The 72,089-nt window shown below is 36.9% G+C and overlaps 1 protein-coding gene across 1 annotated transcript; it reads left to right on the forward strand.

Moving 5' to 3' along the window:
- The first annotated feature begins 22,728 nt into the window (after positions 1-22,728).
- On the forward strand, positions 22,729-27,589 carry LOC145982707 (uncharacterized). Its single transcript, XM_083116074.1, has 2 exons — positions 22,729-24,130; positions 27,570-27,589. Exons 1-2 carry the CDS (start codon positions 22,729-22,731, stop codon positions 27,587-27,589), a joined length of 1,422 nt encoding a protein of 473 aa, XP_082972200.1.
- Positions 27,590-72,089: the final 44,500 nt, after the last annotated feature.

Genomic DNA, 72,089 nt, shown 5'->3' on the forward strand with positions numbered 1-72,089 from the left:
AAAACACATTGCATTGTGCCGATTCTATACAAAAGAAATCTCAAGACTTTATCAGCTTAACTTTAACATCAATGGGAAGGTAGCATTCTTAGAGAGTTCTTGAACAATAGCTTCATACAGAAAAAGATAACATAACAACAACAGCGTCTTTCTTACAAAACTGGAAATGTTACCAACATGTGAACCATCGAGTGCATGCGGACAGAATGTTTTTAAATATATAATAACTATATCATACCAAACCACCATATAACAGGCACGTTACAAGAGAAGTACACAGTGAGCAGTAGAAAACTTGTACAGGCAGATACAACGAAAGGAAGTGGGGAGGGGGATTAAATGAGAGAGAAATAGGGATATTATATCAAGACTGACAAAGGAGAGATACAAGAAATGATAGACGTGTTGAAACTCCTGAGTAGCAATAGATATTTGAGGGTCAGAACCTCCCAAGTGTTTCTGCCTAGTTGACGGCATAGAGTCCCTTCGCCACCTTTTTCTATAGCTATAATGGAAAGAGAATGCAGTTGAGAAATTTGATTAGAACATTTGTCAAAATAGGATTAGGCATGTGCGTGTGTCAGAGAGATGGAGAGAAAGAGGGAACACAAACAGAGGAAAAATACATGTAAAAGATAATTAAGAAAACATATATCAGCAAAAAGAAAAGGAAACGAAATCGAGAGAGAGAATGCATGTTTGTGAAACTCATATTTTCATACTTTACATCTGCCCACACTAATATATCAATATATGGATCCTGCACACCCGATCAAAATTTTCTGACGCCTCCCCTGCACGTTTGCTTGAGTATGTAACTCACTATTTGTATTAGAAGTGTAATGCGAGCGGCTCTTGCGTTGAATCTTGGACTGACAGAGCCGGGGATGGCTTGGGGCTGAAGGCGGATACGCCTCGAAGTTCAAAAGATAAAAGGAGTGTTTACTATTCTTTAAAAATTTCTCCAAACATTATCTTCAAATATGTATGATATATGTAACCTACTTTTAAAAAAAATGTCTCGAACAAGAAATACAAAAGATCACGAACAAAATATTTACCTGCCTGAATTTCTTATGTAATGTCGCTTTTCTTCCACGTTTGACTAATCGTGACGATGAGGTTGAGTGATGAAATTACTGAAGGGAGCCCATACCCAGGCCGGTTGGTTGCTTGCGAAAAGTAGCAAATGGTAGCCAGTCCAGCGCAAACTAGGGCATACCTACTGGAAATCCAGTTCCGTGTGATGTGGGCTTAAGTGAAGTCTCTGACTGAATTCAATGGATTCACGCATGTGCAGTTTTTTTCCCAAGCTGCTCCTTGCCATACCAAGTTCATAATTTTGTCGCAAATTGCCGCAACGTGACTCGAGGTGACTAGAGTCAAATGGTTCGTCTGGTTTGCGGCGGCTCTTAAGAGCCCCATATTAAACGTTCCCCGAGTCGTTTTGCAACAAAATTGACTCACATATCGCGTCGTGTTTGATCCGGTGTGCGGCTTACCTAACTCGTCGTGTTGCTTTGCTTCGTGTCACTTTGTGACTCCTCGCATCGTGTCGCGTCTTACGTAACCGGTGTGCGGCTGGCCTTAAGAAATAACGTTTCAGAAATTTTAAAAAAAATAATCTTAGAAGATTTCTAATAGGAGGAACGGAAGAGGTAATACATAGAATACGCAATATGTGCGATGGAATAAAACTGGAGCAAACAAAAAGATAACAGTATCTGAGAACAATCATAAACTAAACATGAATAATAATACAAGAGGAATTGATGAATACAGTAAGGAAATGAAGCAATGCATACTAATAATTAAACCAGACTCTTTTCGGAAAAAGGAAAATAAACAACAAAACTAAACTACAAATGTATAAGTCAGTACTGGAACCAATTTTACGGGTTATTCTAACCATTTCGACCAACCAGTGTCGCATCACCATACTTTAAAAAATATATAATTTGATCACTTATTTCGACATCTTCCAAGTATTCAAAACCGACATTGATTTTTTTCAGCCTTGCGTTTGGATCTGGCAGCCATTTATAATCAACGAAGTGCAGTGATTTCTGCGTTTTCAGACCTTCGCTCAAAATTGAAAATTTTGAACAAAATCATGACATGAGAAATATGGTTAAGGTGGTTCTCCACTTTCATGGTTTTTTTCTGTTCACTAAAAGTTTAAAATTATGAAAAATTATCTATCGGATCTATTGTAGTATAACATGGAAACTATTAATCTAGAAGCAACAATGATAGTAAACCAAAAGAAAGGGCATTTATCTTTTAAGAAAATTATTTTTGAAACATTACATTTGGAATTGTAGAAAAGAAGTTACAAACGGTAAAATCACTGATTAAAAATGGCTGCTTGGAAACTTGGAAAGGATAGAGGTACTTACCTAAACTTAACCAGAAACTTTCGTTTGGTCATCATCAGCGTCGTCAACAGTTAAGGTGACCCAGGGTATACACTCGGTTACCTAATTCTCACAGTTAACGAAACTGATTTATTCGGCAGCATAGTTAAGTTAATAAAGCTATACGTTAATTAGGTGCATTCATGGAATAGCGGTGCAATGTGAGCTGGTGAAGTCAAGAGACCAAAATATAACCCAATACAAACTTATTGTGGATAATAATCTGATAATAATAATAAAAAAATCTTTTCGAGGAGAGAACAGAAAAAAATTCCGACCTGTAATTCATTGATTGATTTGATTGATTTGGTGTTTAAGTACACTTTATTCACAGAAAGGCTAATCGGGAATGGACATTCAGTTTAAAGTGGGATCCGAACCACTATGTGCCTCCACCGAGTATCGAACTTGATTCCGACCTGTAACTTCTGGCAACTGACAAGTTACATTTTTTTCCTTCAGTCTTGGAAAATTAGTTCGTAATTCCCGGTGGAGGCACATAGTGGTTCGGATTCCACTTTAAACTGTAGGTCCAGTCCTGATTAGCCTTACTGTGCATAAAGTAGACTTAAAACAACAAATCAATCAGTCAATCAACAGGAAAGGTATTGTAGAAATAATGTAAATATAAATAATCAGAATTGTTTTGTCATTTTCAAAAATGGTGTGTTTCGGAAATTTCTGTTTGTCGAGTGGATTGGACTGTTATTGCTTAGTCCTAGTTTCATTTTCAAATAAATTTGTTACTCTGATCCATTTCAGAATGACCTTCACTTCACATCACAAGGACGACAGAGCGATCTCCTGTGAAACATCCTTCAGCCAGAAAGAGACAATGTGACCAAGATAACTGGGAGAGAGTGAAACCTAAGAGAACAATAAATAAAGGGGAGCAGTACACATCCGGGCATACACAGGATGTTTTTCCAGCCAGGAAGATAGGTGAGCCATGTACTTGTCCAAAGAAATGCTGGAACAAAATTAAGGGGGATGCAGAGTTCATTTCTCACACATTCTAGGACTCGGCTGATTATGCAACACAGAACACATCAAAATATTAGAATTCAGAATACGAAACGTTCCTACACAAAGGGAAAATCTTTCAGGAGGTCATTCACATTTTCCTATAATATACAATATACAACAGATGAATGGGCAGATATGATCAGCAGTGCAAACAGAAACAAGAAATTTCATTTAACACGCATGCAGCAAACCGACTTCAAGGATCTTATACTACTTGTGGCATCAATTACCAAGAAAACCACCATAGATGGTAAGGAGCCCCTCAAGTTTAAAGAGGCTGCGGTGTTCATGATGGAATCCGCTACTCGCCATATTCTGCATGAAAGTTATTTATACCAGACTGAAGCGCAAGTATGGGCTAGGTGCACTTTAAAGAAAAGAGACCGTCTACTGCCAGATCTACCCCTGAGTGATTTGCCATGCAAGTACAAGGAACAGATTCCCATAGATGTCCGGAAATATTCAGACCTAATGTCCCTGTTGGAATGGATCCCTCCAATATACCATAATTTTTACCCCAGCCTTGTTCCGACGGAAGTAGCTGCCGACGATAGTGCAGAAATTCTGGATGGACTTGATGACTGATACATGAGGAGGGTCTGGATCAGTTGAATTCAGAATAGTTTGTGCTACCTGCATTCATATGCCACTATTTGGTGTCAGTGCTGAGAATATTTCGGCTGACACTGAATATGAATTAAACTTGTATGTCACTTTCTTCTCCCTACAAAATTAACTTTGATTTTTCATTCTTTTGTATATTTTTTGTTCAAAATATAATGGTCATGCATTCCTGTTTGTTGTTATTCCATAGAACTGGCACCGAAGATTGTGATGCAATAAGGATCTAACCAACAATGGGAAACAATGAACTTAAAAAAAAAATAATCATCTTTGCAATAATTGTACCACATTTGAATGTGTCCATGTAACCTCGGAATTTCAGACATGCTTTTGAAATCAACTATACGACAATACAAACAAAACTCAGAGATTTATGAATTTTTTCAAACTTTCAAATGCTAATATCTCGAAAACAACTTTTTGAGGGTTAGCTCCTTCTTGCACCGAGCCCTTCAATTAACTGAAACGAAGACATTCTTTTAGGCACGTCTAACAAGGATAAAATTGTATGGAACCAGCAGAGTAAATGTAAGGTAAATCATTTTGTCATATAATAAGTTTGTTCTCGGGTCAATGCTCTACCCGGGGATCGAACTAATTATCACTTTGCACTAAATTTCTATAAATTCCTTGTATTCACTGTTTGGGTAATATATAGTTTTCAATTTAAAAAGGATATTAATGTATTACATTTCGAGCTTCACTGTTATTCACGTTACACACAGCAAGCCCTGAGATATCTAGAGTCTGTGATTTCCTATTGGTTTAATGTATGGGTAAGACTTTTGCTTCGCTTCCGCCTGCTTGTAGAGCTTTGTGTAGGGCTCTGCGAAACCCTGTGTAGTTGTAGTTGTGTGTGAGGGTGGGTGGAGCGTTCCACGCGTTATATACTTCATAAATATATTGTCTTATTTCTTTAAAGTTAAGAAGGGATTTTCCACATACTAAATTTATTATATGAACCTAGCAAATAGCAGTAGGCCTGTCCTGTTTAATTCATGTGAAACTTATGAAACGTATGGAATAAATTCTTAACCAATGCAAGAGGCAACAAATGTTATTAGGATTTCTGTACATAAAGTGGGCTTATCAACAGTAATGTAATATTAAATACTAAATTAATATTTGGAAGCAAGTTATGACAAAATTCGACATTTACTGTTGAGCAACTTTCAACTGCCCTCCTATATTTGCCACTAACATACGTTACAAAATGAAAACTTTGTTCTTTTCTTTCGATACAAGACACACACTTTGTATATGTACATTTTATATTCAAGGATGTCGGCAGAAAGTACGTAAACACCCACAGCAGTAGCCTAATGATTTTGTTCTCCGTAATTCATGTGGATGATCTTGAATATGAATTTTTATTATTATGAACTTTAACTGGAGAAAGTGGTGCTTCTTGGATGAGGGTTAATGAATGATCCTTTTACTTGACTCTTTGCGGATTTTCAAATTGATAAGTGCATATCAATCTTTGTATTTAATTAATGGGGAAAGGAAAGCCCAATTTTTGTTCATTCTGCATTAAACTTTCTCAGCATAATAACTGGAATTTTCACACAAGATATCGCTGAGAAAGGGTAAAAATAAAGGAACTTGTGCAAAATGAATATTGACGCACTACAGAAGCAATCACTTCAGTGAAGTAAATCTTCATCTGGCCAATGCGGGCCTCCCCGATGGCGCAGTGGTAGCATCGTTTGTTAGTAATCAAAGAATCTCGGATTCGATACCCGAAGGAGGCACATAGTGGTTCAGATCGAACTTTAAATTGTAGGTCCAGTCCCGAACGGAATGATTTTCACTATGCATTAATTGTTTCGCGATCCAGCTGTATTCTAGAAGATTTATTTTGTTTCGTGCCGATATATGACAATACTGCGGAAGCTGTAACATACAATGTTGAACACTTGCGAGTGCTTAGGCATGGATTTGAACAATATGGTGGGTTTCGGCTTTTATAAGAGCTGCAAACATGAGAGGACAAGACACATGTGTGGTGTTCAGGCTTTGAATTAGAGATAAACATTGGAGAACTTTCTGCGTCCAGTTCGCACCCCACAGTTTGAATCTCGTGCTGTAGAGTGGATTGTCCATCCCGTGCTTACGTAACAGCTTCGTAAAAACACTCAAAGACACCATACATGTTTTGATGCCTGACGAGAAGAAATGTAAGTAAGTAAGTATTTATTCCTCATCTCATGTGCGAGCCATCGGCTGTGCGAACTACATCTACTCGTATTACACAACTATGATTGTCCTTACAGACTACACTTTCCATTACATTCCGTATAGGTGTTAAATAGCAGTTCTATTAGTTTTAACTGTTCTCACTTAAACTAACACTTATTCCTCTTCCTTATCCCGTCTCTGTGCAACACTTCTTTCCCCCTAACCGTTTGTAAATATACCCCGACTTTTTACAATAGTTCTGTGTTCCTTTGCTCTACGATTGATTCGAGCACTCTTTCCCAGCCCATGTTGCGCAGCTTCTCCTCCTGCAGAACGCGCTTGTCCTGACATGAGAATAAATGTTCTGTCTCATCATCACCATTGCATAATACGCATTTATATCTCCCTTCCTAATTTTTTACTGTGTTGTGTCTCCATCCCCCTAGCCTCACCCATGCCAACCCATTTCTTGCCACCAAGCTCACCTTCTTGATGTACGCTACTTGTCCCCATTCCCGCAGTCCCCTTCTTTGGAGTTCGAGCGATCTCTTAGTTTCACATTCCGCTATTATTCATCTACCTACATCCTCTAATCTTTGTTTCACTAATTGCAATGTTCCCTGTTCGACATGTTCCCTCTCCCAGATCAATCCCAGTCCCATTTCGTATAGTTTACCTCTGATCTCTTTCTCCCATGTTCCCATTTCCTCCCCTCCCATACGAAGTCAGAATCATGTTTCTGAAAGGTTACGAAGTCTCATTTACATAACATACTTCAAATTTTCCCTGTCGTGGTTGCTTTAACGTTGCGTGGTGCTTTCATTTCTGCCGCTCGGTACATCTTACACAGGGATGTTTCGGCGTAGTTACGTGTGATATCTGCCTCGTTGGTTCCCATCATCCACTGCGCCAAAAAAGTTGAACGACGCTGCGCACCGACGAAGCCAAACACAGATGAGTAGTGTGGTTTGAGCTTCGTTTCATTGGACGATCGTCTTTGTAAAGGCAGAAGTAAGTGTATTAATATTTACTTTTTTAAAAGTAGTCTTTTTTACGACGAAAATACTGAATTCCCAACATGAAATACATTAAATATAGCCTACTATAATTAATTCTGCTTCCTCCATGATTGAAAACAAACAAAGTCAGTTTCAGCTTAGTGCGAAAAGTATGTTACTTTTATTGTGAAATTAAAGTTGTGTGTGTGAACATACATATAATAAAATATATATATATATATACACACACAACAGAATTACTCACGTACCTTGTAATTTATTTCCGATTTCTACATGCAACGTAATCAAGCATGTTGTGTTTGTTATCGTTCTGCCAAGTATGGCTGACTATCACGGGACCGTTTACCCACTGTATCCCTCGAGAATTACGTCGAATTTTTTTTAATCGACACATTTCAATGCTTTATAGTAGAGGTAGTTGGTCGGTTCTAAGTCATACTTGGTACGAGGCCTATTATTTTTATTAATTTAAGCTCAATGGAAAACCTATTTTGATGATGTTTTTGTCGATTTTATACTATTGCAAATCTGTGATTTTTCATCTCGTACTTAGTACGAATGTCATAATTTCTTACGAGTTAAAGTACACCTTCACCCACATACACCTACCTACACTCACCCACACCCACACCCAGACTCACCTACACTTATTTACTTCCGGCCTACTTCCGGTCTACTTCCGGTCTATTTCCTGTCCACTTCCGGTCCACTTCCGGTCTACTTCCGGTCCACTTGACAGATACTTGTGAGTTTTTCCAGTTTCTTTTTAAGTATACACCCACGCACACCTACGCCCATTCACGCAAATTTACTTCTGGTCTACTTCCGGTCTACATGGTTGGTTATGACGTAATGCGATGATGTGTTGTTTTCTGATTGGTTGGATTATGACTTAATGCGATGACGTGTTGTTTCTGATTGGCTCACTCTTTCTGAAGTTTTCAACGCGGTCCGTGCTTAGGTTACTTAAAGTGTTTTCGCATTACAGATCAGTCAGTATCGTGAGAGTGTTTGAAGAGTGCGGACGTGTTGTTGCAGTACTGCTCATAATTTTCTTGTTAAAAGTTAAGCATTTAATTTATTTTAAAGCTACATAGTAATTTCGATCAGCTTGAGTTTTGATGTGATCAGATGTTACTTGTTGTCACCGGAAATTCTGTATAAATAACAGCTTAAAATTTTATCGTAATAGCTACAATTATTTTATTTTGAAGTTGGTTCAAGTTATTTTTCACACAGATTGAATTTGTGTGAATTTGTATTTGTATTGAATTTTGTATTTTTTTCCGAGAAAATTTATATATAAATACCAGAGCTGAAAAAAATATTATAATTATAACAATTGTCTTTTTTAAGTTACATTCTATCAATTATCGTAAGTTTAAAAAATCTTATTGAATTTTGAGTTGATTGTGAGTCTTATTGTTATTTACTTAAAGCATATTAAAAAAATGTCATCTACCAAGTTCATCGAATGTGCTATTTGTGGGAAATCAATCTCCAAAACTAATATTAGGAAGCATAGGGCAAGATGTAGCGAAACAGGTTCGAAAATAAATCGTTCGTTACCTACTACTCCTTGTACTCAATGCTGAAAAATAATTAGCATTGCTAATTTAAGTAAACACATGAAAATTTGCAAGGCATGAACCGGACATAGAACATTGAAAAGAAAAATCCTGAAACTGAAGCTTCTACTTCCAAACAAATTAAGATGTCTAATGACCAAAAGCCGATTAGATCTGCATTCAATGACCAACTCCAGGATTTCTCTTTTACTTCGAACCCACGCTGTGATATTTCTTGAGTGAAATTAAAACATCTATCATAAATATTCAGAAAAATATACTAGAAAACAACTCCATAAAAGTATATGTTGATCTAATTTGTAAATATGAGAAACCCAATGATACAAGAAATATTTCTTTTCACAAAACGAAAAACCAACTTCTTTATTTGGCAGACATTGATAATTTGAACGTTTTTTATTCTAATCTTAATAGTGAATTGATTAGGAAACATGATGAATTCGAGGCTAAGAGATCAGGTTGGTCTCTATGCGGAAGTCCTCACAGGTTAATCGCTTATGTAAACAAATTTACACCTTTTTCTGCTTCTAGCTACGTTCCACTTCCGGTAGAAATTCAGCATAAGAAAGCCGTGATGAACATTTATAACACCGACAATAAGTGTTTTATGTGGTGCATTTTTGCAGTGCTTCACCCGGTTAATTGTTCAAATAATCCGCAACAGGTTAGTCACTATAAGAAATATATCGATGAGATTGAATATGCTATGGCAGGCATCGAATACCCTGTTGCTATTTCCGACTCAACAAAGTTTGAAAACAGGGTACGAAATAGAGAAGGAAAACGATTAGCTATAGATGTATATTCGTATACTTCAGTTAAGAATTTTCTGCATCCTGCTAGTATTGTTGATGACGAAGCAGTGGAAATCAGTCTGCATCTTATTGTTGACGATGATGTTCATCATTACACGCTAATTCGTTAACTCTCTCGGTTGGTCAGAAGCCAAACAACCAAGCTTCCTGCACACATCGAAGTTTGTCCAAGGTTTTTAACCGTATTCGACGATCGTGAACGACGTAATTACTAACATTTCCAAAATCAAGAAATTGCCAAACTTAAACTTGCTGAACATAAAGTATACTGTGGAGTCAAGAGACCGGCTCGAATGTTAATACCCAAAGCAAATGAATTCGAAGAATTTAAAATGCACAAGGCTTTGTTGGAACATCCGGCTATTATCATTGCGGCTTTTCTCAAACCATTGTCTTATTGCGATCCGGATCTCGATTTTTCTTCCACAGCACCGTACCAGGTTCATGATCCAAATAGTTTTGGATATGTTGTTGTTTGGCAAGATAGGATAGATAAACCATATATATATATATATATATATATATATCACGGACCAAATGTTATTGAACTCTTTTTTAAAACGATGGTGGAGGAGGTTGAGAAAATTGGCAGCTTCTTATGCCAATCGAAATCAATGCTTCCACTATCAAGCGATGAACTTCAATCTTACAATAACATTGAAACGTGTCTTGTGTGTGATCAACATTTCAAGGATGAGAATCGGAAAGTATTTCACCACAATCACTTCACCGGAAACTACATTAGTGGAATTTGTAACACCTGCAACCTCAAGATCCAGAAGCCTAAATTCGTACCAATATTTTTTCACAAAGGATCTAATTACGATTTCCATTTCTTAATTAGAAATCTTGGAAACGATACGCAAAGAATAGATATTGTTTCTCAAAACGAAGAGCGTTATATTTCTATAAGTAAAAAAGTTAAAGTTCCAGCAACGAATGAAATCATAGAGATGAGGTTTATAGATTCTTTTAGATTCCTATCGGCAAGTCTCGATGCTTTAACGAGTAAACTTACTAACGAACAATTTAAAATTACAAAAGCTAGTTTTCCCAACATACACCTAGAACTGATTAAAAGTAAAGGCATTTATCCTTACGAATATGTAACCGATGAATCTAAATTTGACGATGACACTCTTCACCTCAAAAAGATTTCTTCAGTCAACTGAAAAAAACCGGAATCACAGACGAAGAATACGAACATGCGAAATTAATATGGAAGGAATTGAGATGTAATACTCTCGGCGATTATCACGATGCATATCTCAAATTAGACGTAACAATATTTGCTGATGTATTCCAAGTATTCAGAAAAACAGCAATAAATATTTATAAATTAGATCCAGCATACTTCTGCAGTCTTCCTGGTTTGGCGTGGTCTGCTATGTTGCTCGAGACCAGGATCAAGTTGGAATTGATATCGGAAGTGGACATGTTACTTTTATAGGTAGTAAATGTGAGGAGAATTCTCAAGTTCAAACACTCTCCATGGTTAAAATATTATATTGAGACCAACACGAGACACAGAACAGCTGCCATTTCATAATTAGATAAAGATATTTATAAACTAATGAATAATGCCGTTTATGAAAAAACGATGGAGAACGTGAGAAAGCATGTAGACATAAAATTGGTTTCAGATAACAATAAATGTAGAAAATTAGTATCTGATCCTAGATTCAAATCGCGAAAAATTGACAACGAGAATTTAACACTTTTTAATCTAGATATAAAATTGATAAAATTCAGAAAACCTATTTACGTTGGTGCAACAGTTCTCGACTTGGCAAAAAGTAGTTGTATTGGCTATATAACCAGCACAACAAATGATGAGGCCCCTCAGATTGATTTGCATACACTTAAAACAATGGCAAATCGGGCATATGCCCCAATCGGCCAAGTGTGGAACCCTGTCTAATCCAAGATTTTTGTAAAAATGCCCTGAAACTACAGTGTACAAATGATGAGGGGCCTCAGATTGATTTGCCCATACTTACAAAAGTTGCATCAGCCAGATTTTTGTCCATAAACTTGTCAAAAATTGTTAATTTTTTGGCCACACCTGAAATTAAGCCACCCTCACACACATACACACATATTTACTTCTGGTTTAAGTTCAATTGGATACCAGCTTCAATTTGTTTATCTAATATTAAAACAATGCAATATGCAGAGACCCTCTAGAATTGCTCCGTGACTCTCTCATTTCTTACATCATAAACATATGATTTTTCACCTATGAGAATAACACTACATATGGTGTCATCAGGTAATGCCTCATGAAATTCACAGATAATTTTAATATTTGTTCTGTCATTCACCACAACCTGTTTTCTTCTTGAAGTGTTAATTACAAACATAGGTCTCTGTGTTTTGAATTCATCTGGTGTGTAATACATGTCAGTATTGCCAGTAGTGACACGTTTGAAGGAAGAAAATGCCTCATATAATTTGAGGAAATCATCCTTGGACATGTCTAAATTGTAATTTTCTCTAGGAAATACCTCATTTCTGCCATTTTTAAGATATATGTTCTTAATGTTGCAGCTATCAAATTTACTTGAATTTTTTTCCTGATTGTTGTGTCTCCCAGTCTGAAACAGTACTACTACAAAATCAGGCATGTCAAATTGTATGCTGGAGAATGAATTTGTAGCATCAAACTCATAATATGTACCAGATGCGGGCTTCTGTACACATTGATATGTATAAAATTGCAGAGGAATTTGTGGATTTTTTATTATATCAGCTTTGTATTTAAGAGCATAACTGGCCTCATATTCAACAACAGGGATTCTTAACTCCATAGTCTGAATAATGCATTTGCCTGCATCAGGTAGGGTATCAGGCAGAGCTTCTCCTGTGGGGTTTATTGCACTGTACCTCATCAAAGCATTGTTATCATTTGCAGCTCTTCTAAATGTGATTCTTAACCCACCCTTCCACATAATTTCTTTGAAATCTGAGAAGAATCCTGGCAATAGGCGCATGGGGAACAGTACTGTGTGGTTCTTAGATAATATCTTATCACCAGCCTCAAATCCACCGATTTTGTAGTATGAAGCCTCGGTTTTGGATAATTTTAATGTGGCCAAAGCTGTGGAGGTAATGCCGGGATAATCCACTCTGTTTATAACAACGCCATGCTTTCTGATCTCAATTTCAGAGAATAGATGTGGCACAAAATTGTCCACCAATCTTATATTTGAATTTGCCGGATAATCTGTACCATCGAGCTTTACAACATCAAATTTGATGTATAGATCTGCTCTGTGAGGGTGTATAAATCCATCCCCTACATCAAGATCAACCTCAATCTCTGTGTTGGGTTGATTTAAATTTGCAAATATCCTCCTGTTTGGGGGGAATGATTGTAGCTCATAACTCTCAATATTTTCCATTTTTTTCTTGTATGTATTTTTATTTAAATATTAATCTCTATGATAGCAGTTGTTGTGGCTCCAGCAAAATCAACTAATTCTTCTTTTTCATTAGTGACCATCAATTCAATATAATCTATTCTATTATGACACACAGGAAAATATAATGTTGGGGATGGATTGTAGATAATAGGCTCCATGAATTCAGAATTAGGTTTGAATGTTGCAATGATGCCTGTTTGTTTGTGAGTGCCTATGCCATTTGATTTGGTGATCATACCCTCAGCCACATTACAGTGAATATTCAGAGTCTCTATGGCTAAGAATTTAGGTATATTCATAGCAGTGTGTTTGATGCCTGGTTCAAGTTTTGTGTTGTTCTCAAAGCCCAACAGCTCTCCTATAGTAGCCAGATCCACTGTTTCTGTGGCAGATACAATTTCTACTCTGTGAGTGACAGAATTTTGACTTAATACTATACCTCTGGGTAATTGAGCATTTAGAGTGGATAGATCATATTGCCCTGGAATGATGACAATTTTTTCATCCCCTACTGTAATTTTGTTGTTGTGGTGTGTAATATTAGGGATTAGGTACATGCCATAAAATGCTCTGAGAGCTATTGTTTTGGGATATACAATGTCATCATGTAATTTGAGTTTCAATATTGAATTTTGGCTGGTGAGATGGAATACCCCCATGATGTTTCAGATACCACAAGGCCTTTTGAAAATCTTCAATTGATGGTTTATTTATTTGAGACATATATCTAAGAACAGATAAACACAAATGTCCGCAATTAACATCTTTGAAGTTTTGAACACGGGCATTATTGTAATAAAGATTAGATGAATTTAGATATTTTATTAAATTTTCAGGTGGAACACCTCCAAATGAATCAAATACAAATGCCTTATTTTTTAAATATTTAAGATAACAGATCCAGTGAGTGCCCTGATTTTTGTACTTATCCAAATTAACAATGCCACACTCTTTGTTGAGTGGTTGTTCTGGCAAAGAATCAGACATGTACACACCTCTAAAATGTTTGATGCCCAGTGGCTTGATTAAAGCTTCAATATCTTGGTTTGTAAGCGGCTCTTGTTTTTTTTAAACTTATTCATGGCTCTCTTAACACCTTTGCCCTGTTTCTCCATTGCCAGGTTATGGCGCCTCTGCTCATCTAATTCTGCCCTATTTTTCTTGGCATCTATTACTGTTTTTGCTATGGCAGCTGATCCCCCCGCCAAGCTCCCAACAGCCCCGAGAGCAGCTAAGATAGCAGGGATAGTAAATATGAATCCCCCCACATGTGATTTTTTTCTTGATTGCTGTAATTTTTTTAATTGGGGGGTACTAAGTAACAATTTCATACCATGACCCTTTGCAATACAAGAATTTTTTTTCTTGCGCTGCTTTTTGGTCAAAAGACTGTCAATAGTTTTAAGAGATTTGAGACCTGCATAAGGTATTTGATACATAACACCCTTGGCCTTCATCCTAGGTTTATTATATACATATTCACAACCCCCACCCCAGTTTTTGTTTGGTGCTCATAGCTATGGTGGTTCCCAATGCTGCTATTTTTTCACTCAAAGATGCATCTTTGCTTACAAATCTGCCAAATGCAGCCTCTTCTAATTTCTTGTCTGCAACATGTCTCTTGTCAATATCAGAATGTGTGTTGTATGCAATATCATGGTCTCTACAAGCAGCATCTAAGGGATTAACACCAGGATCACCTCTGTTTAATTTATGATCCAATTTTGTGCCTGGACCACAATACTGATAGCCTGGAATGTGTAGTTCAAATGGCAGCTTGTTTATAATATCATTAACAAGGCCCCGACCCTCAGAAATATTCCAAAATTTAGGTGGTAGAGTATTAATAATTTTTATGAGATATCCAATCCCCTTAGTGTCATTCACTATAAAATTAGACAATTTTGTGCTTATCATGTCCATAATTCCAACCTTTTCATTGTAAAAATTGTGGTTCCCAGCATTTTCCTCCCCAGCTATCACCAATAACCTATCTACAAGTTTCCTGACATCATCAACCCACACAAATTCTTTGGGCAGGGTGTTGTAATGTTTGATTCCACTGCCAGTCTTGATTTGTGACCATATGGGCTTGATTAAATTGTTTTATTTTGCTCCACTGCTAGACTTGACTCTTTTTTGTGTGGGATCATTGTTCTGGTATAGAGCATCTGATTTTATTAATATTTCTTTGTAATCCTCATAATCCTGATCTGTATAGCTGCCAGGCCTTTTCCTAGTCATCAGTTCCCACAATCGAGGTGTTCCGAGATACTTAACAAAAGCACCTTTTTCTCCAAGTCGAGATTCTGAATATACAATTATATCATCTCCCATAAATGTTACTCTGAAATTGCCAATTCTATGTATGATGCTGCCATCAAGCTCTGTGTCAGCATATAAGCCAAACACCTCATCTTTATTGTCTTTAGGTGTGGTTAAATATTTTTGAGCAAGAAGCCCCAATTCAATAGGATCCTGAGTAGCTTCAATTCTTCTAGGAGCAATAGGACTAGGTGTATGAATACTGGAAAGTGGGGTGAATGGATAATCTAAAATGTTCCTAGCAGCTACAGGTACAAGCTCTGTGAGGAAATTTTGATTTTGCTCTGTAACAGTTTTGATATTTTTACCTAAATTATTAATAGCATCAATTACAGGCTGTTCTGTTTGTTTGTGTTTTTCATAAATTCCACGGTTCTCTGATTTCCATCCCTTAAATCTTTTTACAAGATAATCTCTTAACTTAAGATCATCAATTATTGGCCTTTTCATGGTTATTTATATATGTTTCAATATCTAGAAAATTGTTGATTTTATTTCTGTATTTGCCACTATTGGGTGTTCTTGTCATATCAATTGTGACAAACCCATAACTGTCCTGGTTCCAGCACCTGCTGCAAAACTTGGGAAAATCATTGTAGCTCAAGTCCCCACCTACATATTCATCATGTATGTGTTTGAGGTTGGTATGGTCTTGATGAAACACACATATAAAATTGCTGTTGTCCCGGATCAGTTGCTTGGGTATTTTTGAAAAAGTCTGTGCCAGGTAGAAGCAATCAATGTTTTTGTGCCGGCCCTGTGTAAAGAAATTTATAACCTTGTTTTGATTATCCAATATAATATCATCAAACACAACAACAGAATTATCGAGACATTCATGGAGTGGCTTAACATCTGGTTCAAAAGTGGCAATATCCAATCCATCATATAGCTTCATCAGCTGCTGATATTTTAATTGTTCCAAGCTCTTAGAGAAGATATACAAGTGCCTGTTTTTCCAGTCTAACCAGTTGGGTGCCAATAAAAAATTATCAACCATTAGTGTAGTTTTACCACAAGCAGATGGCCCAACAATAAGACACCTAATATTATCAGGTAGCAAGTTGCCATTTGTCTTATTTTGTTGTTCAGGTTCTGGCAGCCTTTTTATAACATCCCAGGTGCTCATATTATTATTTTGTTTGCATCGATCCAGCTGTGTTCTGGGAGTCCTAGCCATTTGACAAGTAACTTGTTGCCTTTTCTGCGGATAATTTTTTCTATGAGATATGTGTCAGGCTGTTTAGTTTTGCTGAGCTCTTGTTCATAGAACCTGCCTTTGAGAATTTCTCCTCGGTGATCCTTTATTATATATGTGTTAAGGGTCCCAGGTTTAACCTGAACCACTGTAAATAATTCAGTGCTCCAGTTTCTTGTAAAGCCTCTCTTGAATAAGTGCTTATATTTGCTGATTCTTACTTGATCACCCACCCTCTATTTGGCCTTTCTTGTTGTTGGCTGATATTTAGGATAATAAACAGTGCTGATCAATTTTTGCTCATCAGATGAAGTTACTTCAGAGGGTTTCATGTTGATTGTGGAATGGACAGAATTGTTATATTTATGTAGAAGTTCTGGAAGAATATTAATCCATTTATAATTACCCTGCAGTGTAAATTGTTTATACATAAGATTTTTTAAGGTTCTGTTGAATCTCTCTACAATTGAGGCTTTGAGGTCACTGTAACTCGAATAATGTTTTATTGCCTGGCTTTTAATAAATTGTTGAAACACTGAATTATAAAATTCTTTGCCATTATCTGTTTGAAATAGCGCGGGGATCTTCCACTCTGATTGATGATTGTCCTGATGGCCTCTGTAACACATTTTCCAGTCTTGGATTTGAGTGGCACAGCCCAGGCAAATTTTGAAAATGTGTCTATAACAGTGAGTAGATACTTGTAGCCCTTGTTGATTTTGTCTAAGTTTTTCAACTGCCCACTTGCCATTTCAATCAAGTCGCTCTGCCATAAATCATCTATGCCCTTTGTGACTACTGGGAGTCTCTTAAAATTATGTCGGGCCTGTCTGTGTAATTCATCAACAATAATTTTTCTAGACATAATATGTAAACAAGAATATTGCAACTATAGGGTGTTCAGCAGCTGATACTGCAGGATTTTCTAAATATAATTTGTCTCCAATATGTATTTTAAATTCCAAAGAGCCATCATCTTCAGTATAGGCTGTTTCTAATGTATTGGGGTCTGTAAAATCCTCCAATTCTACACGGGTGATTTTTACTTTGTTATCAGCATTTGTTATTGATAAGGTGGGGTAGTTGTGTGCCTGTGGCTGTAGCCAATATTTGATCTTGATTGGTCTCAATGTGCCCCCAACAAAAAATTGGTAATAAAATTGTGCAGGGGACAGCATATATATTTTGCCACCTGGTGTAAATGGAGAATCATATTCTTTGTTGGGGATGCTGTACAATTCAAGAATTACTGTATGTTTTGGATTCTCGATTATGCCTGTTATTTCCTTTTCTGCTGTGAGCAATCTGCTTGTTACAGATTCAAGATGCTCATTGATGGTCCTAACAACATCATCATGGCCTGGCTTTATTTTTATGTCCACAACAAATTTTTTGTATTGCTGCACAATTTCTTGTAGCTGGGTGGCAAAAACAGACAGAGCATTTGCTTGATTGGATTCCATGGTTCCTAGCTGTTGCTTGATATTAGCTACAATTTGTTGCAAATTTTCAACAATTGCCAATTTTGAATTTTGAGCTGTAAGATCATGGACCTGCCTTCTGATATCCTCAAACAGGCCATGCAGTTCATTAATATGTTGATTGGTTGGAAGAGTGGCCACTGTCTGAGTGAGATGTTTGATCTCTGCTTGAATATTCTTGATATCTTCTGATTTCAATATCCTATTCACTGCCCTCTTAATATTTTTAAGTTCCTGTGATGTAGGCAAATTTGATACTGTATTTTGTAAAAATTCAAGTGCCAATTTTACATTGTTTAATTCAGAAGCATCAGCCACATTTTGCATAGCATTTTGGAGCAGGGCTATATCTGCCTGAGTGGGTGTTGATTGTTGTAAAATTTCAAGTTTTGTTTGGATATCATCTATCAAGTGATGAAAATGAGATAGTTCAGATTCAGTGTTGAGGTTTTCAAGCTTTGTGATTTGTTGCTGGACACTGATGAGGGTATCTACAATACCGGGCAATCTGGATTCTAGTACATTTGACAAATCACTTTGCACTGCTGCTATTGTACCTTCAAGATGGGTTATGGAACTTTGAATTTTTCCAAAATCTTCATATGTTTCAAGTTGCAGCTTAATATTTGCTACACTCCGAGTTATTGCATTCAAAGCATCAGAAGATGGCAAATTGTTCATAAAATTTTCAAGTGTCTCAATTTTTTCTTTAACCTCGGCTATGGCATTGTTCAGAGGGTCCAGATTAGGTATTTGGAGTGACTGAATCTGTTCTTTTAGAGTGGAAATCACTAGATCAAAATCTTCTTGTGATTTTATGCTTTTGACAATTGTTTGGAGCTGTGCCTGGACATTATTTATCTGCTCTTCCAATTGCTGTTTCAATTGCTCAGAGTTGTTAGCCTGGGTCTTAAATTTGGCTTGAAGAGCTGCTACAGCCTCTTCTAAACTTTGAAAATTATCCAATGTGGCCAAATCAGTATATTTCTGAAGCAACAATTTGAGTTCAGAATCAATTTTAAGAAGAGGGTCCATGCATTGTGATTGCAAATTTGTAATTTCTAATTGAAGACTGGCATTGAGTGTAGTTTGTAAAGCTTGTAAATCACTTCTTAATTTCTTGACTCTGACATCAAGCATCAGAATCTCATCACTGTGATCTTCATGTCTTGTATGGTCAAAAATATCATTAGGCATTTTTGTTTTAGTGGTTATTTATTATTGAATATCTGATTCTTAATTCTATAAAGAAGGGTATAAGCTTGTCATAAGATCCAGGGACCTCAATATATAAGCAGTCACCAGCAGAAACAGTATAAACAGTGCCAGAAACCATGTTTGAGTGCTTAATTCTATAAATATTTCTCCCTACTGAAATTTTAACATTGCCCTCAGGGGTTGTAATAAATTGCAATTGCCCACCTACAGGTAATTGGTAATGATTTAAATTATTGTTGAATATGTACAATGTTTTGCCTGTCTCATCATCAACATCTGTAAATATGCTGTTCAGATGAATAATTAACAAGCCACTCAGTTTAGACAACATATCAGAAGAGGGTTGTGGTGTTGGCAGCTCCATAATAGCCCGTTTTTTGAACCCAAATAAGTTCATAGGCATGTTTATTTATTTCAAATCATGCTCTGTGCTTGTGCATTGATTCCCATTTTTCAAATCACAATGCCCCCATGGTAAAGTATGTATTCCACATGATAAAATGCATCTCTTATCATCATGTGGGTCCAGAGCCACTTTTCTTACAATATTGCTAGTCAATAAGTTTCCACACTCTGAATTCTGGATTCTGATGTTTTGATTAAACTCTGGGATTTGAGGCAATTTTCATAATCTTCAAATTTAAGCTCTTTTTCAACAGTTACTTTGCCAATGCCCTTGGCTTTTTTGACAACAGCACTACATGTTTTAAAACTGTACATCTTGGCACTTAACCCAGCAAATTTCACAATAGCATCACCAAGTGTCTCATCTTTTAACTTGCCAGGCACCTTTTTGTTGTGGTGGTGTTGAATCCTTGTATGTTCACTGGTATCAAAATATTCAAGCAATTCAGGCTGGGTCATATCTTTATAAACATCTTCTGTTTGAATATCAAGAACAAAACTATCCGTATCCATGTACATCAATTTTACACCATCCTTATAAAAAGGCTTCAACACATCATAATACAATATTAACATATGTAATTTGGCCAATTCCAATATCCCAGCCCCTACATAAATAGGTTTATCAAACTTAATCTTTGTTTTTTTCATGTTGAAAAGTGCCATATTTTCATCATAAATTCTTCTGTAATTGAAATTAGGCTTTGCAACCAATTTTTTGCTCAGGCTGGGGTCAGTAATTATTTTAACATCGGTATGTTTTCTGACATTTTCAATAGTTTTGCCATACACAGAATTAACCATCAATTTAAACAAAGATTTATCAAATTGGCTCTTTGCAGATGTTCGAAGCTCTGTATTTGTATTAATATATGATTTCAACCATTCTGAGTGCCTGAACCTCAAAACTTTGCCAAGTTTGGTCACTTGAACACCATGTTTCATAAGAAACTGGAGGTTTTTGTAATATGTGACATAACCCTGTTTTGGCTCCAGTGTCATCATGAGCTTCTTCTGTTTAGAGCCAGGTGAGCACTGAACCTCGGGAATTGGGGGCAGATCAGAAAATTTGTTATGTAAATTATATGGAATTGTCAGATCAACCTCTAAGAAGAGGCCATAGTCACTATCATCAAAATCCTTAAGATCTTCAATAATGAAATCTTCGACCCATTCAAGCCCTGCATATGGCAGTTTATCCATCATAGCGTGACCATAGAGGCTATTTGCATCTACATACAGTATATAATTTGATGGCAATTCTGGATTATAATCAGGAATATATTTGTTATTTGCTCTGGCATATCTCTGAGAACATTGCACCATCCCCCCTCTTATACCTTGCTCCATAAACAGATACATATCTTGATCTTGGATAAGATCCAATGGCTTTTTGGTGTTTAAAAACATTGCAGCCCATGCTAGGCCCGGGGCACTGTAAAAATACACTGGGTCCAGTTTATAATTTTGCATAGAAGATTTTCTGAGTGCCTGCAATATATCAGCTAAGAGGGTCACATCAAGTTTCAAATATGCCATGTGATAATCACCAAATGTCTGGCATTTTAAATTGTTCCACATCAATTGGGCATGGTGATAATCTTCATCAGTGATTCCAGATCCTCTGATTTTGCTGTAAAACTCTTCTTGTGGTGGCAGGGAACACTCATCAAATTTAGAAAAATCTGTAACATAATCATAAGGATATACACCCTTCCGCCTAATTAATTTCAAATCCTGATTTGGAAACAAGGCACATGTGATTTTGAATTGATCATCAGATAATTGAGTGGCCAGTGTGGCCAGGCTAGCAGATAAAATTCTGTAAGAATCAAGAAATCTTATGTGAATAGGAACACCATTAACTTTAATTATTTTGCTAATAGATATATATTTCTCATCATTTTCAGCTAAAATATTTAAATTCTGCTTGTCAAACCCCTCATATCTGATCAAATGATGGAAATCATAATTGGATGCTCCATGGCAAAATATGGGGACAAATTTTGGTCTCTTGATCTTAATATTACAGCTATTACACAGGGCCTGTTTATATCGACCATCTGTATGAGAATGGTGATGCACCTTGATATTTGTATCTGAAAATTCACAATCACATACCGGGCATTTTTCTGCATTGTTGAAATCCTCAATCTGTTTCTCTGTTAAAGGCAACATGGGTTTTGATTTTAATAAGATGTTAGATGCTATGTCACGGCACTCATTTTCTATTCTATGTGCAAATATTTTGATGGCATCTGGCCCCAAGTATGAATCTTTTTTAGTAACAACACCATCCTGTACAACCACATAATAAAAGCTGGAAGGTTCATGTAGCTGGTATGGTGTAATTGAAGATTCTTCAGGATCTGGATTGCAGAATGCAAGAGATTTGAGGTTCGATTCAAAATCACAGACAATATATGCTGGGTGTTCCAACAAGGCTTCAAACTTTTTGAATTTGCAATTTTCACTTGGATTGCGCATCACCATATGAACAGGTTTATGATTTTTACAGTATTTCCCCTCCAGGGAACGCCGCCTTAAAGTAGCACTGACCGTGCGGGCGGAGGGGTTTGCGTGCTTTGTTGAGGCTGAGAGCTATGCCAGCGGTAGATTTTCTACCAGCAGGGTCACCCATGCTGGACGGGTCTCAGAAGAGAAGCCAGACTAAGGCGTTCTGCAACGCCCCATCTTACCTAGTATATCCTATCCCAATATTCCTACCCAGTCCCAAACAAACAAATGCGACCATCTGCATCTGTGTCCCACATTGTGGAGTGGCAAGTGCCAAGGCCTAAAGATGGCAGCCCCATCATGGCACTCGGGGTCAGAGGGCCAATAACCCACTACCCTTAAAATAGATTATTAAAGAAACCAAACGAGGAAATAGCCGGACGGACAAACTGTTGACGACCTTTGGACTTAAAAAGAAAACTGTAGTAGGGTTTTGGAATGTTAGAACATTATATGAGGCAGGAAAATTGCAACAAGTAGAAGCAGAAATGGAGAAATATAAGTTGGACATCTTGGGAATGAGCGAAGTGCGTTGGAATGAATTTGGAGAGATGAAAACATCTAGTGGTATGACATTCCTCTATTCAGGTAGACCAAATGAAGATGATGAACATCGTAATGGAGTAGGCATACTCATAAACAAGAAGACTGCTCGAAGTATATTGGACTGGAAGCCTGTATCTGAACGAATAATTATGGTCAGATTACAGGCAAAGGTTAGAAATGTGAGCATCATACAATGCTATGCACCTACAAACCAAGCAGAAATAGAAGAAAAGCAAGAGTTCTACAAAGAATTACAAGACACTATAAATAAGGTTAAGAAGAAAGATGTTATTATTGTAATGGGCGATTTAAATGCTAAAATTGGCTCAGAAAATGTTGGACTGGAGCAAGTGATTGACAAGCATGGTCTAGGTGATAGAAATGAAAATGGGGAAATGTTTGTAGATTGGTGTGCCTCAAATGAAATGACTATTGGAGGTACACTATTTGCACACAAAAATATACATAAGATCTCTTGGGTATCCCCAGATCATAGAACTCAAAATCAGATTGATCATATAGCTATAAGTAGGAAATGGAGAACATCTTTATTAGATGTGAGAAGTAAACGTGGAGCAGACATTAGCAGTGATCATCATCTTATGGTAGCTAGTTTTAGGGTAAAAATTATGGCTGCAAAGGAGAAATTTAATAAACAAAGCACAAAGTTTGACATTGGAAAACTACGGAATAATAGTGTAAAACAGGACTTCAAGTTGCAACTTCAAAACAAATATCAAGAACTAGGGGAGCTGGATGGTGATGAGGTGGAACAACACTGGGGAAAGGTGAAAAATACATTTACAACAGTATCAAAAGAAGTTTTGGGATATAGAAACCCTAAGAAAAAGAACTGGATGTTAGAGGAAACTTGGAGGAAAATAGAAGAAAGGAAACACATTAAGCAGAAGATTAATATGTGTAAAACTAGGAAAAAGAAAGCAGAATTACAAGAAGAATATAGGAAAAAAGATCATGAAGTGAAATATAGTGCGCGAGCTGACCGTAGAAAATGGACCAGTGAGTTAGCAGGGAAGGCAGAAAAAGCAGTAAATGAGGGAAATATGAAGGAAGTGTACCAAATTACAAAGATCTTGTCTCAAAAGAAAACCATACGGAATAGCCCAGTGAGAAATAGAGATGGAGTACTCCTTACGAATAAGGAAAATCAGCTCAATAGATGGAAAGAACATTTTTCAGAAGTATTAAACCAAACCATAGAAGGGACAGAAGATTTGCTTGAAATACCGGAAGAAATGCCAGAATATGAAATAGAAGATGAAATAACTACTAAAGAACCAACAAAAGAAGAAATTAAAAAAGCATTGAGAGAACAAAAGAGTGGTAAAGCACCTGGAATTGATAACATTCCACCAGAAATTCTTAAGGAAGACATGGATATGACAATAGAAATATTACAACCACTTTTTGCAAAAATATGGAAAACAAAATCAATACCAGAAGATTGGAAAAGAGGTTTACTAGTAAAAATACCTAAGAAGGGAGATATTACTAACTGCAATAACTGGAGAGGCATAACACTACTTTCAGTTCCTAGTAAAGTTCTAAGTAGAATTCTTTTAAACCGAATTAAAGGATGTGTTGAGAAAAAGATCCGGAGAGAACAAGCAGGCTTTCGAAGCAACCGTTCCTGTATAGATCAGATAAATACACTGCGTATTATTATAGAACAGAGTATGGAATACTTCTCTAATATGTACCTTATATTTGTGGACTTCCAGAAAGCATTTGACTCTGTAAATAGAATGAAAATGTGGACAATTGTAAAAGAATATGGCATTCCAGCACATATGATTGATCTTATCAAAAACTCCTATGATGGTTCCACATGCCAAGTTGTGCATGAGGGGAAACTTACGGATCCAATACCAGTTATTTCAGGAGTAAGGCAAGGATGTATTTTGTCACCAACAATATTTCTGATGGTAATTGATAAAGTAATGAAGAGGGTAACGGAAGGAAAAAGGAGAGGTATAAATTGGAGTCTCACCCAACAGCTAGAAGACTTGTGTTTTGCAGATGATGTTTGTCTGCTGTCTCACACATACCGTAATATGGAAAAGAAATTAGGAGATTTGGATAAGGAAGGGAAAAGAGTTGGTTTAAAGATAAATAGTACAAAGACGAAATCATTAAGAACAAATGTAAAAAAGATGGAAAATTTCCACTTGAATGAGGAAAATATTGAAGAGGTTAAGGAGTTTACATATCTGGGGAGTTTGGTGACAAATACAGGGGGAACAGAAGATGATGTTAGATCAAGAATTAGGAAAGCAAATGTGGCATTTATTCAGCTATATAAAGTTTGGAAAGCCAGAGAAATTTCAATAAGAACTAAGCTGCGAATTTTTAGAACTAATGTGAAGTCAGTTCTCCTTTATGGATGTGAAACTTGGAAAGTAACAAAGAAAATTACTAAAGACCTACAGACATTCATAAACAGATGCCTAAGGAAACTTCTGGGAATATATTGGCCAGATATTATCTCAAATGAAGATCTATGGAAACGTACGCAAGAGGAACCGGTGGCAATACAGATCAAAAGAAGAAAGTGGAAGTGGATTGGCCACACATTGAGGAAAGATCCATCGGCAATAGAGAGACAAGCATTGAGCTGGAATCCACAAGGACAACGTAGGAGAGGAAGGCCAAGAATGAGTTGGAGAAGGACAATAGAGCAAGAAATATGGGAAGCAGGAAAGACCTGGAACGAGATAAGGAAGATGGCTGGAAACAGAGTCCGTTGGCGATGCTTCGTTGAGGCCCTATGCTCCGTAGCGGAGTAACAGGAAATAAGTCAAGTAAGTCAAGTCAAGTCACTTGGATTGGGCATCACCATATGAACAGGTTTATGATTTTTACAGTATTTTAAATGTTCAATTAACTTATTTTTTGCAATTTCTGCATTCACTTCCCGAACCCCATTTACCATTTTCCTGCCATCAAATACACATTAACATCTTCTGCACAACTTGAATATTGTATTGGATTTGTCTAGTTGTGTTCTCACTAAAGCTTCAAGATTATGTATCAGAGTGTAATGATATGTATCATCCCCTTCAATTAAGAGCAGATCAATCGGGACAGCAGAATCATCATCAATTGTACTGATTCTGAGAGGTTCTATCAAGCAATTGCCACGGCCAGTGGAGCAAATAAATACATTAATAGATAATTGTCTCCCATTCATATCCCTGGCTCTTTTTTCAAATTTATCAATATTCTGAACAGATATTGGATATTCCAAACCCTCCATTGCATCATCAAAATTGTGTTCATATTGTTTATAATAAGTTATTCTCTGGGGATTTCTTGAAACTGGGTACAAAGCAGCTAAAATACACCACAAAAAGCATTTCTGGTAGGTATTTTCTATATTAACCACGGCTGTTTTGTTTTTAATATTGGCAGGTAATGGCAGATATGTAGATCCTTGTAACGGAATGAATTCAGAAATATTAACATATTTTAGGTGGCTTTTATATAGGAGAGTCGTAACTTACTGATGGCAGGATAGTAGCGCTTAAGTGAACTGAGTCCCAGAATGTCTTAAAGCAGAGACACGACATAAAATAATCGTATCTAAGGTAGTCCATCTTATGGAATCGAACCTAGTTCACCCACATAACAGCCTCACCCTCTAACATCTAAACTACAGCCAATAGATTTTTTATTACAGCATCATAATTATGGTTGTGTACACTGTTCCGATCGCTTCTTGAAGTATTTCTCTTCTATACTGGGTGATTATTTTAACCTGAATCATTTGAATATCTTGAAAAGAAATCATCCTACAAAAAAATGATTTTTTTTCAAGATTTTCAAATGATTCAGGTTAAAAAAATCACCCAGTATAACAAGTTATGCTGATGAAATAGTGTAAGACTGAAATATGCTATTTTTAAAAAGGTTATCCTGTGCAGCATGCGGCATAAGAATGGGCATAAAATCGGTTTCTGATTTATAGTTGACTATGTTTAACTAATTTCTTCTCTATTCTACGTACATTTGTAGTACCTCGTTGTATTATTGGTGCATAAGTATTTACATTTAATGAACCAAGTTAAATGTGTTCCTTCATGCTCATTAGTCTAGGTGCCAAAGCGAAAGGCTGCATTTGAGGTATAAATAAAATGTTTTGGCTGTCTTTGAAAGCTTATGTTATGTACATTTCAGATCCGATTGATGCCACTTTTTTCAACCTTGAGCAATTTGAGTAATTCAAAATAGTGTCCAATTTAGCGTACTTTTCAAGATAATGACCTATACATTAGTAGCCAAGAGTTGTAAATGTTTTTGATCTTCATCCTCATTAATTGATCTAAGAAAAATATTCTGTTAATTTTTCGCTAATATTAGTAGAGTAGGGAGAACGGTACGTTCTAAGCCACCCCCGAAATTTTGGTTTACTTTTATTGTGTATACCTATACAGTAATATACTCAAAATCGAACTTTGACTGTTACAAAAGTGACACAATACAAGCGCAAAAAAAAAGGTCAAAGCTCAAATTCCAATTTTCATAGTGCAAAATTGCTAATTTTTGAAAATCCCTCTGTAACTTTTGCTAAAATTTTATTTTTCAATAATTAAAGCTAAGTGCTAAGTTAAAAGTAAGTGCTAAGTTACTTCCGGTCTACTTCCGGTCCACTTCCGGTCTACTTATAAATTATTACAAATTTTAGCAAAATACCCCAGCATCCTGTATTTGTATATCTCTATATCACCATATGTGTACTAATTTTTATTTCTTATACTGTTAGTGCTTCGACCGGCAATATAATAGCAATATGAACCCTACTGCCGCTCTTCGAAATATGATTCTCAGTCCTCCCTTCCACATAATCTTTTTTTCCAGTACTTACTGGAACGTTGAAACGTTTACCGGAACGTTGAAACGTTTATACACAGAGGTTGAAACGTATTGTCGCGAATAGTCGAACGTGTCGCGAGAGGCAAAATAATTCTAAAAAATAACTCCCAAATTCAAAATAGGCCAAACAAAAAAAAAGTGAAAAAAAACATAGAACCTTCGGTATTGCGTTTTTTAACCAACCTGCCCCCCGGAAGTGATGTATAAAATTGTATTTAAATAAAATTGCTCTCGTGTAGTTTAGCACGTAATAAAAAAATGCAAAATACCCCGACAACGTTTCAGATACTAGGACCTCATTACCATGAGCCTAATCCTAGTATGCCACATACACACCTGTTCTTCGTATCGCATATGCTAGTAAGTCAGATGACATCATGGGAGAATCACACTTCCCCCAATGATCCCACCCCAACAAACGTAGCAAATGCTAGAAGAAACAGGATTAGGATATTTTATGCTAAATTTACGGCTGCCTGTATGCAGTTATAGGCAAATCATTAAAAGAGCGCTCTAATATACAATGATTTCTCCTACCATGTACCCTAACATACAATTTAACATAACAAGTAAAATTTCGATTCGTCTATATATACCCAACGAAACTCAGAAACTGTCATACGCGAGAGGTATATTTTGCAACAACTATAATTACCCAACACTAGCAACAAGAACAAAAAAATTATATCAATTAATTGTATAATATTAATTAGTAACTTTAGATAATATTAATTATTAGTTTTCATTTGTAATTAATTTTAAAAAACAATTAATAACATGTTAGGTGATGATAACCAAGTGCAAAAAGCATTGCATTTCTTTTTTACACACAAACAAAGCACCACTGTTTGCGGATTCATCACGTACACCTATATGTGAGAAAAAGTATGAATAGAACCTATGTTCGGAAATCCAAAATGGCGACCGGAAGTGGGGTTATCTTGGAAACGGTACGACTTAGGAAAAATCTGTTTGGTGATTCATCACGTACGCCTATATGTGAGAAAAAATATGAATAGAATCTATGTTCGGAAATCCAAAATGGCGACCGGAAGTGGGGTTATCTTGGAAACGGTAAGACTTAGGAAAAATCTAAAAAAAGATTATGTGGAAGGGAGGACTGAGAATCATATTTCGAAGAGCGGCAGTAGGGTTCATATTGCTATTATATTGCCGGTCGAAGCACTAACAGTATAAGAAATAAAAATTAGTACACATATGGTGATATAGAGATATACAAATACAGGATGCTGGGGTATTTTGCTAAAATTTGTAATAATTTATAAGTAGACCGGAAGTGGACCGGAAGTAGACCGGAAGTGGACGGGAAGTAGACCGGAAGTAACTTAGCACTTACTTTTAACTTAGCACTTAGCTTTAATTATTGAAAAATAAAATTTTAGCAAAAGTTACAGAGGGATTTTCAAAAATTAGCAATTTTGCACTATGAAAATTGGAATTTGAGCTTTGACTTTTTTTTTTGCGCTTGTATTGTGTCACTTTTGTAACAGTCAAAGTTCGATTTTGAGTATATTACTGTATAGGTATACACAATAAAAGTAAACCAAAATTTCGGGGGTGGCTTAGAACGTACCGTTCTCCCTACTCAGTAGTATTACCCTTAATAAAATGACAGGAAATTATTTGGAAAAAAGGTGGTATAACAATTCATTATCTTTGAAACAGTGTACGTTTTAATGCATTTGAATTACGCTAACAAAATGAGTTACAGAATAAAGGATGGTGCTAAGAAGGTGTGTCTTTATTACAGACCGGAGGATTAGCCCCGAATTACTGTCATTTTGAAAATAACAAGAGACAGTAGAATTAATTGTCATATTACCAAATATATTTTCAGACTGCTAGCCAATCGATATGTGGGCCCTGACGACCGCCATGATATATATATATTTTTTATACAGACTGTACCATAAGTGATGGCTATAAATGACAACAGAGATACATCGCGTCAAACGCAGACGATAGATGCTCAGTGTCGGAGCTAGACACCGCCGAAAATCTGGGAAAGTACAGTTCATACTTCTGTACGACGAATACTATGGCAGTTAGAAAGCCATTTCCTAAGATATCATAAAGGAATAAAATACCTGAAAGGGGTATCTGAGGAAGCAGGTGGACTTCAATTATATGATAACCAGATACCATTCACAATTACTGAAATACGATAGACGAAACAGGAAATGTTTTTGCTTGGTCGCGTTGCCGGAGGTACAATGGGCATAGCAACACTGACAGTAAATGAAAGCAAAATGCTCGTAGGAGGACGAATGTCATGATACAATTTACATCACAGGTATAACACTGTACAAGAAGTTACAGCAAGTGCTCAAAATGACTTCCGTTCAATTCAACACAGCAGCGCAACCGTCGGTGTAATGAATTCCACAGTCTTTCCAATATCCCTGGTGTCTTTCGTATATGTGCACATACATCAATCACACGTTCCTCTAACTCGGTACAGGAGAACTCTACACCATGCTCTTCATGTGACCCCAATTACAAAATTCCAATGGATTAAAATCAGGTGACAGTGGTGGCCACAGTACAGACACCGCAAAGATCTATCCAGTGCCGACCACAGCGTCGCGTAAGGTGCCGCCGAACAGGTAAAATAAAATGTGCTGGTACCCCATCATGCATGAATCACATACACAACCTCTGGTGAAGGGGGACATCTTCCAGGATACGTGGAAGATGATGATGTAGAAACTGAAGGTACCCACGACCATTGAGTTTGGTTGGCAGGATGTGAGGTCTCAATATGAAATCTCCTACTACACCCATCCACACATTCAAGGTGAAGTGTTGCTGATGTCGTGACTCAAACATTGCATGGGGATTTTCTTCACACGACACGTGAGTATTATGGAAGTTCACAATTTCGTCAACAGTGAATCCAGATTTCTTTGTTCACAAAATGTCATCTAAAAAGCGTGGGTGTAATGCAAGTTTTTTGAGCATTCACTAACAAAACCTAACCCTGACCTCGTAATTCATTGCTTTGAGACCTTTTACGCGTTGGAGATGGTACGGGTAGAGCCTCTGGCGGTGTAAAATTCGCCAGAAACTGCTGTGAGAAACACCTCGCTCCTTTGCCGTGTTCTTCTTAATTCACGTCCCTGGTGCTTCTTCAACGCGTGGTAAGATGCTTTCCTCTTCTTTCATTGTGTTACGTGTTGGCTTGCTGCACCTTTCTCCATATGCAAAACTCCCGTGTTCTTTGGAGGCATTGGTGTAATCTTATGAACACGAGACGATCAGGATGTCGACGGCGAGGAAAAGCTTCCTTGTACAGGCGTGCCGCCTGCACAGCTTTGCCGCCTGCTTTCCAGTAGAAGAGATGCATGTCGGCTTCCTTTACGCTGCAGGGCGGGTTTGCCGAATCCGTGATTCTCCGAGGCTTTTCGCGCGATTTTAAAATTTTTACATTTATTTCTGGAAAACATTATAACTCGTAGACTATTAGACCACTCTGTTTCGGATAAGTTTTTTTTAAGCTAAGACACCAGGGGAAGCAACTGTGTACAATTCAGAACGCCAAAGTTAAAAAGACGGGGTGGGGTGTGTCATGCCCTCGAACTTTCCATGAGAAAAGAATAAAAATCTGGACTTCATCCCATCTTTCCCAACTCCTATGGGAAAAGGACCCAAACTTTAACCTTCTATTCATAGTATGGACCATTCGTAATGAAATGAAAGCGAGGACCAAGAAACTAGACTTCCACTGAAACGAAAATGAAACTGACCAGGGAAAACTGAACTGTTCACTACTGACCTCGTTTCTGAAGTGACCGTCTCTGCGACTTGCCCCCATAGCTTAAACAAATGAAGGGAGGAAAGATGGGGGGCGATGGAAGGCAAGTTCAACGGACGATGCTGAGAATTTTCAGCTAAGGCCTTTGATCGTGTCGAAACATGTGCGTCCTTCACTTACACTTTCAAGATGGGTTCCAGCATGGTAAACTTTTGTAGCTGAGTTCTATTTTCCGACTAGGGAACCCCCACCTCTCCTAAATCCCTCCTGGCAACTTTGCAAACAAAATCGCTCTAAATGCTTTTAGGTGGAACGAAAACAGCACGTTTTAAAAGCTTTACGCTGACAATGCACAGCTCGGACAAATAACCTAGGCGTGTTGAAAGGGGTGAAAGGTGTTCTAACCTTGACGAAGACTTTTCCCAGAAATCCTGTTAGTGTTTCCACCACATTATAAAAGTGCAAATAGCATGGGAATTTTACCTAATTCTTCTCGTTACCTTACGTTGACAACGGCAGACAAAACCCTCAATTTGCTCACCGTAAGGTGACACGGGCGAGCAAATTGTATTCCTCGTTATTGTACACACGTTCCATTTGACGGTAAGGATAGGAACTACGCAAATTACGTATTACGTAATACTAGTAGAACACGTCGTACCTTTTACGTGATACAAAGGCACCTACAGTATGAAGTACAGTGATTTCCAATAACGTCATGTACGTTTCGATTAGGAATGGTATCGAAAGGAATTATCTGTCGTTGGTCGTTGGTCTCGGTCTCGTCCCGAGTTCAAAAGGGTTATCTCGTTGTCGGTCGTCTCGTGTACTAGGTGGTCGTCTCGGTCTCGGTCTCGTCTCGAACACGCCTTGAACACGTCTCGTAGGTGGTGGTCTCGTCTCGTCTGCAGAGATGGTATCTCGGTCTCGGTACCATCTCTAGTTTCCATTAACAATACGTACTTAGTATGAGTAGGTATGTGGATTAGCCACAACAGTAGAGGTAGTAGCGCGGTTCAACGCCACACTTGGTACGAGGCCTATTATTTTTATTAATTTCAGCACAATGGAAAACCTATTTTCATGATGTTCTTGTTGATTTTATACTATTGCAAATCTGTGTTTTTTCACAACACACTTGGTACGAGTGGTACGAGTCCTATTGTTTTTATTAATTTAGCCACAATGGAAAACCTATTTTGATGATTTTTTTGTCGATTTTATACTATTGCAAATCTTTTTTTTCATCTCACACTTCGTACGAGTGTCATAATTTCTTACGAGTTAAAGTACGTAACACGCCCACCCACGCCCACCCACGCACACCCACGCACACCCACGCACACACACGCATACCTACCAAACCCACACATATTTACTTCTGGCCTACTTCTATTGCATCATGTTGCGCAACAAGTTATTACGCTACATTGCGATGGCTCGTAAGGGTAAACTATTGCATCATGTTGCGCAATAAGTAATTACGCAATATTATGATGACCCCGTATCTGACGTGTTCTTTACTGATTGGTTGGATTATGACGTAATGGGTGTTTTCTCATTGGATCACTGTTTCTGATATTTTCAACGCGGTCCGCTCTTAGGTTACTAAAAGGGTTTTCGCATTACAGATCAGTCAGTATCGTGAGAGTGTTTGAAGAGTGCGGACGTGTTGTTGCAGAGATGCTCATAATTTTTTTCATGTGCTAAGCAGAGGGTGATATTTTTTTACTATATGTGCTTATTATTTTTTTATACTTAGAGCAAATATGTATTTTATATATAATAAAAAATAGCTAATATAAAATAAAACGTCATGAATATTTTTGGGTTTAAAAAGCAACAACATAATCAGCCTTTAGAGAGAATTCCAGTAAACATGGATGTATTTAGAGAAATTTATCATCAATTGAAAGGGTTACTTCTTGTTCACTTCAATAGTATTTGGTCTCATGTTGACGAGGATACTGGAAAGCACTTATTTGTATTTAATAATAACTTATCATCATATAAGTTACCTGTTAGTTGGAAAATTTAAATAAACGTTTCACCACCCGATGCAGCAGTTTTGCACATAAGTCGAAATTTGTATAGAATTAAACATAGTACATTGCTTTCTGATACTTCTTATGATGTGGAAGCTGGTGAATTTTTGTATGCTGAGATAATCTGTTTGTCGAAATAAGAATCATCTATCCTCTTATTAATATATAAAATACCTAAAAACAAAAAATGGATATATTTGGTAATAGAAGGCGACAGGAGATACCAGATAATTCCAGCGAGATTGCTGGTTTAGTAGTACGTCTAAAGAAACTGAAATCAGATTTACTTATATTAGAGAATTCACTAAATCTAAATATTCAAGCAGAGATTACAAATCTTCAAACTCAACTGATTGATCCTATAGTAAAAATTGATTGAGAAGTCAAATCTATGCTTCAGAAATATACTAATTTAGCTTCACTAGATAATCTTCAGAACTTGGAAGAGAATATTGCCAACTTGAAAAAATAACTTGATACATTTAGACAAATCCAGAGAACGAATACCGAACAGCTGAAACAGCAATTAAATGACCAGGCAAATAGTATTCGTACCGAACTGCAAACCATCATCCAGAATATTAAAACTCAAGAAGAATATGAGCAAGTAAATGCTAGTATTGCTAAACTGCAAGAACAGTTTCATTCTTTCGAATTTCCTACATTGCAAAGTATAAAATCTGAATTACAGACAGATGAACTGCATACAGCTATAACAGAAGTTCAATCGAAATTCAAAATTACAGACATTGGAAGATTTTACAATAATTTACCTTCATCTTCTGAATTAAATGCTATTGCTCGGAGCGTTGCCGGCATCAAATTGCAGTTGGAGTCTTAAGAAGATTTTGGGAAGATACAATGTACAGTAGCTCACATAGAAGATACTATGGCAACTATGAGAAATGAGCTAACAAGTGTACAGGAAGCTCTGGAATTGAAACTGCCTGGCTGTACGTTGAATTTTAAAATCTGAGGATATCAAAAACATTCAAGCCGAAATTGCGCAAATCAGAGAAACTGTTGCTAGTCTCTCCAACAATCAAATAATTAACGAACTACATGAATTATTTACAGAAATCAGAAGTCAAGTACACGATCTTTCTGCACAGAGTTCTAAATTGATACATGTAGAAAATTTAGAAGAGATTATTTCTAATATTACGTTACAAAATACTACTCTTGAAGCAAGCCAAGAATCTGCTTTATCAGGTTTTGCTACTCAACTTCACGATCTCAAAGAGGAATATAAACAACTGTATGTTGATGTAAAAACCAAAGCTAGCTACGATGAGTTGGTTCGTACTATCAACGAACACTTGGAATCGGTATTAAGCAGACTAGATGACGTAGATACTCTTCAATTTTATTCTATGGAAATTGTTAAGGTTACAAAGTGTTCCAAATGCTCTAGGGCAGTGGACGTACGCCAATGCTGACAATGTTTACAAATTATATCCGTACACTCAGGTACAAGAATTTTTTGGTCATAGTAGTTTACGATTTCTAAAGTTTAGTTTTCTAAAACATGGAAAATATATTGAAGTTCCTCAGTCTACTATAGTGTGAAAAGATGGTATACACAAGGCAGTTCAAATACCTATTGCATACTGGTATGAGTCTACAAACAAATATAAAGTACATGACGACGAACAATTATCAGTTTTTGATATTGAAATTCGTGAGAAGTTAGTATTTGACATAAAGCGGTTATAACCTGAGGACAATCCATTTTATGTGATATTCTCACTTCGAACTCGATGTCAAGACAAGATATAGTTCATGAATTACTCAAACCAGCCCGTCGCAATTACAAGCGTTTAAGTGTAGTAACAAAAGGTATAAATGAATTCTTCCAGGCTGATCTGATTGAGATGGCCCCTCCAAGGGAGACTTTAAAAGATTTGGATTAGATAAATCATGGTTAGAAATATATGCTTAGAGTCATTGATACTTTTAGCAAATATGCATGGGCTGTTCCTCTAAAATCCAAACTGGTACTTGTGTTACCGAGGCTTTTAAGTCGATATTTAGTGAGGGAAGGATACCAAAATATTTACAAACAGATAGAGGGAAAGAATTTTACAATTCTACATTTGCTAAGTTAATGCAAAAACATAATATCAAACATTTTTCTACATACAGTGATCTGAAACCTAGTTAAGTGGAATGATTCAACCGAACATTAAAAAATAGCATGTGGAGACAATTTACTCTACAAGGCAATTATAAATTGGTGCAAATTGTACCCGAGCTAGTTCATGATTACAATAATAAAGTACACAGTACTATTCACATGAAACCTGCTGAGGTAACCAAATCTGATGAGCAACGATTTATTTCTACTGTTTATTGTAAAAAAATATACATACACTATCAAGAAGCCAAAGTTTAAAATAGGGGATCAGGTAATGGTCAGTAAATATAAACAGTTATTCGACAAGGGTTTCACTAAAAATTGGAGTACGGAGTTATTCTCAGTGGTTCAAGTTTTACCAGGGAATACAAATACATATATCATAAAAGATAATCATAACAAAATATTGAAAGGGAGATTCTATGAAGGGGAACTTAGTAAAACAAAATATCGAGATACATATCTAATCGAGAAAATATTGAAGAAGAAAAATAATAAATTGTATGTGAATTGGTGAGATCTGCCAGACAAATGTTGGATAGTAGCAAACCAGGTGATTCTTTGAAACGAACATGAAATGTGGTACAGCGTTTACCAGATGTAGTGGAAACTAATAAAAATGGAGAGTTGTTACCGGATAACATAAGATGTCTCATTGCAGGCCCATCAATTTGTGGAAAAACCACTTTGCTGGTTGATAATTTCTTGCTTGCCCCCAATTGGCTAGATTGGAAAAATAGACACTTGTATGTTTTCTCAAAGAGTTTAGAACATCCGAAATACCAACAACTGATGAAGCTGTACGAGGGACTGGGTATAGCTACATTTGCATCAACAATAAAGCCTGTCGACCAATGTTTGAAAAATTCTGTTGTAGTGTATAATGATATTATTCTGGAAAATCAGAATGAAATTAGAATTTTTTACACAGGGTCGTCACAAAGAAATAGACAGCTTTTATTTAGCTCAAATTTATTCCAAAAATCCCAAACAATTACTACGAGATAATACAAACTTAATCTGTTTGTTTCGTCAAGATCATACTAATTTGAAACATGTTTACGATGATTATGTTGGAGGAGACTTAAATTACAACCAATTTTCAAAATTCTGTTCATCTTGTTGGAACAGCGACGATTTTGAATTTGTTACTATCGACATGACTCGTAAACCTAACAATGGTAAATTTATAAATAAAATCAACGACTTTTCAAACGTTGAAACGATATAGAATAACTATTAATAAAAAAACAAAAATATGAGAAAACATAAAATAGAAGATAATTCGAAATTACGAGAGTACTATTCCAAACGTTTCAAAGGTTGGAATTCAGAGAATCCAGGTATTTACGAACAACACAAGCGTCAAGACCAACCTATTATCGATGCAATCAGTGGTCTTGGTAAAGAGATTAAGAGTGTGACAGAACAAAATAAAAACCTCATCAATTAATTGGTACATCTTACTGCTAAAAATTATGCAGATTTTCCTCCTACGCCATTATCTAGTATCCACACTCCTCTGGTACTTAAGGAACCACCTGCTAAAGTAGCTATAGAAGCATCAGAGAAAATCGAGTTGGGTATCCTGGCAAGGGATTATTTGAGTACAGGAATATTAGAAAAAGATGAAGTATTTGGATTGTATCCAACTATGGAGGGTAATGAAGGAGTAGTATGGAAAAATGGCAAGTATAAAGTAACATTTGAAGGGGATAACATAAAAATTAATTTGGGTGGGAGAAGCAGCTGGTCCAGATATCCTGGTACCGTAAGGCTATGGGAGCTCACTACCAAAAAACAACCAAAAAATTTTACAGAAGGTGATTATGAAAGTTACTCTGAAATATTGACACTCTCTGATGCTTTGTACCAAAATAACGATGCTAGTCAAAAGCGTGTAAAATCGAGCAGCGGGGATAAATAAAATAATCTGATTAAACCTATCTGGAATCAACAAAAAATTGGTAGTGATATAAAACAATACAATACTCTACTCGTTGTAAATTTTTCGCGATTTGCATCTAGGATCAGATACTAATTTTCTACATTTATTGTTATCTGAAACCAATTTTATGTCTACATGCTTTCTGACGTTCTCCATCGTTTTTCCATGAACGGCATTATTCATTAATTTATAAAAATCTTTATTTAATTCTGAAAGGGAAGCTGTTCTGTGTCTCGTGTTGGTCTCATTATAAGATTTTAACCATGGAGAGTGTTTGAACTTGAGAATTCTTCTCACATTTACTACCTGAACACCCTTTCCAATCAAAAACTGGAGATTCTTGTAGTGGACGACATATCTCTCTTTTCTCCCCAGATTTAACATAAGCATGCTTTGATTAGAATCAGGTGGACATTTAATTTCGGGAGACGAAGGTAAATCGGAAAAAATATCATGCAAATTATTTGGAAATTCAATGTCAACCTCAATGAACAGACCAAATTCACGATCGTCGAAATGATTAATATCAATTGAAATAGGATCTATCCACTCGAATCCTCCGTATGGAAGTTTTTGAATCATTGCAAATCCATATAGATTATTTACGTCAGCGTAAAATATGTAATTAGATGGTCGATATTCATCGTATTGATTCTCAGACATGTGAATATTGTTTGATTTTGCATGTCTCTGCTAGCATTGCGCCATACCCCCACGTATCCCCCTTTTTATAAAAGTAGCATGTCAACGTCCGATATCAATTAAAACTTGATCCTAGTCTGGAGCAACATAGCAGACCACGCCAAACCAGGAAGACTGTAGAAGTATGCTGGATCTAATTTATAAATATTTATTGCTGTTTTTCTGAATACCTGAAATACATCAGCAAGTATTGTTACGTCTAATTTGAGATATGCATCGTGATAATCGCCGAGAGTATTGCATCTCAATTCCTTCCATATTAATTTCGCATGTTCGTGTTCTTCATTCGTAATTCCAGTTTTTTTCAGTTGACTGAAGAATTCTTTTTGAGGTGGGAGAGTGTTATCGTCAAATTTAGATTCATCGGTTACATATTCGTAAGGATAAATGCCGTTACGTTTAATCAGTTCTAGCTGTATGTTGGGAAAACTAGCTTTTGTAATTTTAAATTGTTCGTCAGTAAATTTACTCGCTAAATCATCTAGACTTGCCGATGGAAATCTAAAAGAATCTAGAAACCTCATCTCTATGATTTCATTCGTTCCTGGAATCTTAACTTTCTGGAAATCATAATTAGTTCCATTATGAAAAAATATTGGTACGAATTGGGGTTCTGGATCTTGAGGTTGAAGGTGTTACAGATTCTACTAATGTAGTTTCGGGTGAAATGATTATGGTGAAATACTTTCAGATTCTCATCCGCGAAATGTTGATCACACACCGGACACGTTTCAATGTTATTGTAAGATTGAAGTTCATCGCTGGATAATGGAAGCATTGATTTCGATTGGCATAAGAAGCTGCCAATGTCCTCAACCTCCTGCACCATCTTTTTGAAAAAGAGTTCAATAACATTCGGTCCACGATATATATATATGGTTTATCTATCCTATTCTGCCAAACAACAACATATCCAAAACTATTTGGATCATGAACCTGGTACGGTGTTGAGGAAGAAAATTCGGGATCCGGATCGCAATTAGACAATGGTTTGAGAAAAGCCTCAAAGTCCGCAATGATAATGGCCGGATGTTCCAACAAGGCCTTGTGCATTTTAAATTCTTCGAATTAATTTGCTTTGGGCATCAACATGCGAGCCTGTCTCTTAACTCCACAGAAAACTTTATGTTCAGCAAGTTTAAGTTTGGCAAATTTCTTGATTTTGGAAATGTTGGTAATTACGTTGGTTACGATTGTCGAATACAGTTAAACACCTTGGACAAACTTCGATGTGTGCATCACGCATGGTAGTTTGGCTTCTGACTAAGCGGGAGAGTGAACGAATTAGCGTGTAATCGTATCAATCCCTAAGATTGTATGTTTATTTTATTAAGTCTCTCTGAACGCTTCATGTTGACCAGGGCATTCACTTGTTTTTCTCAGCTGTCTCAAGCCTCTTAGGCATGTTTACAATGCATTGTGTTGTGCCATGCAAACCTCCTGAGCATTCAGGAAACAGGTAACACTTCTGGGTTTGGTGTCAGCGGTTTGCATGGTAGCGATTATAATAAACACGATTCGGCGATTCGGCATCGAGGAAGAGCTCGATGGCCAGGGAAGATAGAGGTGAGACAAGCTGGGAAGTGACTGGACTTTGGGAATTGAGTTGGTAGAGAGAGGAGGTCAGCAAAACAGGAGGTCGAGAGTGGAAGCACGCTTTGGTCAACAAGTTAGAAGCTTACAGAGGACTTCGCTATTTTCATCCAGCTCAGAGACTTCAGTTAGACAGGTAATTATCCTACACCCAGCCATGATACAGGTTCAACGGTTCACAAAATCCAACGAGTTGCCATTGTCTTTTCAGTAGTTTAATTCCTTTGTGTAATTTGTACCTTTCGCATGCCAAGCAATAACTCGTCATGTCAATGACGAGTGGTCTCATCAAGAGGATGAATGATGAGTAGTTTACATCACCCCATCAGTTAACTGGTTCAGATCCCTTCATTCTATAGAATGACACGTGGTAGAGTTGCGGGCCTTTTCATTTTTTTCTTTCAGAAAATGAAAAGAATTGCAGTTAAATTTTAACCAGTTTAAATTCAACCCCACCCCAAATTTTGTTACATGGTTTTAAATTCAAACCCACCCTAAAATGTTGCTCATTTGTTTAGTTTTTTTGGTATAGTCTTGCCAAAATTAATTTTGAAAATACATAGGGCTTAAAGCTTTTGCATTTATGGGGGGAGAAGAATTTACTTGTGCCATGATAGATGTCGAGCTTTCACCTTGCTGATGAACTCGATGAAACATTAGACCAATTATTAGATATAGCACGAGGGACTACAAGTTTTAATTTAGATGTCAGCGGTCCAGCTGCAAGTTCCACCCCCAAGTTTAAACGTAGCCCAATCTTAACTAGACGCCTTCAGCGAGAATTATTGGAAAAACAGAAATGTGAACCACAATTAGAGCAACAAGATCAGGATTTTAGAGATTTAGACCAAACACAATTCGCAACAATGGCTCAGTCGCAGTTCGTTCCCCCAACTATTTTAGGGGATAGCCGGGGAGGACGTTTCAAAATTTTTAGATAAAGTGGATAGCCTTGCCATATTAAATGGATGGAATAATGCCCGTAAACAGGAATTATTTCCAGCCCTTTTGGCCGGGCCAGCATTACGATGGTACCAGACCTGGAAAGATGGTACAGAAAATCAGGAAGTTACTTACGAGGAGATACAGAAGAAATTTAAAGACGAATTTACAGGGTCCTTGGATCAACTCCAGATCGAGGAGCAAATTCGATATAGATTACGCAAAGAAACTGAGCCAGTTACGAATTATGTTCGGGACAAACAATTACTTCTACTCAAGGCAGACCCCAAAATGAGTATCCAACAACAGATCAAACAGATCATATTAGGCTTACAGGTGGATTATATGAAAGATATCCACCATAAGGAGTATGAGTCCGTGCATGGGTTACTTAAGGATTTAAAATCCTTTGAGAAACTCCAATTTTTGATGAGACAGCGCAAGCTGAAGGAAATGAGGTACGAAGAGCAAAGAGAGAGTTTATTCTCTCCTTTGCATAATACACCAGCACTTTCGCAACAGCAGCAGATTTTACTGCAGAGTAACAATCTGGCTACTGCTGAGTCTGCGCAAGCGCGACCCACTTCAGACATCGAGTCAAAATTCAAAGCTTTGCAAAAGGAGGTTGAGCAACTAAAATTATTTAACAACCCTCACAATACCAAAGCTCAAGTCCAGGCTCAGGAAACTGGTCTGGAAGCGAGATTAGCCAGTCTCACTTTGAGATTGGATAGCATGGAGGATCAAAAGCAGAACCCTGGCACCGACTCACCTACTCCAAAACAATTTAGAGAACATTATAATAAGGATAATTATCAGTCAAGTAACAATTATAGAGGCTCCTATCGGGGTAATAATAATAGACGACAATTCAATGGGGGGTACAGGAATGGACGTAATAATAATGGCAACAACTCAGATCGCAATAGGCGATATGGTAATACCCAACACTGGCGAGGACGTGGAAACTTCCGCGGACAGAACTCGCGGGGTTCCTCGTCGTCAGCAGGGCGAGACCAGGAAAACAGGGAAGAGCAACGGGGGAGACCACGCTGCTCAATTTGTAATTACCCTAATCACACAGCAGCCACTTGTTTTCAGAACACAGAGGCTTTAAACGAACAATGACTGCCCATAGAAGAGACGTATGTGCAGATTTCATTGGCAAACAGATATCAGTCTCTACTTTCCCCTATGAGGAACTAATTTATATTAACGCAGTGTTAGGGGGACAACGTCAGAGGTTTCTCGTGGATTCCGGAAGCCAAGTATCCGTCACCAGTGATCGAGGCATTCCTTCAACCGCTAAACGATTTAAAATTCATACGGCCATAAGGGGAGTAGCAAAAGAACAAATTGAAATTAAAGAGATTGTCCTATTAACTTTTGCAATAAACGGCCGCAATTTTACCCATCCTTTTCGGATGATTCCAAATTTTGAACATGGGACAATCCTGGGAAACGATTTCTTAAGAGCTCATAAGGCAAATTTGGATTTTGATCAAAATCGACTCACATTGAGGAGATTTGGTACTCCTCCGCGAAACCAGTTAAGGACGGAACACAGAAAGACCTTTGACGTTTCCATAAAAGTTGCTAGTCTGATCAGGGATTTATATGTGCCGGAATTTGTAACTTCCAGACAAATTAGAATCAAACCTAGATCTCATTTGTGCATTCCTGTCAAATTGACAAATTCTAGTAATCAAAACTTAACTTATTTGGAACCAGATTTACAGTTTCAAATGGACACAGGCTTAATGGTGCCTCGAACCATTGTAAATCCGGAGTCATTTCTAATTTGGATTACTAATCCAAATTCTTACAAAATTAAAATTAGGAAAGGGGCACGCGTAGGTACCGCAGAGGCATGGCAAAATCCAGTACCAGCTTCGCGTCATACTACAGATGACGGAGGACCTAACGTTATGGTGACCAAGGAGACTGGCACCGCGACAAAACCAGTGCACGATATTACTAAATTTGACATAAATCCAGCATTAGAACCCGATCAGAAGTTGCAACTTAGACAATTATTAGAGCAGTATGTAGATGTATTTTCTTGGTCTGAGCAAGACATTGGTTGCGCCACTAATTATACGCATCGTATAAAGTTAAAGGACGATTCGGAATTTCACGTCCCAGCCTACCCTATACCAGTTCACCTGCGTAAGGAAATTAACCAGCAAATTGACAACTTGCTAGAAGCAGGGGTCATCAGTCCTACAACATCACCGTACAATTCACCAGTTTTTCTTGTCAAGAAGAAATCAGGAGCTTATCGCATGGTGCAGGATTTCCGATTACTAAATGCTAGATCTGTTTTCGACGCAGTTTCTATAGGAAACATCTCAGAGATATTGCACAATATGGCCGGTAAGAGCTACTACTGTAGTGCTGACTTGAAACAAGGATTTTTTCAAATACCATTAGAAGAACAATCGAAAAAGTACACTGCCTTTACTATACCAGCCAGGGGACAATTTGCGATGAACTTTACACCTATGGGACATGTAACTTCTCCCGCGGCAATGACCCGATGTGTTCAGCTCGCTACAGCGGGGATGAACGACAATAATTTCGCCTTTTATATCGATGACATGTTTGTTTTTGCCAATACATTTAAGGATATGTTGGTCAATTTAGAGAAAATGTTTCAATGTTTACGATCTGCCGGATTGAAATTGGCTGTACCTAAATGTTCATTTGGATACTATGAGACAATTGCCTTGGGCCACAATGTGGGCAAATATGGCTATCGTATAAGTAATAGAATACTGTCATCCATTAAGAATTATAAGGTTCCCACCACCACGAAGAAGGTTAAAATGTTTTTAGGTCTTTGCAGCTACGTGAGGAAATATGTCAAGAATTTTTCTGATATTGCATCACCATTACAGGGTTTAATTCGTAAGGGCAAGAAATTTACATGGGGTCCTGAACAACAATCGGCATTTGAGAAATTAAAGGAAGCTCTAATTACTGCACCTGTTTTGTTACCGTACGATCCAGAGAAGAACACCAAAGTTTTCACCGATGCTTCATCTCATGCGGTCAGTGGCGTATTAATGCAGCCCAATGCAGAAGGAGAGTACTTGCCATGTGCGTACTGCAGTAGAACGTTGACCGACACTGAAAAAAGATTGAGTGTTATTGAGCAAGAATTAACAGCAATTTTATATGCTTTCAAATCATTTAGATTTTATCTTGTTGGCCGCCATTTTGATTTATATACGGACAACAAAGCAATTACGTACATTAGGACATCCCGTAATTTGAGCTCAAAGCTTCTTCGATGGAGTAACATTTTGGAGGATTTTTCATTTACACCGATCCATGTTAAAACTACGGAGAATATCGCCGATCCCCTCAGCAGAGAATGTGGAGAAAACATAGAGGATGGCAACACTGAAGAGGACATTCCCGAACCCAGGACACTTACTTTATTTGATGCAACCACAGATGTCGCGGAACATCAGAGACAGGATTCATTTTTTGGCCCAATTATTAAAGTTTTGGAGGACCCAGACAGGGACGATGGAACATTACCTCTACACATCCAGAGGCAGGTCTATCATCATGTGTTGGAAGATGGATTATTATATAGACAGCAGAAATTAGGCGCTACTACCAAGAAATTATTATGCATTCCAATGACATTACGTGATTCTGTCGTTGAGACATTCCACGCTTCACCCATAGGAGGTTCTCATCTTGGATTTACCAAGTGTTACAATGTGGCCTTACCACGAATTTATTTTCCAAATATGAAGTTATTTATACAAAGGAAAATTAGGGAATGTATAACATGCCAGCAGAATAAACGTCGTCCAGGTCTACCAGCAGGAGAATTGTGCACTTTTCCCGCACAGAAGCCATTCCAGCGGATTTGCCTGGACTTTTCAGGTCCATATCCTCCTTCATCCAATCTTCGTCATCGATACATAATCGCTGCCACAGATTTTGGGACGCGCTATTTAATAGCCAAACCAGTTGCGGATTGCACGGCCAGTACAGCAGCAGAATTTGTGTATGAAGAGATTGTGTTACGCTACGGAGCCCCACAGGATATTTACACGGATCGCGGATCAGCATTTAAATCTAAGCTTTTCCAGGAACTTGGCACTAAATTGGGAATCACCATTAAGTTTTCACCAGTCGGTCTTCATAACTCTATAGGTCTTTCTGAACGCAACCACGGCGTACTGCAGAGTATAATGAAGTGTTATGTCAACTCAAAACACACTGATTGGATCCAATATTTACTGCCAAGTGTATTTAGTTACAATACTACTAGGAATCAGAATTTGCGGTATAGCCCATTCTTTTTAGTACATGGATTCCAACCTACTTTGCCCTGGGAGCTTGCATTACACACACCAAGCTGTGAAAATGTGGAAAATGATGTACGGTTCCGAGTATTGGAGAAAGCAAGAACCAATGCTACGGATAACTTAGCAAAACGACATGTTGAAGTGAAGAAATATTATGATCAGAAGAGGAAACAGATCAAGTTTCAACCAGGCGATCAAGTATTAATTTTTGACAGCACCCAGAAAATTGGAACCGCACGGTGCTTTTCAGGTATTTATAAAGGCCCAGCCACAGTCATTCGAGAAGAGAATCCGAATACATACCTGGTGGAATTCCAAAACAAGCGCGGAAAGACATTAGTGGACTCTATTGCCGTCCAGAGACTCAAAAAATATTATGCGCCTGATGACGGTGAAGGCGAACAGAATTTGGCAGGTGAAGATGACGATCATCAAGAGGACAACGCGGACTCACGCACGGATAATGGTCACTAAAATTGAAAATTCATATAAGTAACAGGTTTAACATTTTAATTTCACTTGCATGACATAATAATAATAATAATTTATCATAGAATAGCACTAATAATATTAAAGATTAAAAGCAGACTTATTATTTAATAATGTGCTTTAGGCACAAAAGTTTTTTTGCAGTATGTAATAATACTAGCTCAGTGAATACATCACTAGAATTTTATAGTTACTCTTCAGAAGAAGGTATATGTTTATATTAGCAAAGTTTATTTTAAGCGCCAGTTATGGGAATATTTATATTATATGAATATGTAGACGTCGACGTCAAGATTTTATTGCGCTCCACTAACAAGTATTTTCCTTCGGATATTGGATTGCAACCGATAATCCTGGAAATCCATTCTGCCATCGCAGAATGATTATGATTAAACCACAACGGTTTTAGTTTTTAACTTTGCCACAATAATATGCTAAGCATATTTTAGAATGAGTAGAGAGAATTAAAGATTCTTCAAGTTTTAGTGATGTTAGTATTTTAATGCATTTAAAGATCGCATAAATAATAATTATTATTTTATTTCAGGTAGTCAGGAGTAAATCAGACTCAATTTTTCCTTTACCTTGTACCTTAGTACAGTTCGTTTAATTTCAAAGTATTTAAACGTAACGTTAACACCTGAAATTAAATAAGTTTGCAGTAAAATTTAAAATAACATAAGTTAAACAGTGCTAATAAATCTAGAGAATAAATACATTATATTAAATAAATAAATTACGCAGATAAATTGAGCCTAGAGTCAGAAATAATTAAAAGTTGAGTTAAACTATCTACTAATTAGACTAGGCAGGCTTAAAGTACGTATTAGCTCTGAAGAACTGTTTGTTTTGATTGCCTAAGCAACATGAAAATCATTGCGATTTTAGTTATTTTAAACGGATTTCTTCCATACGTAAAAGCTTTTAATTTTATTTATCTGTTGAACAAGTCCTTTGACTATCCGTATAATATAATTACAATTTTATTATTAACAACATTTATTATTAGTATTTTTATAATTTTCATAATCTGTTATTTTCAATGTCAACGCAAGAAATCTATTACTTATGACCATGAGTGTACCAACGAGTTACAGTTAAGCAAACTTAATAATGATTCACCGCCCAGTGACCAGATTTATGACGATGTTGCGCCGATTGTTGAAGTGGTACCATTAAAAACGAGTCACCCGCCAATTCCCCCTCCACTCCCTCAGTCCATTATTATTCAACCTAGGGTACAACAAGAAGTTCAAGATTTATCCAGAAATAGTTTAGTCACTAAAAACGACAGTATAGATTTGCCGAAGAATATTTTATCCGTTAAAGATAGAGTTCAGAAATTTGCCGTAAGCAAGGGTCCTAATTTTGTTCAAAACAGTTGCAAAATGGAAAGTGAATTGCTTATTTCACCCTGTGTTCAGCCAGTTGTAAAAGTTAAAGAGTTATTTGCGAATCAGTCACCCGTAAAAGTCGAGAAAGTTTCAAGGGTTACTTTAAAAGCAGAAAGTAAGCCAAATTCTCAGGTTTCCGAACCTGTTGTATCGTTCATAGACCATATTTTCTACGACTTCATGTTCACCTAGAATTTTATATTAATTACGATTCAAATTTTAAGTATAATTCATTTTTTACGTTTGATTGTACCTTATGCAATGTTTATTAGTCATTTAGTTTGCTAACAGCTTCCCAACTGTTGTTGTTTTACGAGCACGAAAGTGTTCAAGTAAACACGCTGTCGCAAGCACAACGAAGTTTTCTCTCTTTCCATCCAATTTATTACGTCATTTCAAAGTCCTTGACTTTATTTCGAACTCCCGCAGCGCTTACTAGACTTTGTTCGTAGTAATTTAAAGTTTTGTAAACAGTTACGCGTCATTCAATGTATCAGCGAATCATGGCGTTGCATTTTTCTTCCTCCGTTCCTTTGCCCGCTGCTCGAAGCAGCGACCTTTTCCCCTCCACCTCTCCGACGGCACCCGAACGTACCCGAAGTCGCCGATCACGGCAGCGAACTTGCCAGAGCTCTCGTTGTCGCCATAGAGAAGTTTTCAGTTACGTCCAGCGACCAAAAATGCAACCTTGCACAATTTAGAATGTCTGGTATCAGCGAATTCCTTTCTCCGCACGGAAGCTCTCTTCCGAGTACTTTGAACACGCTAGAAGCTCAGAAACACTTACCACAGGCTTTGCATATTTTTTTTTTGCGTTAGTGGCGTTCGTTCAGTAAAATTTTAGGGAATCAGTTTAGTTACGCATATAGCCATCAGAATTTGATTTTACGATAGAAGTTCATGTAAACAATGTTAGGGATATTTTGTTCTATATAGATAAATTTTTTCGTAAAACGTCGCATTTATGCACTTCAGATTAATCACGACCAATAATTTTCAAAGGAACAACAAGACGAATTTTTTTTGCGTTTTTCTCGCAAAATTTTTCCGTTTTTCATAGAGACATTTATAGTAAGTAAGTTTTTGGGAAATCGACGTACATTTGGTTTAAATCAGGATAAAGTCAAACGAAATTTTGATAAAATCAGGGAAATTTCTACAAAAGGGCAATTTTAGCACTTTATGCACTTAGAGTAATCAAGATTATTAGCAACATGCCAGGCTAAGCCTCGGTGATTGGCACAGGCATGTGCAGCAAAAGTCGCCACGGCATCGTTAGCCTTTCCAAATTTAAACAGTGTGGTTTACCACAAATGTTATAATTTGGGAATTTATTATTATTATTAATATTTATTATTAGGAAGTTTAGTTTATCTACCCAATTTGCACTTTATTTGACCATGCAGCTATAAATTACTTCTTACTGATTAACTTCGTGTTAATGTTAGTACAGTAGGTAATAACTATTAATTTGTATTTATATGGTAATATATAGCATAACTATTCTCTATCTATTTTGTTTAAACATACCTAAGGGATTGACACACCATTCTTATATGGGTCAAGTATACCTTTCCGCGGCGGGTCTGTTTACACGACCAAGTGATTTGAGGTATACGGCGGACTCAAGAAGTCTTGAGTGGTTAAATTTCTTTTGTTTAAAGAAAATTTGAAATTGAGAAAGTTTTATTATTTTTATTGTGTTTCAAATTTGAATATCACCTTTTTAATTCCCTGATGCTTTATTTGTTACCACCTGGAGTTTCAACGAAACTCAGAAGTAGCATTTACTGAAAATTATGTCTTATATTGCATATTTATGAACCACGGCAAATTGCACCGGCCTATCGTTTATTAGGAGGCCATTAGAGGCTTGCCAAAGCAACCTTTTAGCCTAATAGCTTGCTTTGCGCAACACAAATTTTATATATTTATTTTAAGGGTTCACAACATAATAATTTTTTTTTAATTTAAACAGAATTTAGAACATGCTTGCAACACTTATTTTTGTTTATTAATTCTACATTTTGTAATTTTGAAGTGAAATCTATTACTGACAATAAATTATTTCAGTTTATGAGGACACGTAATGGTATTTTAATATCAGGCTCAGGTCAATTTATTGTTATTCAGAATTTGAACAATAATTTGAACACGCACAGATCAATTCAGCTTAACGAAGGGGATTCTCTATTTTTTAATTATCAGGATTTTTCGCAAATTATTGTGGATCAACAAATTTTACACACAAGAATTTTAGCTTTCGAACAAGTCAAAATGAAGAAAATTGAGTTACTACCTAATATTCCCAAGAATTTATCTGATTTCACTATTCCCCAATGGACTTCGCTTGAACTTGCTTTAAAACAACTTAATCAATCAATTAGTAAAAACATTTCATTTCAGGAATTAATTCTAAACCCGTTGCCCATGTCTATTTTAGTTTTTGTTATTTGGAATGTGTTATTAACCGCAACCGTAGGATATTATTGTTATAAGCATCATCAGCTTGTGAAACAGATTAATTCAGAGCAGAGCAGTAATAATTAATAGGTTACGGCAACACATTAATCATGGACATTAATATTTTAATTACGGTTGGATATTTTATTTAAATTTTCCTTATTTATTTTCAAAGAGTTATGGCAATTATTTTATCAATTTATTTTAATCATATTTTATTTTGATGAGACAATTTAATTTGATTTTAAAGAAAAGGCAGTGGAAATTAGTTGGTTTTGTGTACATGCATACTTGAATTATATATACCCATCCTATTGCAATTTCCTTTCTTTGTCATAATTTTTCCTTTTAACCTAACCTGTCTATACGGAGCACCATGGACAAGCAATGCCTACACCATCCATGGGCATTTTTCGTGACGGACATCCGCAGGCAGTCTATTACCAGGCAGAAAGACTGATTACCATTCTACGAGGGAGACATGCAGACATTTTAAGTACTATTTCAAGAAGAGACTCGTCACCACCATTTTACGAGGGAGACATGCAGACATTTCTACTTATTACTGCACGGAGACTACCTTTTACAGGAAGGATGTAGTCAACCATACATTTCCCAGTATAGCGGACTATACATTATTAACAACACCTAGTGATGGAGCTAGATAAAATTTCCATCCACACTGTTCGCAGTTCAAACAACAACTTTTCCCCATCTCCCAAGTTCTACGGGTAATTTACTACATTTTTACATTGCCCCAATGCAGTCAAGATGACAAGCAATCCAGAAAGATGAGGAAGCAGAGAAAACATACATTCTACAAACAGCAGTTCTGGTCACAAACAATAATTACAGAATTGTGCTACAGTGTTTCCACACATACACATGCGAGCTCCTATCATGTGTATCTATTTGGTTATTTAACATGCATTATGGGAAACAATACTTTTCCATAGCCCTTATATACATTTTCAGTTTTGTGCCATGCATGAGAACCAGTTTCATATGCATTCAAGTTTACATTATACTACAAGGAAGCGACAAGCACCAGTGGTGTCAAGTGACCAGTGTTAGCATCAATTAGTGCATAATTTTTTTTACGATGAAATTTTGCACTTTGAATAATAAACGGACATGCAAGCAATACAAATAACATAATTATAGCACTTTCGAACATTTTAGAAAGCATGCTTTAGTGACAATATTTTATGCATATGTTTATAGCATGCAGTTATTATTGTGATATATATTTTTTTTTTCCTTTTCACCAACATGGAATGTTAAAAGCGACACATTTATTCGCAGAACATTTTTATAACTCAAGCACATAGTTTTGTCACTTGCAAGATTAATAATTTTTGTGTGCAGTCATACAAAGGTAATCACCAAGCCAGATATATGTATACAGTGTACAGTTTAATGTAGAAAAGGAAATTGAACACTATAATTAAGTTTTACCAGCGACAGTTTTCAGTGTAACTCACTATATGCATTTGAATATTGTATAATAATACATTGGAATGTGCAACACAGCCATGCAAGTTTATATATTTGGCGATGTTAGGAGTGCAGTGCTACGTAGTTCGTAAAACATACGCACTTTTGATATGATCAGGTTTTTACACGGACAAAACAGTGAGATGTGACAATGTTTTACATGCTTACTTACGTGTACTTACTTGTGCACCTTTTTAAGGTATTTTTTGTTTTAAAGAGTTTATATCGAGCGGCAATATAAACCAACATTGTGAATTTTGTTCCATCTTGCAAGATGCTCCAGCCGTTAGCCTCGCGGAACACACAGAGTCGTTACTGCGTGGCGAGGCATCACAGACTCTTGACTAGGAACAAATGGATGAGCAATTCTACATTATGAACAGTACGTACGCACAAAATGTGGTACATTAAGAGTTTTCTCGCTTAACGACATGAACTTTTGTGATTTCTAGTCCTATAATAGTATATATTATTGTTTTTTACATCGTATAAACATACGAATTTGTTAGTATTAAGGGTATTATTCATTATAAAGTTTAGGGAATAAAAATATTTTTCCTTCAGGCTACGGCAAACAAGGGAAAGTTATGTTATGGTGTATTTCTTTTGTATATTTGGGTTTTTTAAGAAAATATATGGAATTGGCGAACCTGAGTCATGTCAAGCTTTGCGATTTGACTTTTAAATTTTCAAAGGAGAAAATTTTCCTAGAAGGCGCGAACGTATCAATCCCTAAGATTGTATGTTTATATTATTAAGTCTCTCTGAACGCTTCATGTTGACCAGGGCATTCACTTGTTTTTCTCAGCTGTCTCAAGCCTCTTAGGCATGTTTACAATGCATTGTGTTGTGCCATGCAAACCTCCTGAGCATTCAGGAAACAGGTAACACTTCTGGGTTTGGTGTCAGCGGTTTGCATGGTAGCGATTATAATAAACACGATTCGGCGATTCGGCATCGAGGAAGAGCTCGATGGCCAGGGAAGATAGAGGTGAGACAAGCTGGGAAGTGACTGGACTTTGGGAATTGAGTTGGTAGAGAGAGGAGGTCAGCAAGACAGGAGGTCGAGAGTGGAAGCACGCTTTGGTCAACAAGTTAGAAGCTTACAGAGGACTTCGCTATTTTCATCCAGCTCAGAGACTTCAGTTAGACAGGTAATTATCCTACACCCAGCCATGATACAGGTTCAACGGTTCACAAAATCCAACGAGTTGCCATTGTCTTTTCAGTAGTTTAATTCCTTTGTGTAATTTGTACCTTTCGCATGCCAAGCAATAACTCGTCATGTCAATGACGAGTGGTCTCATCAAGAGGATGAATGATGAGTAGTTTACATCACCCCATCAGTTAACTGGTTCAGATCCCTTCATTCTATAGAATGACACGTAATGATGAACATTATTGTCAGCAATGAGAAGCAGATTGATTTCAATTTCTTCGTTATCAACAATATTAGTTGTCGTAAAAGAATGCACAAAATGCTTAATTGAAGTATACGAATATACATTTATAGCTAATCGTTTTCCTTCTCCGTTTCGTACCCTGTTTTCAAACTTTATTATGTCGGAAATAGCAACAGGGTATTCGATGCCTGTCATAGCATTAAATAAGAATTGGGAGCACATACGTAATGCAATAGAATCAACAGCTAAAGAAAGTATAGGATACCATAAAGCGCGAAAAAGTAAGCCATGGTTTGATAATGAATGTCATAATCTAATAGAATTAAGAAATCAGGATAGACTTAGGTGGTTTAATAACTCTGATGATTCAAATCTAAACAATTATAATAGAATAAAGCGAGAAGTTAACAGCATTTTTAGATGTAAAAAAAGAGATTACTTGAAAAGCAAAATTAACGAAATTGAAACAAACAGCAAAAATAAAAATATCAGAGAATTTTATAAAGATGTAAATGAGTTTAGAAAGGGGTGGCAACCTAAAGTAAACTTGATAAAAGATAAAGACGGCGATTTTCTAGCTGATCCAAACGATATTCTAAATAGATGGAAGAACTACTTTTATGACCTTTTAAATGTTCATGTAGGAGATAAATCAGAAGTAAATGAAGTCCACACAGCAGAACCTTTTGTTCCAGAACCTAACTTGAATGAAGTTAAAGATGCTATTAAAAGGCAAAAGAATAACAAAGCACCTGGCATTGATTTAATACCAGCTGAGTTAATTAAATATTGTAGAAATTCATTAATATGTCAAATTCATAAATTAATTTGTTTAATATGGAATAAAGAAGAAATCCCTCAACAGTGGAAAGAATCCATAATTGTTCTTGTGTTTAAGAAAGGTGATAAAATGAACTGCAGTAATTACCGTGGAATTTCTCAACTCTCAACAACATATAAAATATTATCTAACATTCTTTTAACAAGACTAACCCCATATGCTAATGAAATTATAGGTGATTATCAATGTGGATTTAAACGTAACAGATCAACTACAGATCAAATTTTTCACATCAGACATACACTTGAAAAAAAATTGAATATAATCAAAATGTCCATCAGCTATTTATTGATTTCAAAAAAGCATATGATTCGGTCAAAAGAGATAAATTATATAATACTTGTATATTAGTCGAGTTTGGAATACCTAAGAAGCTTGTTAGTATGATAAAAATATGCACCAATGAAACAGAAAGTAAAATTCGTGTGGGTATTAATATGTTAGACAAATTTACAATTCATGATGGGTTAAAACAAGGAGATGCATTATCTCCATTGCTCTTTAATTTTGCCTTAGAATATGCTGTAAGGAAGGTAAAAGAAACTGAAGAAGGACTAAAATTAAATGGTGTGACTCAGTTGTTAGCATATGCAGATTATGTATACTTACTGGGGGATGATGTGAATACAATTAAGAATAATGCTAAAATATTTTTCAAAACTGCTGAAGAGATAGGTTTGGAAGTTAACAAAGAGAAAACTAAATATATGCTTACAGGCCGAAACCAAGTGTTAGGTAATAATCAAAATCTAATTATTGATAACAACTCGTTTGAACCAGTTTCCAAATGCAAATACTTAGGAGTAATATTAACAAATGAAAATTATATTAAAGAGGAAATAAAAAGTAGGCTTAATTCAGGAAATGCATGTTACTTCTCTCTTCATAAACGTTTGTCCTCTCGTTTAATATCAAAGAAACTAAAAGTTAAAATATACAAAACCGTAATTTTGCCTGTAGTATTATATGGATGTGAAACTTGGTCCCTTACATTGAAAGAGGAACGTAAATTGAGAGTATTTGAAAATAAGATCCTTAGGAAAATCTTTGGACCTAAAAGGGATGAGGAGACAGGTGACTGGTGAAGGTTACATAATTTAGAACTACATAATTTGTATTCATGTCCAGATATTATTAGAATAATTAAATCAAGAAGATTTAGATGGGTTAGGCCATGTGGGACGAATGGAAGAGGAAAGAGGAGTTTACGGGATTGTTGTTGGGAAACCTGTTGGTAAGGTACCTGTAAGAAGGCCAAGACGAAGATGGAGGGACAACGTTGAGATGGACCTAATGGAAATCGGTAGGGATGGAAAAGAGTACATAGATCTTGCTCAAGATAGGGAAAGATGGAAGGCCTGTGTTGCTGCAGCCATGAACCTTCGGGTTTAAGAAGGGTAGGGAGTTAGTTAGTTAGTTAGTCATAGCATATTTAATCTCATCGATATATTTCTTATAGTGACTCACTCGTTCCGGTTGATCTATCCAATGAACCGGGTGAAGTGTCGCTAAAATGCACCACATAAAACACTTATTTTCAGAGTTTTAAGTATTTAGCACAAATCTCTTATGCTGAATTTCTACCGGAAGTGGAAAGTAACTCGAAGCAGAAAATGGTGTACATTTGTTTACATAAGCGGTTAACCTGTGAGGAGTTCTACATAATGACCAACCTGATTTCTTAGCCTCGAATTTATCGTGTTTCCTAATCAATTCACTAGTAAGATTAGAATAAAAAACGTTCAAATTATCAATGTCTGCCAAATAAAGAACTTGGTTTCTCGTTTTGTTAAAAAAAATATATTTCTTGTATCATTGGGTTTCTCATATTCACAAATTAGATCAATATATATTTTATAGAGTTGTTTTCCAGTTTATTTTTCAGAATATTTATGATAGATGTTTTAATTTCACTCAAGAAACTAGAAATATCACAGCGTGGGTTCGAAATAAAACAGAAATCCTGGAGTTGGTCATTGAATGCAGATCTAATCGGCTTTTGGTCATTAGACATCTTAATTTGTTTGGAAGTAGAAGGCTCAGTTTCAGGATGATCAATTTTTCTTTTCAATGTTTCATGTCCGGTTAATGCTTTGCAAATTTTCATGTGTTTACTTAAATGTGCAATGCTAATTATTTTTCCACATTGAGTACAAAGCCTAGTAGGTAAGGAACGAATTATTTTCGAACCTTCTTCGCTACATCTTGCCCTATGCTTGAAAATATTATTTTTGGAGATTGATTTCCCACAAATAACACATTCGTTGAAATTGGTAGATGACATTTGTTAATATGCTTTAAGTAAATAACAATGAGACGCACAATCAACTCAAAATTCAATAAGATTCCTTTAAACTTACGATAATTGATAGAATGTAACTTAAAAAAACAATAGTTATAATTGTAATATTTTTTTCAGCTCTGGTATTTATATATAAATTTTCTCGGATAACATTTCAAAATTCAATACAAATACAAATTCATACAAATTCAATGTGTGTAGAACAACTTGAACCACCTTCAAAATAAAATAATTGTAGGTATTACGATAAAATTTTGAGCTATGTTATTTATACAGAATTTTCGGAGAAAACAAGTTACGTCAGTTTGATTGAAATTACTATGAAAAAAAATCATTTGATACACTTTTTAAACTTAAAAATAATAAATAATATGCAGCTTTAAAATAAATTAAATATTTAACTTTTAACAAAAATTTATAAGGAGCACTGCAACAACACGTCCACACTCTTCAAACACTCTCACGATACTGCCTGATCTGTAATGCGAAAACCCTTTAAGTAACGTAAGCGCGGACCGCGTTGAAAACATCAGAAACAGTGAGCCAATCAGAAAACACCCATTACATCATAATCCAACCAATCAGAAAACAACACGTCAGATACGGGGTCATCTTAATATTGCGTAACATGTTGCAATAGTTTACCCTAACGAGCCATCGCAATGTAGCGTAATAACTTGTTGCGCAACATGATGCAATAGAAGTAGACCGGAAGTAGACCAGAAGTAAATTTGTGTGGGTGTTGGTGGGTGTGCGTGGGTGTGCGTTGGTGTGCGTGGGTGGATGTGGGTGGGCGTGTTACGTACTTTAAGTCGTAAGAAATTATGACACTCGTACGAAGTGTGAGATGAAAAAACACAGATATGCAATAGTATAAAATCGACAGACACATCATCAAAACAGGTTTTCCATTTTGGTTAAATTAATAAAAACAATATTCCTCGTACAACTCATAAAAAGTGTGTTGTGAAAAAACACAGATTTGCAATAGTATAAAATCGTCAAAAACATCATCAAAATAGGTTTCCAGTGTGCTTAAATTAATAAAAATATTAGGCCTCGTACCAAATGTGGCGTTGAACCGTTCAACTACCTCTACTCACAACACTCCAGGTCTAAAAATTGTTAAAAAAATTGTCTTATAAGTTGGCAAAACTGTTCATCTTACCGTTACTTTCATGTTGTTTACTCCTTGAGGGGTAGGTCTTTTAGTAGCCTGGTCTAAAACAAAAAAGAGCTCCTCGTTTCGGAGTGTTACCACCACTCCACCTACCTACTTGCGTATTGTTTAAAACTTTATTTTGCCCGAGTGTTGCAATACTTGTGGCTTTTCTTTTCTTCAAAATGGAATACAAGAAACAACAGGAACGTTATTGGAAGTGGTTAGTAGTGCAGAAGAAAAAAATATAAAAGCATATAATAAAGGAAGGAATTGTCCCTATAAAATAGAAGGAAAAAGAAAATTATAAAAATGTCCTTAAAAAGTTTCAAATTTAGTTATTTTCAATATTCTCAATCTTACAACTGTACAAATAATGTAAAATTACATATATTTCAATTATAATTATTAGAAATATAACTGTAAGTGTATTTTTTTTGTCGGAAGTCCTGCGCACCCCACTACCCACTTGTGTACAATTTGGCCACCTACCTACTTAAGGTTAACTACATGAATGAGAAATAAAATACTTGTCTTACTGAACACATCCAAGGGTCCACGAACAGCTTTCATACGGAAGTTCTCATAAGACGGTATAAACTTCAGATCAAGAGTATGTTCAAAAGGCAACACCCTAAAGAGAGAAATGAAGAAAAGAGTTAGCAGACCTTAAACAAGCGTGTGCAACTGTATTATGTGATATTTATTTTATGTATCATGGTCTAACCGACCATGATAGAAGGGAATGAATCATCCCCTTATATAAAACTATGTTTGTGTGGGCAATTTATTATTACAGTTTTATTCAAACTATTCGTCTCTAGTCGCCTGCTAGCCAGCAGATGGCTTCAGTATGTCGGTAACACTCGGCACGTTTCTTGACACTTCGGGAAGAGCACTCGGCTAATCTGTGGCACTCGGCGTGCTTCGTAGATTTATGCAAGGGGAACGCATCTGCCCTACTCATTCCGCGGAATTGTAGTATCTTGAGCCAAATTTGCCTAAAGATATTAATAGTGTAATGTTTTATTCTTAATTTAAAACTACTTTTTTTGCTGTGGGATATTATAGTGAATTTCATTTTTGTTGTGTGGAATTTGTTTGAAACAGATGTGTATAAAATATCATACTGTTAAGTTGACTTAGTTACTGTGGTCCAATTGACCCGAGGAGAATGAATCCATATAACTCATTGCAGGGGGAAACCCGCTTGGAATCAGGCCTCAGCTCGAGGCGTTTTTAAGAGAGGAGGGAGATTATCTTGGTTGTACACCACTGCCTAATGTACTGGGCCTAAAAGCTAATCCAAAACGATGTGTTCGACGTTCGTAATTTTAATTCATATCAATACACACTGATCCAGAATGCCGAAAAAATCGGCAAAATGTGTAAGATTAGATATTTTATGGAAAAATTCACATTTTAGGTACTCTTCTCAACATCTTAATTAACCGCCCTAAAAAATTCAAAGTCCTGTATTCGTAAATTTGGCAGCATAGCGCTCCAGAGACCACAAATATTAAGTATCGAACTTAGCAACAGTTTTTCTTTCTAAACGAAAACGCTCATGTGAATTTCTTTAATTCTTTCATTCTTTAATTTAAGTTAGAAACCATAAACTATAATATAATACGCATTTATACAAAAATCTTAAATTGGAAATACGAGTAATATAGAAAATAGGGAAATTTATGTGCAGTTGGGAACACTGACCTAGTTCTTTTCCACCTGAAGGTAATCGACATCACATTTCAATGGAATGAAGCAAATTACAGTAAAGATAAATTGCGCAATACCGGTCGATTCTACAAAGTGCGTGTTTTCCCTGGTCTGCGTCGAGAAATGGTTCGGAAATCCGGCAAAATGTTCTTTCAAATGAGATCAACTTGTTTTGCAGGGTTTCACGTTAGTAATCTCCTGGATCAGTACAGTCTGTGCTTGGGTACGGTAGAGGCAGGTCTAAGCTAAGCAGTCGTGCGGGCTTAGATAACGCGTGACGCGTAAAACCGAGTGCGAGTGTTGAGCCAAGTGGAAAATAGGACTCTGATCGGTAATAGTATTTGACAATAGTTAATAATAACAAAAAGGATAGCAATGGTAATTGAAAATACCATTTTGATAAATTTCGTATATGGAGCAGGAAAACCCAGTGCAATGGACGTGCATGAGTTCATTTACAGTAAGTTTAAACTTACTATTGATGAAAGTTAAGCAATACAAATACCGACAACTGCGCGAGGTGTTTATTTGAAATTAGTGCGACAACGTACCATGTTAAAATTGCTAGAACAGTACCCAGGTGAATTAGAATTTAAGTATGATAATGGGAACGTAGTGAAAGTGAAAATTAGCGACGCAAGTCGAATAGTGAAATACGTACGTGTATTTAATTTACCTATGGAAGTTAAATTAAGACAAGTGCACCGGAATTTCAGTGAATATGGTACGGTGGATGAAGTGAGAGAAGAAATGTGGAGTGAAAAGTTTCGTTACCCTGTGCCCAGTGGCGTACGTATGGTAAAAATGTCATTAAAGAAGCCAATACCATCATTTGTAACAATTGGCAAATATAAGGCACACGTGATATATACGGGACAAACTCCAACGTGTGAGTTATGTGGTTCGGATGAACATTTAAGATACAGTTGTAACCAGCGGCAAATGAATACCCTACGGGTCCCACCGAAAGTCAAGGCAACCTACAGTAAGGCAGCTTTGCCCAATGAGACCGACATTGTAAGCTCAGAGGGATTAGCTAGTGCATCAAATCAGAAAAAAAATGAGGTTACCTCACAAATGAAGGCAACCAGTAATAATGAGATGGGAAAACAAATTGGAAGAACAGAAGAGGAGGGAGCAAATAAAAAAACGACAGAACCTCAACATAAAAAACACTCGAAGGAAGAAAAAGAATCAAGAGAATTAATGAAGACGGGGAAGAAAAAGGAAGAATTCGTGGACACATCCCTCCCTCCCACTACCTTATCACCAGAGGAAACTGCATCCGCCACTAAATCACTGAGTGACAAACAAGAATCATAAGAAGACAGTGATCTCATTTCCACTTGTGGGAGTGAGAATAGTAATCAAATGAAGGTAAGTGAAACTAAGCTTAAACGAAAAACAAAAACTCCATAGCAAAACGGCGTTCTACCAGACGATTAGGAAATAACTTTTCAAATAGTGCTCCAATTATTGGATTAAATTCTCCAGTATTGAAGATGGGGAGTGGTAATCGAAGTAGAGAAAGCGAAAAGGCAGCTCAAGAACATAGTACTTAGAGTAATTTATTTATATGGAAAATATGTATTATACAAAAGTGTGGATTATTTTAATAACAATAATAGTATTATATAGGAATATGGAAACATCAGTAATACGAGTTGCAAATATAAATAATATACAAAAATCATTACGTAGTTTCTTGTATCAAAAAAGAATAGATGTTGCGATGTTGCAAGATGTAGGCCGAAATTCGCTAGAATGTAATCAAAATTACATATAGAATATAATAATAATAATAATCCGTTGCGCAACAGCCCATGAAGGGCCAAGGCATACCTACCGACTGCCAGTCTCCCTCCCACGCTTGACGTGCGTCACCTCTAAGCGTGGAGATCGTCAACCAGTATTGGAATAGTCGGGGGGTCAGCCCGACGTATCCCCAGCCGTTATAGTAGGTCTTCTCGACCGGATTACGCTCACTCATTCGGAGCTCCCCAATTTCCTCACGAATAGAATATAATAATTATAATTCAAGTGGTACAGGAACTGCAATTTTAGTTCGTAAAGGACTATCATTTATCCAGGTACAAAAATAATTCAGTGGAACATTAATCATGGGAAAATTGCGAACCTTGATATTAATTAACGTTTATGCCCCGTCGCGATCAAGATACCGGAACGAAAGAAGTATTTTTTATACATATACATTACCACAATACATTGCAGGTAGTGCAGGTTCAATGTATTTAGCAGGGGATTTTAATTGCGTATTATGTAATATGTATCAAACACCGAGTTATAATTTTTCAAATGCTTTGCAAAAATTGGTGCACAACTTGCAGTTAAAGGATGTGTGGCAAGAAAAAACAGGCAATGAACTCGGATACACATACGTTACTGCAACTAGTGCCTCGAGAATAGATATGGGATATGTTTCAAGTGAACTCAAATCAAAAATTACCTCTGTTCATTTGGAACCGGTGGTTTTTAGTGATCACCATGCTGTAATTCCAACAATGAAATCACCGGTAAGCCCGGTAAGATTAACTAGAATAGGGAGGGAAACTTGGAAAATGAATACATCACATTTAATTGAAGAAGATTTTAGATTTGGCTTTGACAAACAGTGGGAAAAATGGACTAAGAGATCATTATATGAACAAATTATTAATAGATGGTGGACAGAAATTTTTAAACCAAGTTTCCAAAGATATTGTAAACAATACTCCTGGAAAAACAACACGAATGGTATAATAAATTTAATTTCCATTATGCAGTATTACATGACCTATGTAAGAAAAAGAGAAACGACAGTGCCACGCAAACGAAAATTAAAAAAGTAAAAGCACAACTACTGGGCCTACAGGCAACAAAAGTAGAAGGAATACGTATACACAGTGCGCTCCCCAACATAGATATTGAAGAAGAAATAAATTTAGTTCACGTAACAAATATATATCAGCGACAAAAACAGAGTCTGATAACAGAACTGCAGGATAATCATGGAGTAGGCCATAATGAGGGGAACCAAATACAACAAATAGTGTATAAACATTTTGAAAATAAATATTCAAACGCATATCAAAATAATGAGAAGGCTAGTCAATATTTAGACAAATACATACCAATTCTCCAGTCAGAAGAAATGGTTGGATTAAACCAACCATACACAAATGAAGAAGTGTATAAAGCAATAGTACAGGGGGTACGGGGAACAGCACCTGGGGAAGATGGAATAGCGACTAATGCATATATAGTTTTATGGCCAACAATGGGTAATACTTTAACAAAATGGGTTAATACAATATTAAACAAAAATAATTTAGTAAATTATGAGACAACAGGAATAATAATTTTAATACCAAAAAAATAGTGAACCCAAGGAGATGAAAGATTACAGACCAATAACATTATTTAACACAGACTATAAAATACTGACTAGATGTGTAGCAAATCTATTAAAGTTGATTTTGACAAAACAAGGTACACCATATCAATATGGAGTAGTTGGACAAAAGAAAATATACCATTTATTGACACTATTACGAGATGAAATAATAAAATCTCAAGACTCCCAACCAAATAAGTACCTCGTAGCGATTGATTATTCACAAGCATTTGATAGAGTGGGACATTTTTTTTTGTTAAAAACAATACAAAAGATGGGTATTCATGGAAAAATGTATGAAAATATTAAAACATCAGTGACAAATATAAGCTTAAAGGCGAAAATCAATGGGATTTTTAATTAATAAATGCATAGTCAAAACAGGACTTCCGCAAGGTAGCCCATTAAACTTACCCCTTTTTGTAATGGCCTTGGCACCTTTCCTTCAACACTGTCGCACGACCGTAAATGATAACAATACAGGAACGGAATTTACGATTGGAGCTTATATCGACGATGTCACAGTCATATGTCAAAATCAGGCAGCGATTAAGAACTTAATGGAATGTATACGACAATATGAAATAGAATCTGGTGCCTTAGTGAATATGACTAAAACGTGTTACTTAACATTAGGAAAACAACATGAAGAGCCACCTGACGTGACATTTAAAAAAGTAGATCAAGTTAAAATCCTAGGAGTGTTTTTTACAAATGACACTACAAAAAGCATGAAACTTAGTTATGATATTGTATATCAGAATATTAATTATACCATACACCATCTTATACAACGACCCTTCACTTTATATACGCGAGTCAAAATAGCAAATGTATTTATCTTATCAAAACTGTGGTATGGAATCAAATTTGGCTATGTGATAATAGTAACTTAGTAACTTAAATAAAAGTTTAAACCGATTCCTTTGGGGAGGAAAAGTTTCCGAGTGAATCAGCAGACACTTAGCTTACAAAAACAGCAAGGAGGAATGAGTTTGGTGGATGTTGGTAAAAAAACAAAAGCTTTGTTTAATCATCGGTTTTTTTCAATGATTCAATCTAAAGAATATGTCGAGGACATTCCAGGGTATACATATATAAGAGATATTCCATTAGAAGCACCAGTGAATGAGATCAAAATTCCCACTTCCAAAAAAGTATATCAAGAAGCTATAATGGAATATTTACATGGACTTATAAAGAAAATAGACTACAATCAGCTAACAGTGAAAGATTTGTATAATCAATACCTTACTCAAAATATGGATACGCAGCAAATAGTGAAGAAACCCCACAATATAAATGGAACAGAATTTTTACCAATATTTCGGCAAAACGTTTTTCCAATAGACAATGTAGTCAATGGTACCAAGTTGTTCACGAACTAATTGATAATAAAGCAAAACGACATCGATTGGGGTTTAGTTCAGACCCTAATTCTGAGCAGTGTTTATTAGAAGATACAATAGCAGACAGGATGACGCACTGTGGAAAGGCAAAACAAGACTGGCCGGTACTCCAAAAAATGATAGCACATATAAGTCGATCATCAGTTCAGTGTATTACTCCGAAATTAATAATTTTTCCGGAATTTAATTATTTCCCTGCTACAAAGCATCGAGCGATACAGTGGATTATAGGTACGTACATGATATATATTTTTTTTCAATGGACAAACAGGAAACAATATAAGGGACTATTACCGAAATGAGAATGTAAAAGTATAGTAAAAGAAAAAGGTTATATGCAAAGTATATTCAACACACACTGTATGACTCAACATTAATGTAACATTTGTGATTGTAACCACAAATGAAGTATGGTTAAACCTTGTTAAAAAGTAGTAGTATGTAATAGTTATATTGTAAAAAAAAATAGAGCAGTTAGTTATACCCAGTTTTCCTTACTTTTCGTCAAGCTTGAAAGGTCGCGGGTTCAAATCCACTTTTTCCCATTTTTCTTTTTCTGAACAGACACCGTTGATATTAGAATATTTTAAAAATGAATCCGGTGCACATTTGAGGGACATTAAAAAAAAGTTGGTTAAACGGTCATCTCGCTATACTTTTACGTCATGAACGAAACATCGTAGGTTCAAATCTCACCCACTCCTGATACATTTTTTTTTATTTACCGAGTACGAAGAGCTGTAATAATGTAATATAAGATTATGTTAAATCGCTGCAAATATTTATGCGATGCATACCTCTGGATTTCAACTACCAAAATTTATGTTATACACACATTAAATATTTATACACTGGTCGACAATTGCCAAGGAACAAACACATATGGACCCATATCTTTTTCATATACAACTCCGTGTCAGTTTGTTGCCAGAAAGAGACCAATAGAGGGCAGCAAGGAATGTTTGCGCCCATTCAGAAAGGAACGTGTGAACTTGGAGCATCGTTATCAGGAAAAGACTGCAGTGCTGTGGCAGGAGGCGGTACCCACGGGAGGTAGTCAAACACGGTAGAGGCCGTTGGGAGTGCAATACTGGTGTGCAACAGAAGAGGCGTGTAGGAAGATGGCGAGAAGATTACATTTAAGTGATTACGAACGGGGCAGAGTGGTTGGTCAGTAGGAGTCAGGGCGAAGTGACACTGAAGTGGGACGTGTTATGGGGGTATCGAAAAGTGTAATTTCCCGACTTCAGAAACCAGAGGAACAGCTTTGCGTATGCATGGTGGAGGTCGTGGAAGGTCTACAACTGCTCGCCAGGATCGGTACATCCTCCAGGTGGCAAAAGGAATCGATCTGCCACTCCAGCCCAAATTGCTCAAGACCTTGTCGATGCTTCAGGTGTCCGTGTGTCCCCAAAAACCATTACACGACGACTGAATAGTGTTTGGTTGTTTGACCGGAAGCCGGTTAACTGTGTGCCATTAGAAGCAGCTCACCGTCGTGCCAGATTACACTTGTGTGTGCAGCATCGTAACTGGGACCAAGACACATGATCAAATGCGATGTTGGCCGATGAATCACGGTGCTGTGTGACAAGTGATTCTGGATCAAATGGTGTGGAGAGAACGTGGAACACGATATCATGCACCGCACATCTGTGAACGTGACAAGTATGGGTGACCCGGAGTCATGGTATGGGGGTGCATAATGAAAAATGGGATAACACTGCACATCTTCGCCGCAGGATCCGTTACTGGAGCACTGTATTCTACCGAGATCCTGGAAGGTTATGTTCGTTTTATTCGGGGTGCTGTGGGCCCTGACCTTCTTTACGTAGATGATAATCCGCATTAACACAGAACTGTCCATGTGACAGAGACACTGGAAAGAGAAAACATCACCCGCATGGACTGGCCTGCATATTCACCGGATGTCAATCCCATCGAACATGAGTGGGATGATCTCGGAAGGCGGGTTGCACAAAGGAATCCCCCACCCCGGACCCTCTAGGAACTGAAAACTACACTTCTGGAGGAATGGGACAATATACCCCTCGCGCTCATGAACGTTCTCATCGACAGCATGCCAAACAGGTGTGCAGCTTGCTGTGCAGTCCGCTGTGGCCACACGTCACACTGATTTCCTCTGGACTCACATTACACATGCCAAATTGTGATTCATGTGCTTTCCTCACTTTGTTTTGCTTATGCTGATTTAGCTTTATGACGTCCTATTTCTTTTGTTGATGGGGAATCCACGTCATCTTTTCTCAATAAACCTTCAATTATATCTGTACTTATATATTGTTAACTTGTTGCACCCTGATCACGTAGTCAAAAATTATTGATCAAAACGTCTTTGTTCCTTAGCAATTGTCGACCAGTGTAGGTCATAAATATTTGTTCTTAAACAGGATGTTGTAATCAATGTGTCCCAGGTTTTATATCAGGTGGAGGCTAATTGAACAGTGGTTCGGATTCCTGTTTAGACTGTAGGTCCCGTCCCGATTAGCCTATCTGTGCATAAAGTAGACTTAATTAAGGACAACAACACACACACATACTATCATACACACATACACACAAATACGATTTTCTATGTTTGTGCTTTTCACTGCGGACCTAAAATATACGTCGGATTTTCAAATGATACAACCACAAACATTATGTTATACTCAACGTTTGAAACTACCCTCCTCAGACTTTACATCGCATGCTTCTGCATCCGGAAATGCAGGACGCAAATCGCATAAACATCAACGGAAATATCCATGAAAAGTAGATATGAATTCTTATTCAAAGCAGTTTACTTTCCGAAAAAGATTTTGGAAAGAAGTAGGTTTGAACCCATGTCCGCAAGAAAACAGGATCCCCCTACACCACACGGTTCACGCTATTTTATGCACTGTGTTGGAGGAATGAAGACATACACATTTCGGTTGTGGAGTAGTGTAGTGTGAAGTGGAAATTTTAGGTGTTTGCTCTAGTCTTTAGGGTAGCTGAGTAATGCTCGTAGAATTAAACATTATTGATAGGACTTGGAAGTTGATGAACTTTAAAAAATTACAAGATGACCTATAAAATTACCTAAAAATGGTAAAACTATATTATAAAATAATTTTCACTGTAAAAAGAAAAGCTTGAATTTTTGCATAAATTACAAGAGAGTAGTCTAATAAGTCGATGAAGCCCGTTCTTTGGTGGTTGAAACTACTGAAGCAAAGGGGAGAAGAGCAACTCAGTGATAATGTAGATTTCTTTGTTTACTTCAAGGTTATATAAAATATACCTCGAGGTTTTTCTTCATAAATCATTCATCTCCTTTCAGAGTGGGGCTTCTACGATACTGTTATTATCGGCCAGCATATAAAAATACAGTTCTGCTTCGCGTAAACCAGAGTGTAATATCATTTAATAGTGTGATCATTTTTACTTTAAAATCACACATTAAAGCGATATTGGTGTCCAGAAAAAGAACCCCAAAGTAGTCTTCCCACAAGGTATTTTTATCCATCGCCAAACATTTCAGTTAAGAATAATACATATTATGCTTTTCCATTGACCGTATTTTCGATTCATGGTGAATTTGCTAAAAGGACCATTGCAAGAAGTCCTCCTCCGTGGCCGTGTGGTGTAAGGCACCTTGCTTTGTACGGCGGCTGCGGGACGGCATGGTTTCGATTTCGGATTCATTTTCTGGAAATTTTCGGCCTGTGTATAGTGCCGGTGGCAACCCACCATCGTGAGGAAATTGGGGACCTCCGAGTGAGTGAGCGTAATCCGATCGCAACGTCCTACAACGGTTGGAAGTTGGTCGGGCCGACCACTCGTCCTCCAATTCTGACTGTAGATCTATACGCCCCCCTGGTGGGTCGCGTGGCAGGGAGGCCAGTAGTCTGTAAGTAAGCCAGGGCCCAATATTGGGCTGTAGCGCTATAGGATTACTTTACCTTTCAAGAAATTTATATATGTAGGTTTTACTAGTAAATGCAATACAAATTCACGAAACAACAGGGAAGGAGAAATTAAACCTCAAAAATAAATAAAAGTCCTTCAAAAATAAATAAAAATGCTTCAAAAACTGTTAAAAATACTGACAAATAACTAAAAGCCGAAAAATCAAAAAGAAAAAAATGCAAAATATAAAGTGTTTTCAGGCTCTAACTGAAGGGGAACTGACATGATATCAGGTTTAGCATTGCTTTTGAGGTTCAGAAAAAATTTGATATTTTATAAACTTCGTGTCCATAATTACTAATTATGACCATTGAAAAAGTTGCGGGAAGGATGCGGCTTACTTAAATTTTGCTTGGTGAAGCGCTATAGGATTACTTACCATTCTGTAATTCAGCAAAAAAAATCAAGTTCATATTTCGAAAATGACTTGCAGTTTTCCACAACGAAAATATGTTTTTCATAGTTTGAAGTCGTTAGGATTCACTTGCAAGGTATTCCATTATTTTAATTTCACACATATTTCATCATTTTTCCCTTTCATCGTTTCTCGATTTTTTCTGAATTCGTTTCCTCATAAAAATTGCCATGAGAATATTATAGACATGACATTATGTGTGAATTGCCTTCTTCAAACTGGTAACAAATTTTAACGTGAGCTACCTGAAGATGTGGTAGCGTGCTTGATTCTCACGAGGGAGCTCGTTGGTTCGATTCTCCAACTAAGCAGGATTTCCTTTCAGGATGATGTCGTTGGGTGTAAAGTTTATCCACCGTGCTAAGAAGTTAACACTTGGTCTCTGTATTTCACGAGGTGAAAGAAAAGAGTAAGAAAAAGTTATTTCGGTGATAGGAGGAACTCACAAGCCACGTGGAATGCACAGAATCAAGTTACGTAGAGCTAAGTCTTTAATGGTGATTTCGAATATTGTAAAGTTAGTGGGGAAAGTTTGTTAGATCTGGTACTCGTACTTTCTGTTGAAATATGACAAACATTTTAAATACTAAGTAGTGACGATAATTATGAGGTTTTGAATTTTTTGTTTGTTTGTCGCTCTCTATATAAATATTTATTAGTAGTTTCTTTTCGCATCGGCCTCAATCGCAATAACCATTTACGCGTAAGTATGTTAATTGGCGATTTACTATTAGTTTTAGACTCATCGTAAGATGGTGGCTTAGCGATTACCAACCTTATCAATTTGAATTCATTAAACTCTCTCCTTCTTTACAGTAGTGCCCTACATGACTACTTAACGTAACTGTATATATTTTTAATATATCAAAGTAATCAAAATTTTAAGTGTCAGTTAAGAATATAAAAAATACATAACTTATTTAATATTACATTTTGAATCCTGAATACATATATGTGACTCCCGTACTTTCGACGTGGCTCTCGGCCACGTCTTGTACGGTCGCATACGTGACATTCGGCCACGTTGTGGAAGCAATCACGGTATTGATGCTGTTTCTCAATGACTTTGAAAATGTCTGTATGCTGTATTGAATGAAGGGAAACAGGTGTATAAGTTAGCTAATTTGAAAAGTTTAAAAATAACTTTATGTGTGTACTGTAATATGGAACAAATATTCAAACATTAATAGTCAATTTTTATAATAATAATCTGGGTAAATGTTGTCCGTTTGAAAATAGTTAGATATTTCATATAAAAGAATTGAATAGTGATACTATATTGGAGGAGCAGTATTTACGTCTTTTTGTCATTTTCACATTTTTAAACGTAATTTAAAAATAATTGTTTTCGTCATTTCGAGTGCTCGCCGACGCTGTTCGCTTATTTGGAAATTTTTGGATGTAACTTTGTGAGTACGGCTCTAATATTGTACAAATAAACAAAATATTCAAAAGTGTCTATTTTCTTAATAATAAAGTGATACAAAAATAACCGGTCCTCCTCCGTGGCCGTGCGGTCTAAGGCATCATGCTTTTGGCGGTGGTTGCGGGACGGCATAGGTTCAGTCTCCCGGAATTTTCGGCCTGTGTATAGGGCCGGTGACAACCCACAATCGTGAGGAATTTGGAGAGCTCCTAGTGAGTGAGCGTAACCCGGTCGCGAAGTCACACAACGGGTGGATGTCGGTGCCGATCACCGTCTCCGTTGTCTGGCTGCAGATATCTACGCCCCCTTGGTGGCCCGCGTGAGATGGACGCCAGTAGTCCCTAGATAAGCCTTGGGCCAATATTTGTCTGAAGAGCTATAGGGGTTAGTAATAACAGTTTCAAGATAGTTAGTTAGTTTTTTGAATATACTAATTCCATTGCGACATTATATTGAAAAAACAATATTTACGTCATTTGTAATTTTCACATTTGTAAAAGTTTGAAAAATAATTGTTTTCTGTTATTACCTTCGAATTCTTATTTAGCAAAATTCACTTACAGTAAGTAGTTTTCGGGGTGAAAATAAAATCTCTTTAAGTTCCCTAGTATCGTCCATTTCCATGAACAACAAGAAATACAGAAAGCTCTAAAGAATTGTTTGTTATTATACCCCAAAACATTTACCTAAAACAAACACAATGTAGATATTTTCGCATTGAGTATAACAATGTAAACGTAATTGTATCTGGACTAAATTTTCTTCTTATGTAGATGTCATCCTTGTTTAAGGCACCTTTTCTAAACCATGAGTTTATTCATTTGTGTGCTATTGATCTGTGAGAAATATAATGTATCTCGACAATTAAGAATTGAAGGAAACTATGGGCCCGTTCCGAAAGTTGCACGAGTTTAAAGCGTTAAACGAGTTATGGCAACTGGCCGTTCCATAAGTGATTCCGTGCGTTTCGTGAGGTTAATTATACTGTCCCAAACGTCGCATTCCGTGCGTCTCGTGCAAGAACGAGATTCACCAAACGCACGAGCCAGGAGGTTGGTTTGTTCGGTGATAATCGTGTGTATGTACAAAACGCTGCGCCTGCGCTTTCGTCTAGAGCGTCCCATAAGTCTGTAAAATAACTGGTTTCACCAGGTTCACGAGCCCAGTTACTTTCGTTCGATTTGTTCGTTTCGTTATGACTTTCGGAACGCACCCATTGTGTGCTGCAAAAATGCCCTTGGCAACGTTTGCTCAGTACTTGGAAAAAGGACATTTTTACCCTTAAGGAAGGGCCAATTGAGCGTTTTTTAATTTTCTTGGCCATTTTGGATGATTTCATGGGGGAAGGGTCGTAATCGGATATTTTTGTTCTCCAGGGCTTCGTCAAGATTTCCTTAGGTAAGAATATTTATCGCTTCAATTACGATAAGATGGACCAAGCACGATGCGTCTACCGACGATTGCCTGTATGTGGAGCTCTTTGGCGATTACGACAAACTCATCCCTCTCTTTGAGGAGATGGGGTTAACCTACCCTTTAATAAATAAGCATAGTACCAATGCCTAACGACATCTTCGGCCACACGAAGCTCGACCATCACGGCGATGAGCTTCTAATGCTTGACGTCAGGGTCAAGAAGTTGCGGAGCGACCTGCAGGCCCTGCTGTCAACGATCAACTCCAACCTCCAGAGCGAGATAGCCAGCCAGCAGTCTCAGTGCCTGGACCCCATACTTATGATCGATGCCGAACTCAAAACCCTGCTGGAAAAGTGCACCGACCTCGCGTCCATCGCAACCTCCGAAACTTGGAGGTTAGTGTTGGCATCTTGGAACACGAACTCAAGGCACTGTCCAAGGACGTAGAACAACTGAAGCAGCGATTAGAGGATCAAACGTGTAGTATCCAGACCGAACTGCAATCTATCGTTCAGAGTATAAAAACTCACGATGATTACGCAGTTTTAAGCGAGCAGTTTCAATCCTTGGAAATTCCCATGCTGGAAAACATCAATATGGAACTTCAAACGGAAGCCCTGTACGCCGCCATCGACGAGGTCCAAGCCAAACTCCAAACAATGGAAAGCTCTATGGACAACTAGCCTTCGCCCGGCGAACTGAACGCTATTGCTCGCAGTGTAGCCAACATCAAACTCCAGGTCGGGACTTAAGAGGATTTGGGGAAAATTCAAGGCACAGTAGCCTTGGCAACCATGAAAAGCGATCTCTCGAGCGTTCAGGAATCCTAGAATTGAAATTGCCCAGCATCGCCGAAACTCTGGCCACCGTTCAACAGCAGCTCTCCAAGCTGTAAAATCTAAACACCGAATCCGAACACTCTCACTTCCATCACCTGATAGTCAACATACAGAAAAAGTTGGAAACGCTGCAGCGATCGACGCCCACCCAGGATGACATGGCGCAACTTCAAGATACCATGCGTATCGTGAAGGATACCACCGAGCTGGATGGTGTGAAAAAGGCTCTGGAGTCGCTTCAAAGTATGGTGGCCACCATGCCGACGTCCCAGGTACTGAAAGCTGTGAATAGGGCCGTGAACCGAATACTCAATTCCGACGACGTCAAAAACATCCAAGGTGAAATCGGGACACGGTAGCTACTTTACCCACCAACCAGAACGTTGCCGATCTCCATGTGCTGTTTGCTGAGATCAGGACACAAGTTCAAGACCTCGCGACCTAAATTTCCAATTTAAGGCTCGTGGAAAGTTTGCAGCAGATCATCGTGAATGTCAAGTTCCAGATTGGCACCATCAAAGCGAACCAGGAATCGGCTTTGGACGATTTCTGCACCAAGATTCATGATTTCAAAGAACAATTAAAGCAACTGTACTTCGACGTAAAGATCAAACGCAGTTACGACGAGGTTGTTTGCACCATCGGGGAAACCTCGAAGCGGTGCTGAGCAAATTGGGCGATTCATACTAGCGTCAATTGTTCTTCGTTGAGATTATCAGCATTATAAGTCTTGCGAATGTTCGAGGTACGACGTACGAACTGGCCTGTTACATTTACAAACTGTATCCTCACACCCAGTCTCACGAATTTTTT

This window comes from Lepisma saccharinum, unplaced genomic scaffold (genome assembly GCF_977018435.1).
Source record: "Lepisma saccharinum unplaced genomic scaffold, izLepSacc3.1 HAP1_SCAFFOLD_348, whole genome shotgun sequence".
NCBI lineage: Eukaryota > Metazoa > Arthropoda > Insecta > Zygentoma > Lepismatidae > Lepisma > Lepisma saccharinum.

Coding starts and splice junctions, on each gene's coding strand:
- LOC145982707 (XM_083116074.1), top strand. CDS start 22,729: ATGGAGAAATATAAGTTGGACATCTTGGGAATGAGCGAAGTGCGTTGG. Junction 24,131..27,569: donor ATTGAGAGAACAAAAGAGTG/GTAAAGCACCTG, acceptor TTATACTGTTAG/TGCTTCGACCGGCAATATAA.